Source organism: Eschrichtius robustus, chromosome 10 (assembly GCF_028021215.1).
Source record: "Eschrichtius robustus isolate mEscRob2 chromosome 10, mEscRob2.pri, whole genome shotgun sequence".
Classification (NCBI taxonomy): Eukaryota; Metazoa; Chordata; class Mammalia; order Artiodactyla; family Eschrichtiidae; genus Eschrichtius; species Eschrichtius robustus.
The window spans coordinates 101,482,461-101,554,549 of record NC_090833.1 but is presented as its reverse complement, the minus strand read 5'-3'; the positions used below and the strand labels follow the sequence as shown (position 1 = coordinate 101,554,549).

At 44.2% G+C, this 72,089-nt stretch overlaps 1 protein-coding gene and 1 pseudogene across 1 annotated transcript; one reads left to right on the top strand and one right to left on the bottom strand.

Moving 5' to 3' along the window:
* Positions 1-23,719: 23,719 nt before the first annotated feature.
* Positions 23,720-35,896, top strand: LOC137771008 (NUT family member 2G-like). The gene is made up of 12 exons (XM_068554031.1): positions 23,720-23,735; positions 25,699-26,413; positions 27,367-27,495; positions 28,543-28,715; positions 29,170-29,465; positions 29,851-29,967; positions 30,489-31,027; positions 31,981-32,109; positions 33,156-33,328; positions 33,783-34,078; positions 34,464-34,580; positions 35,102-35,896. Exons 1-12 carry the CDS (start codon positions 23,720-23,722, stop codon positions 35,894-35,896), a joined length of 3,495 nt encoding a protein of 1,164 aa, XP_068410132.1.
* An 11,734-nt stretch (positions 35,897-47,630) lies between these two features.
* Positions 47,631-71,322, bottom strand: LOC137771007 (V-type proton ATPase subunit B, brain isoform-like; annotated as a pseudogene).
* Between the last annotated feature and the right edge of the window lie 767 nt (positions 71,323-72,089).

Genomic DNA, 72,089 nt, shown 5'->3' with positions numbered 1-72,089 from the left:
ATTGGCCAGCACCGTGATCTTAGACTTCCAAGCCTCTAGAACTGTGAGTTGTTAAAGTCACCAAGCCTATAGTATTATGTTATGGCAGCTTGAGCTATAAGAGTACTAAATGGAAGAGACATGGAGGAACCCTAAACACATATTGCTAAATGAAAGAGGCCAAACTGAAATGGATACATACTGTATGATTTCAGCTATATGACATCCTGGAAAAGGTAGGGCACTTAAACTATTCTGTATGATACTGTAACGGTCAATGCTTGTCATACATTCGTCAAAACCCATAGGATATGCAACAGAGTAAACTGTAATGTAAACTATGGATATTAGTTAATAGGAATGTATGAACTTTGGCTCATCAATTGTAAAAAATGCCCCACACTAATGCAAGACGTTAATAATAGGGGAAACTTTGGTTTGGGGAATAGATGTGAGGGGGTGTATGGGAACTCGATACTCTGCTCAAATTCTCTTTAAACTTAAAACTACTCTAAATATAGTCTACCAATTTATTTAAACAAAATAAATCTAAGTTGCCTCATCATATTGTGAGGTTATTACCATCTTACAGTTTTTCTATTTGACCTACTTCTTTAATGTTCATTTCTATCTTCTTTTATCTTTGTAAAAAATATATCAAATGTTTTGTACTATTTCACCTCCCAGCCTATTATCTTTTTAGTTATATGTCTTTCACAAACTTTCATTGGAAACTACATTAGATATCCTTGACTTATTACACTCTATGCCCATTACTATTTTCACCACCTCCCTAGTAATGCTTGAGCCTTGGCTATGACCCATTGTCACCTCTGGACAAATAGTTTCTGCTCTATTTTCTGTCTTCTGTCCTTCTGGGCCACTTCTATCTACCATCATTACCCAAAGAACTGACTTTACAGATTCTATATGCCAGTGTGTAAGACTTGCTGTGTTTTAAGAAGTATCCCAACTTCATGATGATGTTTTGGGGTCATTACCAAAGCACTCGGGATCATACATACTATCTTAAGGTAGTTTTATAGGACAACGCACATTGGTATTTTCCTCCTATTAACAGACTAGGAAACTGTGGGTTGATCTGCAGCTATTTTGATTAAGAAAGCAGGATATGAACTCTGCTTCTTTGCTGGGGTACTTGGCACTGCTCCTTCTCTTGCTGGGACATATTTTGCGCCTTTACAGCCTGGCATCTAGGCGTCCTGATCAGACTAATGTTTGGCTTTATTGGATACGTTGACCAGTCTGATTGATATTCTGGTACATACAGGGTACTTGGTCATGGTTGCTCACCTCTGAACCTCAGCTTCATCACCTGCAAAGTGCAACTAATAGCACATCCGCTTTGTGGGGTTTTTATGGATTTGGCAAGCGTCATAGTGCCTGGCACGTGCTAGAGACTCAGGTGATGCAGTACTTACCCAAATTTGCATTTTCAGTGGATCCTTCCCACTTGGAGAAGGTGACTCACGACCTTGGGGGAGGAAGAGCAGGACAAACAGCAAGGGCAGCAAGGGCCAAGGCAAGGAGGTGAGAACTGACATGCAGGGGGGCCTCATGCTGGTATCACCAGAGGGCCCAGAGTGAGCCAGGATGTGGGGAGAGACTGGCCGGTCAGTAAGACCAGGCCAAGAAGGGCCGTGTGAGGGGGCTTAGCTTTTACCTTGTGGTAGAGGCCATCCAAAGGAGAAAGTGGAAGATGGGTAGGTATAGACTTCTCCCTTAGGAATTGTCCTCGGGGTCTGTTTATCTCTTGGCAGGGTCCGTTCAATGAGTTGGCCCTTCCAGCACATTCTAGAGAGGACTGGTCATGTCTGACCCTCTGGAGATACAGCCCTGACCTCCTGGCCACCTCACTGAGGAGAGGGCTCATGGGGGAATCAGCCTCACTCTGCATCTGTCCACCAGTCCTGCACCCTGGACTCCAGGACCACTCACTTGCAAGAGACACATCCAGCTGCCAGAGGAAGTGACATTTCCTGACTCATCTGGCTAAGAATGAGCAGAGTATTGCTGACCATTCCAGGGGAGTAGCTGCCACAGAAGATCAGGATGGGTACAAGCCATAGAAGATCAGAAGGAACAAAGGTCAGTCCACGTGGGAGTTCACATGGGCGCCTCACAGTCACCAACATGCCCTCGAGTTTCCCTTCCAGCCCAACACACACTCCACCTGCCCACAGTCGCCTGTGCCACCATCACACAGCCCCACAGAGCTCCAAACACACAAACTCCCTACCTATAAGCAGATGCCTGTGTGCCCAGAACCCTCCTGCTCCAGTATACATGCACTACAAACCCCAATAAAATCACAGCCACAGTCTTGAATACAAAAACACACCCCCAATGGCCCCCGATAATCAAACACCTAAATCCTCATATCCCACAAAAATCCACCCAACCCCATATAACCCCCCAATGCAAACACACAAACCCTTCAACAATAGCCAAATACATTCAAACCAAACTCACATACTTCTTAATATAAGACACAACCCCCAAAATCCAAATATAACACATACAGTCCCCCCACAGCTGTGAACATCCACGTATGTACAATGCCTCAGAAGCTGAGACAAACACAAAATACCATCAGAGAGACACAATGTTTCCAACCTTCTCCTAAATACTCCCCCCAGAACACATGATGAACTCACACCCCCAATACAAACATACACCCATCTCCCTCTTGAGATACTATAAACAGCCTCTGTCACATCCCCTGATTATACGCACACAGCTAGCAACCCCAATTTACACTGACAACCCCAGTCTCTGCAAATTCCTCCACACCAAAAATACACTCCCTAAATTCTTACCCTACAGGATGAGCATATGTATAACCCCTATACTCCGAATACACACAGATCCAACACACAAAACATTAAAATGCATACCCCTACCTCTTCTCAAATGCCTGCACACTGAGCCTCAAAACACCCAGAACCAGCCCCACCACCCAGCCGCACCATGCTACACCAACCGTACACTCATAAAGGCACTCAGGCCCCTCATCTCTCCCCAGATCACACATACACAGTCTCTACACAGCTTTACTATTACCCCAAACCGTCCTATACCCCAAACATACATCCATGAGTTCCCCACACAGCCCTAACCCATGACAGAGGCAGCTCTACCAGGGGCATCATGGCACCCCGAGCGGGCAAATGCCCCTGAGGTAAATGCCTCCTATGTTGCTGCAATTCTTGCTGCTGTTGCAAATCATCCCTTGACCCCACCGAGGCTGACTGGGACACCCTAAATGGGAAGTGGCAGCATATGAGTCAGGGAAGAGGAAAACTCCCTTCCAGGTATTCCCTGTCACCATCCACTGCACCAAAACATCGGATGACCAGCATGAACAAGAAACAGAGACATGTAACGATACCATGATAGAAATGCAAATTTTTCTAGAAAAAATTTCTCCAAGGGAAGGGGGAGAACTGTGTTCCCCCTAATTATAAAGCCATGCTGTTACAATTCAAAGAAACGTCAGATACAGTACAACAGGCATTGGACTGCATCCATGTTGTAGCTAGATATGAGAAAGATAATTTTTCTGAAGCTCCAAATCTCACTTGCCAGTAAAGGCACATGGGCCCCGCTGCCCCATCGGCCAGGAACCCAACAGAGGACCCTTAAGGGATATAGGGACTTCTGGGACCTTTACTGGTCTCCACCAAGGGGTAGTGCTTCACACAGCTCCATCCTTCATGGGATGACTAACAGACCTCCCTGTATTGGCAGCTCTGGAGATCGGGGTCCCTAATGACGTAACCCTGGGACAGCCCAAGCACAAGGTAGAAATTTTTGCTCAGGCGTTACAGACTCTTCAGCAGACTGGAGTGATGGGCAGCTGTCACCTCTCCGAATCCTGTACCCTGACCTCTGCCAAGGCCTCTGTCTTAGGGACCTGGCAGATCCCTGGAGCGTGGCCCTCCTCTGGGACAATTGCCCATATACTTCTCTAATTATCCTTGGGACACACATAAACAACTTTTCTTATGGCTCTCATTGACAACTGGAGCTCAAATTACAGTGCTTCCTGGGAAACCCTTCAATTATAAGCAAGGGCCACACGTTAGATTACAACGCATAATAGTCAGGGGAGTAGAAAGCATTCAGCTTCCATTGAATGTCACTACTGAAACAATCTTTATTAAAAATCTTGTAGTGGTGGTAGCCCCTTTGGCCCTACCCTTTCCCGTTACAGCTATGGATGCCTTGATGTACCGCAACGCCATTTGGAACAAACCCAAATCCCTGGTCTTCCTGGTGGAAGCTGAATATTGGGAGCCCATAAGACTGCCACCTAAGACAGCAAATGTCCCCCAATAACATGTATGACAGGGGGCTGTGGGATTGCAGCCCAAAATTCAAAATTTATGACAAGAAGAAGTCATTAAACACACCATTTCTCCTTTTCAATTCCCCCATTTGGCTGCTATTAAAGCCTGCTATTAATGAGTGGCGCCTTATAAGCAACTACTGAAATATCAATGCTGATCCCCACTATTAAGGCTCCCATTTCCAACACTGTCCAGTTAATTAAGGATATCCAAAGGGCTCCAGGGAATTACTTTGCTGTGATAATCTAGCTATTATGTTCTATTCAGTACCAGTTATTGAGGAGTCCCAGCTGCAGTCTACTTTTACTGCAGAAGGCACCCAGTGTGTTTTAACCTGTCTGCCTACTGGCTATCTTAACAGCCCAGCTATTGCCCACAGTCTTTGCTGGCAAGACCTGGTGTCCCCTTGCACCGTCTGGCACTATACTGATGTTCTAATCCAGAGCCCCTCAGGAGATTGGTGCACGAGGCCCTAACATGGTTGGTGACCCATCTATAACATACAGGTGGGCTACTGCCCCACAGAAAATTCAAGGGCTCTCCACAACTATTACATTTCTGGGCATTAACTGATCCTCTAAAAGCCAGGAAATTCCTCTTGCAGCTAAACCTCAGCTGTTAACTATTCAGCCCCCCAACACACTATAGCAAGCCCAACTCGTCTTACTTAGGTCTCTTCACACTTCGGAGGCAACAAATACCACACTTGTCCATCATTCGTAGACCCATTTATGCAGCCACGTACAAACCCTCCATATTTTACTGGCGAAGAGCTAAACAATAAGCTTTATAGCAGGCACAAAGGTCAATTAGTCAAGCCCTCCCACTGGTTCCCCCTGGCTGCTCCTTCTGGGCTGAGAATGGACTATGTGTCCCGGAGCCTTTGGACTAACACAGCTCCTCCTAGCTGCCTGTGGGCTTCTGGACCAGACGGCTGCTCTCTACACCACTACACCCCCTCAGAACCGATTTGGGAACTGGCTTGTTGGTTTTGGTCTTGGTTTGGTGTGCACTGATGCCAGAGTTTGCTTGCGTCTTTTGCGTTTTGGTGTACACAATGGGAAATACTCCATCTACCCTGAAGGAGAGCCCTTTGGGGCCTATATTAGATAATTGGGTGAAACATAGCCCTGAGCCTATGACTAAGAAACACATTATATACTATTGTAATAGGGTGCGGACCCAAAATATAGGATCAGAAGGGCGGTAGCCCCTGAATGGCTCACTCAACTTTTATAGGATCTCGCAGTTACAAGTGTTTTGCAAAACAGCAAGCTGCACCGGCAGTTGTTCCAACTGCCCACCCTCCCCCCATGCCGCCATCATATTCACCACCTCCTGTTTCCCCTACCCACGGGGATCAAATAGAAGTTTCTGTGTTAACCCCCAGAGCACAGGAGCCTGATTTAGTATCACCATCTAAGACTCCACAGGCCACCCAATTTGGACCGGGAGCCACTTCCACAGCAGGGCAATTTCCCTTGTGCTGACAACCTATAAGAGGCCAGGCGACGCCCTTGGACTTGAGGCGCCCGATTCCAATTTCCCCACAGGAGCCCCAGGGAACTTTGACAGTGGGGAACGAGTTGATTGACTCTCCAATAGATACCACTCCCCAAACCCTCCCTGTTTATCTTAAGAGGCTTGTAAATATTAAACAAAGGGGAAACAAAGTCATCCTAGGAAAAACTTGCCTGTATCTTTGAGATGCAAACGTCCTTTCTGGTCTTCTCCGGAACCCTCATCTCTGCCATCTTTTTAAAAGAGGGTAAAGTAATTTAGAAATTGACTTACCAAGGATAAATAAAAAACCTAAGTGTCTTTTCTGTAAAAATTCAGCCATCTAGACAAGTGAGTTTGATTTTTTCCATCTGTCAGAAACCTAATTTGAATCCAACCTCTTTTTGTAAACTGATGGGTTTCACATGGCTGTACCTGACTCCCTGCTGAAATTTGGAAATGACAACTATGACGTCTCTGTATGTTTGTGTCCTTGTATATGTCTTTGTCTTTGGATAACATTGCTGAGGTGGATTTGTGGATGAGCTCTATTTAACTGGCTTAAAGAAAAGGGAGCACTTACAAACCAAACTATTCTAAATACAAGAGAAATTGAGCTAAATGAGCTTCAGGTTCATGTGAACTGGGAAATATTCAGTATTAATTAAGACCTGGTACTAACGTTCGTTTGTTGATCTAATTAATATAGACATGCTGTTAGAGTCATCAACATTAAGTATAATACTTTTATTGTGCCTAGGTTTAATATAAGCTAAATAAAATCTTGTTATATCTATTGCAAATTTGTCAGCAAGGAAATAACCTGATGTGAAGAAACTTTTAAGGAAAGAAAATGCAAATGAAATAAGAGCTTTAGATGAACTTTTTAAAATATTTATCTTTTAGGAAGGTCTATCTAAAATTAGTCTCTCCAGATATCTGACCACTTGAAAGTCAGAATTGTGCTAAAATAAGTGACAGAAGGTTTATGGAAAGTGGACCCTGAAAAAAAGAGTTCTGTACGTGGTCAGGATTGACTAAGTTTAAAATAAGTTTAATTGAGTAAATAAATTTTAAAAGTAAGCTGGTGCAAAACTTGAATTTCGCTTTTCTCTCTGTTAAGAAGACAAGGTTTCTTAAGATTTTGGACTGCCTTTGATACCAGATTTTAAGTTTTTCTACCTTTTAAGAGATCTGTTCTGTTCTTGCCTTTGAAATATTTTATTGTTACTTTGGCTAACTGAATAACTATTGTTTCACAGTGACATGTGATCCTATCTGATTGTTTTAAACCCTTTTCTTATTTTTCGGACAAAACTTCCCAAATCAAATTATAATGAAGTTCCTTTGACCTCTAGCTAACTTTGGGGTGCTTCAAAGGGCCCCTGAAACATCCCAAAAAGAGATATTAACTAATTAGGTTGACTTGGTATGTTGAATTACACGGGAAGTGTTGTCAAATAAGCAATAAATCTTCTTAGGTTACATTGTATGCCAAATGATACAGGTATTCTACAGATTATATGGAGTTCCTAAAATTTGGTATGTCCTGGTAAAATGTTACCAGTCAGAATTCTCTTTATTATCGGAAAGTGTTGCATGTCACCGCAGTAACCACGTTACTTTGTCAACTGCATCGTAATCAGATTTAAACGTGCCTTCTCTTTGTTTCTTTTCAAGTAGCCAAATGTATGTCTCAGCCCACTCATCTTTGTAAAAATAGACATAGAAGTCTTTCAAATGCTGTTTTAGCAGGAAGTTACTGATGTGTATGTGCGTTTACAGTGATTCTGTATATACTCCCCAGCTTCAAAAACACTTAGAACTGCTGCTGTGGTTTCTGGAAGAGTCAGTTGTTGGTTCCTCAATTACACCTGTGCAGCTCAGGTCTGAGTTTTTAAAGAATAGTTAACTTTTAAAGAAGTTTCTTTATCAAAAGAGCAGTTTGAGTTATAGCCATGGTTTTTGCTGGGTTAACATTGGCTTCAGTTAAATCGTTTCAATTATAAAGTAAGTATAACTATGGTGAAGAAGCTTGTCTCATTTTTAAATGCTGAATCACATTTTATTTCTTGAATTAATGCGATAGAAACGTCAAAATTCCGGACCACTGGAATATGCCAACTTTTTTGTTTTGGGGTTGTGTGTATAGTTTTTGTTGTGCTGATTTGTTTGCTTGTTTTTTTAAAGAAACTGAAACTGCTATGTCTGCTAGTGGAAGAAAATGCTTTGTTTTGCTCTGAAGATTCTGAAATTATTCAGGCATATCGTGGTTCATAGATTACCAAGAATAATGCTAGTTAAATGCCAATGAGCTATTTTTACTCTTTTTATACGAAATGTACAAATTTCGGGGGGGGGGGTGGTGATGGTGGCAGCGGTGCCTCTTAACTACCTTATGTAAAACACTTGAACATTTTCATCAATATTGCCATCATCTGTTTAATACTCCCAGTATATTTTCTCAACGTGTTTACCTAAAGTTGTATGGAATGACATAATAAGCAATAAAATCTGAATTACACCCCAAAAAAAAAAAAAGTGCCTTCTTAAGTCTTTCGTCATTGTACACAGCTATGGTTTCACTCTGATGCCTTTGCAAAAATGCTTCCTCTTCAAGAAGATTTATAGAAGGGACCTTTGGATAAATACAAGTTTCTGGTTTTCAGACCATAAAGGTGAACTGGGTAAGATCTTGAAGAATTCTAATGGGAAACCTGATGGCTTCATAAAGCTGTTAACAAAAACGATTAGTTGCACATGACTGGGTAAACTGGTGACTATGGTTATAATTTTTATGGTTTCTATCTGAAAAATGACTGTTTTAAATCTGTGTATTCCAGGTGTAAGCAAAACTCTCCCCTTAAACTAATTATGACTTACAGTAATTTGTTAAATTATACCCTTGTAAGCAGAATTGAAACATTCATCTTTTTCTCTCTACCTGGTTGATCCTGCCAGTAGCGTATGCTTGTCTCAAAGATTAAGCCGTGCATGTCTAAGTATGCACTGCTGGTACACTGAAACAGCGGATGGCTCACTAACTCAGTTATGGTACCTCTGGTCGCTCGCTATTGCAATTGGATTACAAGTAGTTACACTGATCATTGTTCTTTGTTTCCAGATTGTTTGCTCTTTGTGTCTCCCTGCTGCACTGTGTCTTTGTTAACGTTACTAGCTGCATTACTTATATCCTGTCTATTTTATAAGATTGGTGTCTCTTACAGTACCCAGTATGTAACCAGGCCTCCAACAATACTTCTATGGCTAAACATCTTGAGGAAATGGATCACATTTATAACATAAAATAATTGTAATAGTGTGATTCTAGGTATGGGAGGAAGCAACAAGGGAAAATGTCTCCTGGGTCATAATTAGATAGAGGATCCAGAGGATCTTTAATTATCAATAGGGCCTAGTCCAAAAACTAGCACCTGGAGTGGCATATCAAGAATTCTCCCCTGACCTGGGATAAGCCTCCCAGCACCGTGGGACAAAATTTGATCCTGAAATGTCTCCCAGATATTGGTCAAAATCCTGACCAAGAGGAGAGGATCTGAGAAATGGAATATTGCCTGACACATCAGTCATTAGCGATTGCAGTCCTCCAACGTGAGCCGGTGAGCCCTGACGAAACTCAGGATATGAGAATATAGGATACAGGCCCCGGGTAGCTGAGGTACATATCAAATGAATGATTTCAGTGAGCCCAGACTCTTGCATCTTTCCATACGTAGAAAACTGCCAAATTCCTTAACTTGAGATGCTGCTTCCCAGGCTTGAAGCTCTCAAAATTCCCGTCAAATAGATCATAACTCTCAACTTTTAGGCTGAGAATATTTTTTTAAGGCTACAGGTGTAAAGGAGACACTTTCCAGAGAGGAACAAACAAAAAAAAACAGCGTTTGGAACACTGGCACTGATGGTGGACACTCCCGGAAAGTTCCATCTGACGAAGCAATTAGAAGGGCCGTCACCCCTTTTTCCACAAGACTGTGGAATGGACATTGACAGTAGGGAATTGTAACAGGGAGGAGCAAAATCTGACTACACGTTGGATCTGTTTCTTTGACCTTAACCTTTGCCTTCCGCTGCTTTTGTTCACTAAAAGGATACTGTCTCTACATAATGGCCTGCCTTGGGGAACCCTGTTCCTCTGCCTGAATGTTAAACCAAAGTGCCTTTGTTCAGGGAAACATACGGACTCTGTCCACCTGTGGATGGCTGCAATTAAGAAGAAATTAACACATCCCCTCCCTGAGGCTGGCCATTCCAGGGGATATTCGCAAAACTTATGGCCCTTTTACTTTACCTCCTCATCTCCTCCCCATCTCTGTGCTATAAAACAAACTGGCATCCAAACCCCGATAAGATGGTTATTTTGAGACTTTAGTCCGCCATCTTCTCGGTCTGCTGGCTTTCCGAATAAAGTCATATTCCTTGCCTCAACACCTCATCTCCGATTTATTGGCCTGTCGTGCGGCAAGCACAGCAAGCTTGGACTTGGTAACATCTTTACTCAGGACACGGGTGTCACAAAATGGGACATTGTTTTCTGTTTGTTTGTTTTGTTTTTGTGTTTTGTGTTTGTTTTTGTTTTGGGCTGCACCACGTGTCTTGTGGGATCTTAGTTCCTCGACCAGAGATCGAACCCGCGCTCCCTGCAGTGGAAGCTCGGAGTCCTAAGCAATGGACTACCAGGGAATTCCCATGGGACACTGTTACCTTGCAGTCATGGTCCTCACCTTTGTGAGACAGAGGTAGTAGTGTAGCAGGATTGAGAACGTTGTAAAGTTTAAGATAAAGATTAGGTGGTGAAAGCAGGATTTCACAGGAAGTGAATCTAGTGACACTTGCAGTGAAACGTTGTCAGTTCAGAGTTAAGAAGACTGTGGACAATGTGTGGAGTTTGCAAATAAACTTCATTTTCTAGAGTCAAATCTGCCAAGGCTTCCACTAAATTTGCAGTTGTGGCTATAACCTTAAGACAACTGAGATAGGCATAAGCAACTGACTCAAGTTGCATGCTATAATAGGCAAAAGGCCTATGTTTACTACCATGCTCACATAGTTCCGCGGGGCCTGATTATGCCATTCATGCACAAATCAAGTAAAAGGTTTTGAATAACCTAAAGTTAATCTATTAGGTAGAGATCTCTTTGCTAACTTAAAAGGGCTAATATATTTTGCCTCCAGTGGAGATCTCACCTTAAAGTTTCCGGATCAACCTGAACCTGATCATTTGGGTAACCCTAAGGCAGGCAGCTCTTGCAGTGCTTGTTTTAGCCTTATAAAAGCCTGCTTATGTTTATCTTCCCAAGCAAAGGATTCAGGGACTAAATCTTTTAATAAGTTCATAGAGTGGAAGAGGTAACAGAGAAAAATTTGGAACGCAGAGCTTGCAATAACCAGCTAAACCTAGAAATCCACAATGTTAGCACTTAGTTGTGAGTCTAGGAAGTTCCTGTATCAGCCTAATTCTCTCTGCAGATAGCTGAATTCCTTCAGTGCTTAGATTATGTCCTAGGTAATGAACAGTGTCTAGAGATAATTGTAATTTTTCCTTTGTGTTCTTTCTCAGCTAACTGTTGCAGCAAATAAATGGAATCTTTTATGCATGCCTTATGGAATCTTTACAGTAGCTGAGTACAGCAGGAGGTTATCTCCATATGGTAAAAAGGTTGATTTCTCAGGGAACTAGAGGGTACTTAAATCTTGGTGAGGTATTTGGGAGAAAAAAGAAGGGGTCCCAGTGAACCCTTGAGGCATAAAAGTGCAGGTATATTGTTGATTGTTCCAAGTAAAGGCATATAGATATTGGCTGTTGGGTCTCCGGGATGCTGAAGAAAGGTGAACAAAGGTCTCTAACAGTACACCATTCCAAGTCAGTTGAATCTTGTGACAGAAGGGTGGCTAGGTTTGGAACAACAGGAAAACAGGGAATAACTATTTTTATTAACAGCTCCCAAGTCCTGGACAAATCGCCATCCTGCCAGGTTTCCAACCAGGCAAGATTGGCATGCTGCAGGGACGAGTACAGGAATGACTACCTCCCGGGAAATTAAGTTTTCTACAATAGGTGTGAGACCTTGTATGACCGCAGGCTTTAATAGTTGTTGAGGAAACCTAGGGAGAGGTTTAGCTACATCTATCTGAATCTTTATAGGTTTGCATTTTTTTATTCTTCTGATGTTAACACTGTCAGAAGTAGCCCCCAAATTTGCAGGCATCTCCACCAAATTAGAGAACTTTTGCTGAACTTCCTCTTTTATGTCCAGGACAGATTGTAAGGAACATAAATAATCAGGTTCAGGTTGATCAGGAAATTTTAAGGTGAGATCTCCACTGGAGGCAAAATGTACTGGCCCTTTTAAGTTAGAAAAGAGATCTCTACCGAATAGATTAACTGGGGCTATACTGCATAGCAAAAAGGAATCTTGGTTGAGATAAAAATTCTCTCTGAACTTTATTAGGCACTCCCACTATGGAAACATCCTCTTGACTCAGAGGGACCTGTTGTTCTTTGAGGGTGGGATTTAGAGTAGAAAGCACAGCTCTGGTTAGGGCTAGGGCTAGGGTGTTAAAGGGTTAGGTAATTATGTTTACAGTTAGGGTTAGGGTTTAATGTAGATTTCAAAGTAAAATATGAGAGTGGGGTTTAAAGTAGAAAGCATAGCTCCAGTATCAACTGAAATTTGGCAGTTTTTCATCAATTTTCATTCTATTTTCCTCTGGGCTGTTTAAGGTAATTGCTGGTAATAGTTTACCAGAGAACCTCTGGAGTTCTGCCAACTAGGGGAGAGGGTCATGGGGGGCCCTCCCTTTGAGACAGATATGAGAGCATTTGTGAAGAGTCTGCATAGGACCTTTGAGGACACCTTTTTTTCTAGTGTCCTCACTGATTACAAATGAAACATCAACTTCGGGTCATCGAATTGATCATGGACCCCTAGGAGGTTGTAATGGGGGGAGGCCTAGGTGTTATTTTGTGTCTCTTGCCTTAGAGCTGTTGTAACTGTAAGGCTATGAGCTTGGTGGATTTCTGTTTGTAATCTTGCTCCAAGGTCCTTTCAAAATGCTCAGCTACAGTCAGGAGTTCAGTCAGGCCTACAGCCTCCCAGCCTATTTTCTGCCCTTTTATCAATCCACTAATCTCAGAAGATAATCCATTTACAAAGAGGGCAGTTAAAGTAGGCTGAGTGGCCTTTTTATTGCTTGCAACCCCAAATGCTGTAAAAAGAGAGCCTACAAACTGGCTCTGAAGTCTTCCACAGATTCACCCCTCTTTTGTTTGTATGAGTGAATTACAGGCCAATCATTATTAGGCCAATTAATAATAGACCAAGTGTGAGCAGGGAAGATTTTAGGAATAGCTTATAAAAGGTTAGTTGTTATTCTGCAAGCCTTTTTAGGTTGAGGATCTTGAATATCATCCTAGGGATTATGTCATTTTGCTTCCCGCGTCCATTCTGGGGCTTCCCCCAGTCCTACCAACATGTGTACAAGCGGATAAAGATCTAGCAGTTTGGGGACATAGGCCGTGACAGTGACTCTAAATTCTTCAAAAAATGTTGGGAGTTCCTCCCTAGGTTTAGAGAATTCTTTGACTATAGCTCTCAGTTCAGTCTTTGACCAAGGGGTAAAGGACACCTGAGGGGGCTCACCTGCAACCTCAGCTAGTTTTACTTTAAACGGCAATTGTTAAATATTCTCTTGGGAATAGAAAAGTATTTCAGACAGAAAATGAGTAAAACAAGAGTACTCAGGTGAAAAAGGAAAGGGGGGGACGGTAGGAGTTAAATCTGCAGTCACATCCGTCCTATGGTCTTTTGTTTCAGGTACCTTTTGTCTCTTTAATTTTTCATTAGCTTTTTGTTCTAAGTCTCTAAACGAAGCTATGTTGGAATCTTGAAACCTTCTGTAAACTTTTACATACCAATTAAAGCAGGCATCTCATTCTCCCTGTCCAATTTGGGAACCCTTGCTCTCCAGTGTTTTCCTCAAATGAACAATCTTGTCTAACTGGAACATTCCCCACAATGACCATTGTAATTCTAGATCAATATTAGTATAATTTTGCCATCTTTCTAAATATCTACAGCCTCCAGGACCATAGTTCTCAAATATAAAATAAGCAGGTGTGCCAGAAGCTGGCATTCTCAACTCTTTGGTGATAAAGGATCTCATTTCCTTAGCTAGCCTTTGTCAACCCAAAAGAACACACAAAAGAACTGCGCCTTAATATATCAGCAGTAACAAAGAGATGTTACTATGTCCTGGCCAAAAGAAGGCCTGGTATGCACCACCACCAATTCCCAGGGATCCTTGGACTGAGGAAAAAGATCCAACCAGCAAATCCCAAGGAATGGGGACTGCAAACTGATGCCTAACAAAATGGAGAACTATAGCCGCCGCCAACAGTTCCAAGCATGGAAACTGAGGGCTGATTCCAAACAGATGGGGAAGTGCAGACTACACTGTCAGCAGTGCCCAATGTGGAATCCAGGGAACAAAATTAGGGGCTAGGGTTTACCACTCAAAAATATACTGGCAATAACCAAGAGATGTTACTGTGTCCTGGGAATTTCCATCTGAAAGGCTAGGGGTTTGGCCTCAGGGAGAATCCTCTACCAGCCAAACTGACCTGCCCTGTAAAGGAAAGCCAATTAGATTGCGAGCACAAACTCAATCAAAGAGAATGGAGCTCAAACCAAGAGGAGCTTACCAACAACCTTCAGGAATGGCAAGAAAGACAGTGAACTCAAAGGAGTTGTGGGCACCACACCTGTTTCTCCTTGTCCCAAATGTTATCAGAAATTTGCTTCAGATCCCATCACTGCCACCAATATATTTATCTTTTTCTTTTTAAAAAGATAAGCATTTAATCACAAAATCATCCTGTTAGCAAGAGGAATCATAAGAGTGGATTTTAGAAAAGTGCACATACATATTTTTATACAGAACATTTCTGGAGGGATACATATTCAACTGTTAGTGGCCACCTCTGAATGCCACCAATGTATTAAAAAACAAAATTTAACTGAGTAAATTTGAAGATTTACTTTGAAGTTTGAATAAATTGGCTTTATTAAACGATTCATGAATCAGGCAGCATCTCATCTGATAGAAAGGGAGATACTCCAATGGGTTACACAACATGGAAGGCTTTTTGTTTTTTGGCCACGCCACATGGCATGTGGAAATCTTAGTTCCCCGACCAGGGATCGAACCCATGCCCCGTGCATTGGAAGAGCAGAGTCTTAGGCCCTGGACCACCAGGGAAGTCCCAGAAGGCTTTTAAAGTAAAGAGGGTGGGACAAGGAAAGAAAGTCATCATCAAGGGAAAAAATGAAAGTTCACTGGAGGAAAGTGAAACTTCAGGTGACAATGGCTTCTCATTGGCTAAACTGCGGAATTTTCTATTAGCTATTTCTATTTTCTATTTCTTGTTGCTGGCCAGGAAGGAAGTCTTCCCTCCTCCAGCTGGGGTAGTAAAGTGGTTGCACTTCCTGTTTGGGGTCAGTAAATGACCTCTTCCTGTTGGGGTAATTGATGATGAGTGACACGGCATGAGAGCTCCCTCTACGGGCCTTCCAGACTCCAATTCTAGTTGAGGTTTCCTTTTGTTAACATTCACAGCATGTTTTATTGGCAGGAGGATTCACAATGAGGGAGAAAAGGCCACAAGACTCACCATAAAGAAGGCTCAGAAATTCCTGGGTGGGTCCAAGGGAGGCACAAGGTGGCTGTGGGGTCAGCTGGTGGCCACAATGATCACATGGTTCCATCTGATGGGTTTGCAGCTCGATGTGGAATAGTGAATAAAAGGGTCAGTTCATCCTATCAGAGAAACATGAAACTGAGATAAGCTTCCCACTGCTAGAAGCATCATGAGCCTTCAGAAAAGAACAGAGAACATGTCTAAAGGGTTTGGGAACATCAGAGCCATATCTCCTCAGAGTGGGACTCCCCAGGCTCTCCAGGTCTCAGTCCCCAACTCTCCCTCAGGGACAAAGCCTCCTCACCTCTGTCCTTGTCAGCTCACTGATCCCTAGAGGTCCTGCCTATCCCTGAGGACTTAGGTTTCCATGGAGACAGGTTGGTTGAGACCTAGTGATACAGTTGACCAGCCTGATACGCAACAGTTCCCACCACCCTGGGGCAGTTGGGCTCAGGGACACGTGGCTCTGGACCCCATGTGGAGGGTGTCCTTGCACGTCAGCTGTGCCCCAGAAGAGCCAGTAACGCCTGTAGCTGTCCAACTGATTCTCAGGGTATTTTCCTGGGAGAGCCCTTGGTCATCTGACCGCCTATCCAGGAAGCCCCGTGACTTTCTGACTGCTGCCTGTCACGCCAACAACACACCTGTGAAGGTTCTGCTCTGCATGGCCATCTGTCCACCAGGCCCCCCCTTCTAGGGACCCAGATGCTAGGACCACACAAATGCTGAAGGAGTGTCCACCTGCCTAAGGTACAGACACCCCTGTATCCATCTGCGTGATTTCTACTGGGAATCAACAACATTTATGGGGATTCTTTGGCCCTAAAGAACAGACCAACCTGATAGGAGCAATGCAATGATTCACAATTACCAGGGTCAATGCACATATACAGGGGCCCATAGCCCCAGATGCCCCACTCACAATTCACATGGGTGTCCCATACGTACGCACCGATGCCCAAATATTCTTGCTTCATACATACATACATCCAAACACGCACATCAGTGGTGTGCTGGTAAGTGCTAAAAAACTCTCCGAGAAAGGTGGGAAAGACTTCACCTATGCTGTCTATGTGGTATAAATATTCCCAGCATGACCAATTTCAAGCTACCCACCTGACATCACTGAACACAGAGCTGGGAAGAGATATGCACCATTGACTATCCCAGGATAGTATGAACCAGTTCCAGCACATCCCATACCTTTTCCTATGAATTTGTGCACACAATCCACTTACACCCCAAGTAGAACCCTCAACTCCCATCACAGATATATAACCAAAAGGATACCACATACACATATGTGTTTGTACATATACATATATATATATATATATATATATATATATATATATATCCTGAACACACACGTACATTTCTACCCTCACCCTGAATAAATACACAAACAGACTACCTCTTACTACCTAAATTTTTACAGACAAAACCTTACTCACCCTGAATATTCACATTCCACTCTTACAACTATATATACACACACAACATGGGCCTGAAAACAAACACGTGCAACCAATATGCCATCCAGATGTACACACTGAGTACCTAAACACACAGGCTCACCAAGTACACAACTGTCTCATGTGCAACCCAAAAAAGACCCATATGCAATCCCACAGCCCTAAAATACATATACTCCAGGATTCCTGCACACACACATAACCTACACCGTCTACTGGTTTCCAAACACACAAACTAAACTCTCACATCCCCCAGAATACATACCCCAGAAGCCCCAGGAACTCAAAAACACACACAGCCACAAATAACCTATTCTTATCAAATACAGCTGACCCTTGAACAACTTGGGGGTTAGGGCGCCAACCCTCCATGCAGTGGTTCTGCATCCATGGATCGTGTAGTAGTCCTGTAGTATTTACTGGAAAAAAAAATCCACTATACGTGGACCCGTGTGGTTCAAACGTGTGTTGTTCAAGGGTCAACTGTACATATAAGTCCACCTCACTAATACTGAGAACACACATACAAGCAACACCACTAAATTCTTCAGGCATTACATTTTGAAATAGACACATAGAGGACTCTAAGCCTCCTGATATACTCACAAATCACAAATACACACACCCACAAACTACTCATGAGTATACACCCCAAATGCTCAGACACACTCAAAACAGAAAAACACCGACAACCTCTGCAGTCTTACTAATATACATACACAATTCTCACACACCTATGGACACACACATGCAAATATTCCCAAGCCCTGAACATACAGATCCCCTCCCAAACACTATACATTGTGCTACCTCTCCAGAATACAAGCTCCCCACCACTACCCCAACATATAAACTGTATATGTGTGTGTGGGGTGTTTATATATATATATATTTCTACCCTCACCCTGAATATATAGACAGAACACCTCTTACTCCTACCAAACACATGTATAAACACCCTAGCATTCTCCAAAGAAATACACTTTGAATACTCCTAACAACTCCATACCTTATGAACAAACTTTGATAATGCATGAACCTGATGATGGACACACACACAGATTAGAATACACAAGTAAGATACATGGAAGTGTCTCCAGCAAACCATTTATGAAACAACTTCCATATATCAAATGATCCCTAGCTATTAGGAGCCAGCTCACACATATGCAAGTACTAACAAATACCCATATCACATATTTCTAATACATAGAAATGCAATTGTCCAACTTCCCTGTAGAAACATAGAACCCCACCTCTTTATCAGATACACATATACTCACTTCCCAAAATACATAAGCTTCAGAGGCTCCTACTGAAAATTACAAATGCACAGCCTCAGCAAATATTCCTCCAAGTGGCCATGCCCCTTGAATACACACACAAACTCATTTAACACATAACTCTCCACAAGTCCCAAATGCAACCACAATTACCCAGAACACTACAAATATGCAATAATATCACCCTATATGCCCTTTGTTCCAAATACACATACAGTACCACACTACTGGCATATACATAACCCCACATTCCCAACCTCTCACACAGAATTAACTCTGCCATCTTGCAGAATACAGAATCATACAAACACAACATACCTACATATACAACATCCACCAGTCCCAGAAAATAGTCACAGACTTGCCCTCTACACATCCAAATATACATAGACAGCTCCTGAAAATGCACACACACAAACACCCCATAACCATACAACATGCCCTGAATACACAAATGATCATCCTACATTCCCCAAATATACAAAATAAACAGACTGGACACCCAAAGTAATATACACCACTACTTTTCCTGACATTGCCCTTATGCATATGCAGATAATCCTTCCAGATCCACCATTAGACACACATAAACCCCCAAATTCATGGGTGAAAAAAACACATGTAAACATATTCCCCAAACACCTAATTACAAACACCTAACCACCAACTCCTTGAGTATGCCTGCGTCACATCTCAACACCCTCCAAGTACAACACTCACTCTTACACACTCTCACAAAAACACAGGCATGACCTCCCTTCAGACACAAACATCCACAGACAAAACCAACCCACACATTTGACTACATATCAGATTCCCACCAACCAATTAAATATGTACAGACCCCATCTACGCTTGCAAATCAATCATGATTTGACATCAGACTACAAATACATGTTTATTATCACATTCAGCAAAGTTGCTCCCATCACTGACAAAAGAATGCAGTTTGAACATAAGTGTTGATTGATGTTTTTATGATAAGAAGGAAGACACTAGTGAAACCATGAGTGTGTTCCTTCGATCTTCACTCATTTTCCAATCAGCTGAGCTACACCTTTGGAACCAGATGAGGGTTTTCAACTCGCAAGAACGTCCCTCTAGCTTTTGTACTCTTCAGAACGCGCAGCCTAGAACGGCACCTGGGCACCTGTTTAATAGCTCACACACACTATTTCCCCCCGACTGTAGGCCCCGCAATCACTGAACCCTTCATGCAGCCGGCTCCCCAGTGGTGCCAATAACCCTGGGGTAAACCCCTCAAGGGAATCGAGCTCTATGGGGGCGTGAATCCACATTGTGGGGAGTCTCCTTACACGGACAAGGGCACAAACAACCCACAGGGTGAACAACAGTGCAGAGCGGTGACACCTGAGGGGTGAAAAGTCCCCGTACCCCTTACCTCAGGGTTCCTGGAATTGACTCCAGAGGCGGCCATGACAGGCCCCACCCCCGCCAGACGGCCGTTGGGGCCCCAACCTCCGCGCTCGCGCATGCGCTCCTGTCTTCCGGAGCCGAGCCAACTGCGCCAACAGATGCCAGGAGCTGTTGGAGGACGGCGGTCCGCGTGCCCGAGAGCCCCGCCCCGGTGGGCGTGCGCAGGCGTGCAGGCGCGGGGCGCGCGGGCATCTGCTCCGGCCTCTCTCTGCCGGAGAGGAGAGAGGTGGAGTGTCGGGCACGCTGCGGAGCGTCTCTGGCGACGCTCCTCGCCGGGAACTTTCGTGATGGTCTCTTCTTAAAACCAGCTCTTGTGAGATGTGCACTCGTGATTTTTCTATTGCACACGTGAAACCCATGCACTTAGCTACAAAGAGTTCTGGAGAGCTCCGCTCTAAGCACAGTAGCCTCAAATTGGGGCAAGTGCTTTCGTGCCCTTTGGACTGCAGTTCCTTGGTTCTTGTTTATGCCTTTCAAAAAACAGTAGGTCCTTTTTCCTAGCAAGCCTGAAGTTTCCATTAAAGAACAATTCTAGCAAAGAATTCAGACCTGGGAAACACTCTTAAGATACTGTCTCCTGACTCCGTGCCTAGAGTTTTTCCAAACGCATTTACTCTACTAGAATATTTTTTCTCAGTGTATTTAATACATGGAGGTTTTTCAATAAATGTTGATTCACAGGTGTTTCCTTTGTACGGTTTTTTTTTTTTTTTAAAATAACTTTGAGAGAGAGTGGACAATCTGGGCCAATTTCAACACAGCAGGTAGTATGGGAACAATTTTACTTTCCTTCCTTCCTTTTTTGTAATATCTTGCAGACTTTCAGTTGGCATTAAAAACAACAACAACAACAAAAATAGTAGCGGGATCAACTTACTGACCTGACTTTGTAATACTTCCCAAAGAAACTTCAATCATCAGATCCTCTTTCTGGTCAATTGCAAGATTAGAGCATTTCTCACTCAACAGGATGCCTCTGAAGACCCCTCACGTCTAACAGCACTAAGCGCCTCCAAGTGCACAGACTTGAAAACTCCACAAGACACAAACATGGTATCGCTTCGTTTCTTTAATGTTTCGTGATTGAGTGGAAGATGAACTGTCTTCTGAGGCTTGTGATGCATGTCCAGAGTTGTTTTTTCTCAGTAGTCAATGCCTGCCCGCAGCCTCTGTGCAGGAATAGTCAGAGACCATGATCCAAAGGACTTTTAGATACTCCCTTCTGTGACTGCTCTTCCCAAATTACATTTGGGCTAATTTGATTCTCTCTGTCCCTGGGGTGTAGGATTTTGAAGTATTACAAAAGTGATTGCAGAATTGGGACTGGCTAATTTTTGCACAGTGCAATTTTTGTATCAGTGGCCTTGAGAAGAGTCCTTCAAATACTGTATCAGAATTATGAGTGAGAATCTTGTAAATAATTGGTTGAATGACTGAACAAAGGGAGGAAGCAACAAGGAAGCCTGCCTTTCTCGAGTGCCTGGGTACAATATTTTGCCTCACCATCCCTCTAGTATGAAGTTATTGGTTGAAAATCATATGAGTTTTCCTTCATTGTAAAAGCTCCAGTACTGAGCGATATTCCCAAACTGTTTATTTTTTTCAGTCCCCGACAGGAGTTTCTTTAGATATAAAGTTCATTTAGAAACTTTATGTCTAAAGTTTCTTTAGACATAAAGTTTCACCATGATGTTGCTTGAAATATTCTCACCTTATCTTCTTATCTTCTTCTGAGTCAGTTTTTCCTGACAAGGGGCAAGGAACTTCTTAAGCACCAACAGGAGTCTTTTTCACACTGTGGAACAGTCCTTCTAAACCTCTGTTTCCTTCCCCAACACCCCACAATCAGTTGGAGTTCTACTGCAGCTACAGCAGTGAGAGAATCTCGTCTCCCAAGAGATTTGGTTGCCATCCTCTGAGGTTTTCAGCCTTCATCTCCCTTGACAAGTTTCCTAACAGTCCTCTCCTCTCACAACACAAAACACGAATACTCTTTCATATCATTTTGATAGTGGTAAACTGACTGACATGGATTCTCAATATGAAAATAATAATCAAACAAGTTTTGTAAAAGGAATGCTACCATGATTCCCATGCAGATGGGGCCATATGCAACGATGAGCCTAGATGGTAAAGAGCAAGTGTATGTAATGCAGACAGGAAATTAACAAACTTGTAAGCAGGGCTTGCAGGCTAGGATTTAGATGGAAGTGGGCTTGTCTGAATGGGGATTGGACACTGGTGGATAAACTCTTGGCATTGTGTCAAGGTGCACATCCATCTCATGGGTAGTGGACTTTTAACACCTAGAAAAACCAGGGCTCTAGGATGTTTAGTCCCTTTAACATAAGGAAAGAGAAGAAGATTTTCTGCCTTCTTGTTCCTTACTTCTGTCCTTACCCCTACTAAGCCAAGATGTTCAGTGCTATATGATGGCTCTTCCAAATCCATTTCATCCAAAGAGCCTGCAGATTTTGTGTATGTTTACAGTTGTGTTTTCTGTTGGAGCCAAGGTGCACACTTGAGTCTCATCACTCCAAGTTCTCTTTCTCATAAGGATGAGTAACTGATAATAGCTTAGTATGTTCTGATTTTTTGGTAGTGTTGCCAGATAAAATACAGATTTCGAGTTAAATGTAAATTTCAGATAAACAGGGAAAGAATTTGCAGTAAAACTATGTCCAAAATGTTGCATGGGACAAAGTTGTACTAAAAATGAATTCATTGTTTATGTGAAATTCAAAAGTCAAATTCAGTTAGGCATTTGTTACTTTTCTTTACTAGATCGAGCCACCCTATTCTTTCAGGTGCTTTGAAATTTAAGAGACTAGAAATTCTTGTTCTAGGAATCTAGTGCAGAAACAGAGGAGCCACGATACCCGTACAAAGACAATCACTGGAAATATCCTCAGATATATTGGAACATATATGAATTTTCAACTAGAAAAAAAATGAAGGCATTTTAAAAAATGAAAGCAGATTGCCTTCGTTTTTAGTTGCATGACGTATCTCTGGGAAGATTTTAGTGAAAGAGATAACACTGGTTTCCTCCGGGAAAGAGGATTGGGTTGACAGGGGAAAGAGGTGGGAGGAGGACTCGCCACTGCATATTCCAATTTGCACAATTTAATTTTGAACCATGAGAAGGTGTTGCTCGCTCAAAATATTATACTAAAATCATTTAAAAGGTAAAAAACTAAATGTTTTACAACCATGGAATACTATGAGAAAGACATTTAGTGAATTCTGGTCTTGGACATGGGGGCTGCATGACGGTTTTTTGATGGACGGGGGCTTTCCAGCACAAAGGATCATTAGTAAGGCTGGTCCTGCTGGATGTTGGTTGGAGCACAAGGACCACTCCCTTAGGAGTGATGTACATACAGCAGTCAAAGACACTGGATCTGCTGAGACAATCCTAATTTCAAATACTCAGTTCCATGTGGCCATAAATACCCAAGTGTTTATCAGACTAACAGTTCTGAATTTTGTTCAGAAAGTCTAGTCTCTGTTGAAGTAAGTCAAGAGCCAGGTAGGAAGCAGAGTGTGTTGAGGGACACAAAACTAGGTTGATGGAAAAAGAAGTGAAAGGAAGGGACCGTCAAGTCCGACCTCGGTGCCGTGAATCAAAAAAACAGTCTATAAACTGCGTAAAGAGGCACACGCCAATTGTGTTGCCACTGTGTGAGGTGGAAGGAACTTCCGGTTCTTGCCTACCTGCCAGAGCCCTCGTGGAATGTCTCCCCACCCCCACCCTACCCAGACCCACGTGCCCTCTGCCCCTCCCCCACTGCAGAATGTTTCAGCCACATTCTACTGTTATGACTCAAACCTGCCCCTCCTTCAGTTGGATCCTGAGCGTCTGTTGAAGCAGGTCACTCTCTGGGTCCTGGTCTTGACTTTTCTCATTGAGGCTACCAGGCAGCAGTAGTCCGTGCCCAAGCCTGCAGGATGGCTTCAGAAGGAGGTAAGCCTATAGGCTGGGGGTGTGTTCTCAGAGACCCTGCCATCCCTCACATCCTTCGGGTTCACACGTGACACTTCACGGTGGGCACACAGTTGGACTGAAGTAGAGGGAGAAGAGAGCGCTGGACACACGAGGACATTTCACCTGGGGAGACTGGGGAGCCTGAAGAAACCTGAGACTGCACTGGGGAGGAGGGGTCATTGGAGGCGGATCAAGAGGAATTGCCCTGGCTATGGAGAAAGGATGGCAGCAGGCAGGTTGATTCTTTCTAGAAGGGAGACAAGCCACTTTGAAACGTGTGTGTAAGGATGTGTGTGGTGTCCTGGTGGTGACACAGGGAGGGTCATGAGGAAAGCCTAGACCTGTATTGTGTTCCTGTGGCACCTGAAGCTTGCCTCACCATATCTTTCTAAGGGATTTGAACAGGAGCATACTGTATCTAAGGGGGCCGTGGGGAGAGATGGTCTTGGTGAGAAAACTATTCAGTGGGGCTGTGTGTGGCCACACCTGCAGTGAAGTGTCCTCTCCGAGAGCTAGGCAGGAGGTTACTCTAACTGCCGCAGCCCACACCTCGTCCACTCCTCCCAGCCCAGAGCTCACTTCTCAGTTCAGGCAACTGTTGCTTGGGATTCAACAGGGGATGGGCAACCGTGTAACTTCAGCCAAGAGAGGGCTCAGGTTCCTGAGTTGTTCTGAATTGTTCTTCCTTTTGTGGAATCGCAGTTCTTCAGACTTACTTCATCTCATCCAGTATCTCATGGTGGACCCTCAGGCTGCCTTGAGAGGAAGAGTTTGTTCATATTTCCTGTCACTCCTTCATGGACAGGGGACAGATGTGGAGTGGGGTTGTTTCGGGTGGAATGTGTGTGAAGGCTGCTTCCTCTTTTAAAGGGGGAAGGAGCGTAGCCCAGGGGCAGGAAGAAGATCTTCTGTGTTATTATTACACGTCCTATGACACCTGTTCTGATTAATTAGGTGCACCGTTTTGTGTACCTTGTTCTCCTGAACAGGGATGTGTTCCAGACAATTTGATCGCCATGGCAACTGGCTTCTGCCTGCTTCTCAGATTGTCTTTCCGTTATTGGGAGCTGGAAGGGGAAGGACCACAGGCGGTCTGTACTCCCATGACCAATGTAACATGACAATTCCCTGGCCCTTGTTTAATCCTCTGCAGCCATCACTGGCTGTGAAATGACAGAATCTAAGGGACACGTGCCTACTTCTCACACACCCCCCCCCCCACCCCCGCCTCCTAGGAACAGAACTCCTGAGTGATGACAGTGACTCTGGGCACTGGGGAGGGGGTGGCAGGACGTGGCCCATGTTACGTGTCTGCTGTGGGTTGTTCTGAGATGCAGGTGCATTCTGGGCCAATGGTATGGGTTTGTATTGGGATTCCATTAGAGAGATATTTTCCAGCATTTTGTTTTGTTTTGTGAGGCTAGGAAAGAAAGAGGGGATTTATACTGAGCATCAGGAAAAGGAGGACTGAGGAGGAGGTGGGGCCCTAATATTTTACACAATACCTGTCCACAAAGGGCCTTTGGGTGCCTAGAACTTACCTTGGAGAAGGTCCCTACCTGTTAGTACGCCGGCTGAGGGGCATTTCTCACAGAGCGGATGTCCACACAGTTCCAGGTCTTGGGAGACAGCCTGTGAGGCTTAGGTGCCAGGGGGTGCCTTAGGGAGGGTCTCCAAGTCAGTGCTTGCTGAGGCGATTTCTTCTTGGCAGACAGGGGTCAGGGACCTTGGGACCTTGGTGGATGGGCGCGGGGTCACCAGTGGAATAATTCTCAACTGGAGGTTAGGGCATGAAAATCACTTGAAGACATTTGCACGCTGCACAGTTTCCCTTGTCCAAGTGTCCCTCACCTGTGGAGATTTACACTCTGATGCCACAGAAAGCCTCAGTTCCACTTGCGCATTCTCCTCCTCCATTCACTCCTTTCCTTTGCCTCAACAGCATCTCCAGTGCTGGGAACGGATGTGACCATGAACCCCGGTGCCTCCTTGTCTACTTTCACGGCAGTGCCCTTCCCTCCACCCATTCCTGGCGCCCAGCACCGGCCACCCTGGCAGCAGCACCTGCCACGTCCCATCACCCCAGCATTCCCTCCTGGCAGCAGCCTGCTGCTGCCAGCTTTCCCCAGGATGCCTTTGGTGGCTAATGGTGGCCGTGGCCCCAGTGCCCCTGGGGCTTGCAACCTCACTGTCCAAGTCAGGTCACAAGGGAGGACAGTGGAGGCCCCCCAGACTCAGACCTTTGTCGTTACTCAGGCCCCCCTCAACGGGAGCGCTCCAGGGGCCCTTAGCAGGAGTGCTGCATGTCCTGCACCTGTATTCTTAGCAACCCCTGTGATGGGGACCGTTGTGACTGCTCCAGCTGTTGGAATTAGTCAGGCTGGCAAGGGAGGCTGGACCCCAGGCTTTCCTCCTCAAGCTCCACCACCAGCTGCCCAGCTGGCCCCTATCATTCGCCCAGTGAACTCTGGGCCATGGCCACATGGCACTTCCACGGAGGGCCGCCTGGCCACCAACCAGTCCAACGCCTCGCAGGATGGCTCCTCTAACCCCCAGAGAGAGTACAGTAACTTCCGACGTTGGCAGCGCTTCAAGCCCCTGGCCCGGAGACACTTTCGCCCGAGTCCTGATGCAGAAGATTTTTCCTGCTTTCTCATGTGAGTGAACGCTCAGGGGGTCCTGAGCTTATGGGAGCTTTTAGATAAAGAGGAACTGGGGATGGACTCGCACGTTAGGTTTCTAGGGATACTGGAAGGAAGGTGTGAGGGCGATGTCCATGCTATGAGAAGGCACACTGTCGGTCACATGGGTGGGCCTGCCCGTCCGTGACATCAGGACTGAAATGTGCCCTATCTCAACGGGCCCCACCACCCTGTGAGTCTGGCCAGCTTGCTCTTCCATGATTCTCATGGTAATATGGACTGAAGACTTGCAGTCAGAGAGGGTCGTGGTGTAAGGTGAGGAGCCAAGGAGTGGATGCCGCACTCTCCTGTGGTGCCGTGTCCTTCATACAGGACTTGAGTGTACATGACCAGGGGAGGTCACTTCAGAGGAGGGGGAGGAGTGCGGGGCCCAGGAGAGCGCTTTATGCATGCCTCCGCTTCGTTGTGGAGAATTCCACTAGGAACAGGGTGATGGTAGAGCTCTCCTAAGGGTGTGGGCTCTCTCCCACTAGAGTTGTGAGCCTGGCAGGCATTTCCATCCTAAACCTCCGGTCCCTGGTAAAAAGGGGACAATTACACTTCACTCAGAGGACTGTGCAGAAGACTCCTTGGGCTAATCTATGAAGTGTTAGCAGATTGCTTGGCACATGCCATGCCTCATTGATGATGGTGATTTTTATTATGAAAATGCAGCCTTGAGGAGGAAAAGAGCTCCCCAAGGCACAATGTCCCAGCTCTAGCCTGGGAGTGGATGGTCATCCTTGAGTGAGTGTGAGGCGGTGACAGCAGTGGCCGGGAAGGCTTGTCTTTGCCCTCCCAGACGCCCGCCTCTCACCCTCCTGTTGCTCAGTCATTCTGGGTTGAGTGATGTGTGGTCCACATGGGCGGGTGGGGTCAGGCAGGTGGGGGCTGGGCTGGGCCCGGAGACTGACCCCGAGGGCTTACAGCCCAGTGCTTCGATCCGTGGCCTGCCTGAATCCCACCATGCCGCTGGAGGAGGGACTGTGGAGGGCCGTGCAGGAATGGCGGCGCTTGAGCAACCTTGACCGGATGATCTACTACGAGATGGCGGAAAAGTGAGTCAGCGTCCTGGGCCCAGGGGCTGCGTGGAGGGTGAGGCGAGTGGGTGAGGGCAGGGTCTGGCCGTGGGGGTGCTCATCAGAGAGGACAGAGGAGAAGGGCTGTCACCCAGCACAGGGGCCCCGCAGCCCAGGGGCCCTACTGTCCTCCAGAAACCCCTCCCTCACCTTGAGAGTTTGAGACTTCTGTCCTTCCTCTACCAGGAGCTCTGCCTTCCCCTGATTTTGACCTACCCTTGCCTTGACATGAAGGTCTCAGGACGGGGCAGGGTGAAGCTGTGAGTCCAGTAGGGGTCCAACTCCGGCCATATGGGCTGGGCCGGGGAAAGAGCTCCACCCGCCAGCCTGCTGCTTCCTTAGTGGTGGGTGGCTGGCGGCCACTTAACATAGATTTGGGACCACCTCTCCTCATGAAAAGTGCCCTGAGTGGGTACTCTGGCATCCCTGAAGAGGCTGGGGAAGCCAGCTGTCGTCGGCCCAAGGGTCTCCGGCCCTTCCAGTGTTTGCTCCATGGTAATCCCCTTGGTTTAAGAAACAAAAGCAAACAAACGGGCGCCTCTCAGAGGAAGGGAAGGCCTCTCCTCTAAGCTCAGCATCCACATCGTCCAGCCTCTCCTGGGCCCTGTCTCCAGGTCTATGTTCCAGGACTCTCAGTCCTAGCCCGGTGTCCTGGATTCAGGCAAGGACCCCTGTGGGGAACACATGCCTGTTCCAGCCTCTGGCTGTCAGCCCTTCATGTGGTTCTGGATGGGGACGGGGGCATGAGGAGGGTGCCCCCTGGGTCAGCCATGTGTCCCGTTGACCTGGTTCAATTCAGCGACCTGGGTCTATGCTGTTGAATGCCCTCCAATGCTGGTGAGGCAGGAAGGGTCCCAGATCTTGTTATCACTTCCAGGAGCAGCTCTCTGCTGTGGACAGCACCTCACAGGGCCTTGACGGCCCCAAGGCACATCCTCTCCCAGTGCCTCATTCTTGGCTGCCTTTGTTGGGCTCCAGAACCCAGGCCTTTTTCTCAGGGTGGCCTGTGCCTCCGTCACCTCCCAGGTTCATGGAATTTGCGGCCGAGGAGGAGATGCACATTCAGAATTTGCAGTGGATGCAGTGCGCGCAGGACCTGCCTCCTCCAGCCCCACCGAAGCTGGATCCTCGGGGGCCCCCAGCCCCGAAAGTGCGCCTTCAGCCAGGCACCCAGGTTCCCACTGGAGCTGAAGGCACAGGTAACAGGGGCCTAGGGTTGGCCACCGTCCCCATGTGGATCCTTTTCTTTCAAGACAGGGGCATTGGTCTTTCAACCAAAACAGCCACCGAGGCGGGGGGTGGGGGGGTGGGGTCTCAGCTGCCCTTTGTCACTACGGGGTATTGACTTGGTCAGTTTTGTAACTCCTCTCACACCTCCCTGTCAAAGGACCCCACACTAAGTCTGCCTAAGAAGTGGGCTTGATGGGGAGACCCCTAGAAAATTGGAGGTTCCCCACTTCCTTACTTGTGACTCTCTTAGATGACCCCCTAACCTCCCCCTCTCCAACTGTGCATGAGGCTTCAGATGGTCCTGACCCCTCCCACACCCACATCAACGTCCCCCAAACAATGCCCTCACCAACGTGCGCTCGGTGGTCTGGAGGTGGACCGGGAGTCCCTCACCTTCCTTCCCTTCCTCCTGCTCTGCCTCAGCCTGTGCTCCCAGGATGTCCGGCCCCAGGGCCCAGCCCTCGCACCCGAAGCCACACAGATCCCAGCGGACCCCGGAGCCCATGGCGCCCGAGGAGATTCCCCCTGAGACTGTGAGGGAGTATGTGGACAGGATGGAGGCGCTGGTGGGGCCCGTCCACTCAGCCAGAGGCAAGTCACATGCAGAATGTGGAAAGGACGGAAATGAGCTGAAGCAGGAAGAGGACGACACCTACTTGGACCCGTGTCTCTTGAGCTACACTGACGAGCTGCGTTCCCGGGAAGACTCTGTCACCAAGGTAGGCTGGGCCTGGAGCCTGGGGTCTACAAGATGCCAGGGCATGGAACTCTCAGCACCCAAGATCTGGGTTCTGCTCAGGCCAATGGGACTTAAGCTCAGCTCCTTGTTCCTGAGCCCGGTGTTAGGGGAGGTTTACGCAGATGTATGTGTGTATATGTTTGTGTCTGTGTGTATGCCTTTGTGTGTCTGTGTATGTGCATCTGTATATGTGCTCTTTTGTGTGTGACTGTGTATGTGCATGTGTGTGTGTGTGTGTGCTGACCATCCCCGCCTTGTGGAGGAGAGTGGGGGTGGGTCTCTGCTTTTCACTTTCCCTCCTGGTCTTCTTGTGTCACAGGCCACTCCTGGCCAAGGATGCTCACAGCCTCTTCTTTCTGTCCGAGGTGGAGGCAGTCATTCACCCTCGATTCCTGGCAGAATTGTTTTCCCCAGACCCACAGCTGGATCTCTTGGCCCTTGCTGAGGAGCTGAAGCAGGAGGAAGGACTCACCCCTGAAGAAGTGAGCCAGGGGAGGGAGAGGGACACTCAGGGAGCCAGGGGACTCCAGGGGAGGGGGGACCCCAGGTGATCCAGGGGACAGGGGAAACCAGGTGGCCCAGGGGAGCCAGAGGAGGGAGGGATCGCAGGTAGAACAGGGGAGACAAGGGACACCCAGGAAGACCAGGGCACGGAGGGACCCCAGTGAGCAGGGGAGAGGTAGGGCCCCAGAACAGGAGGCTCACATGGCTCTGTCCGTCCCTTCCCTGCCTCGGAGGCCTGGCATGGGGAAGGGCCCTCTCTGGGGTGGGTGCAGCGCAGGGTGCTAGGAAGGAGAGGATGGGGAGCCGGGAGCGGAGGGAAGGACACACAGCTGGGAATAAGGTGCAGGAGGATGGCAGGAATGCCACCGTGTCTGTATTTGGAGTCTAGTCCTGGGGTCACCCGTCCCCTCCTCCCCCCCAGGGCCATTGTCCCACTGCCCAGTGCTCCTCCTCTCACACGTGCGAGTGTAGCTGTCACTGTCCTCCTCCCTCCTACCAGCTGGTGCAGAAACGACTCCTGGCCTTGAAAGAGGACGAGGGTGGGCCGGCAGCCCCGAGCCACAGTGCACACGGAATGGGCTCAAGTCCTTCTGAGTCCCACGCTGGCCAAGGTGCCCAGAGGCACGACCAAGACCGCCATCTAGGGGTCAGTGATGAAGCCTGCCCACCAGAGATTGATTTTGAGGCTCTTCATAGGCCCATCCGAACAGACACTGGCCCCTTTGTGCTCAGAGTCTTTGTTCCCTCTCGAGGACGTCAGGCTGGCAAGGGAGGCTGGACCCCAGGCTTTCCTCCTCAAGCTCCACCACCAGCTGCCCAGCTGGCCCCTATCATTCGCCCAGTGAACTCTGGGCCATGGCCACATGGCACTTCCACGGAGGGCCGCCTGGCCACCAACCAGTCCAACGCCTCGCAGGATGGCTCCTCTAACCCCCAGAGAGAGTACAGTAACTTCCGACGTTGGCAGCGCTTCAAGCCCCTGGCCCGGAGACACTTTCGCCCGAGTCCTGATGCAGAAGCTTTTTCCTGCTTTCTCATGTGAGTGAACGCTCAGGGGGTCCTGAGCTTATGGGAGCTTTTAGATAAAGAGGAACTGGGGATGGACTCGCACGTTAGGTTTCTAGGGATACTGGAAGGAAGGTGTGAGGGCGATGTCCATGCTATGAGAAGGCACACTGTCGGTCACATGGGTGGGCCTGCCCGTCCGTGACATCAGGACTGAAATGTGCCCTATCTCAACGGGCCCCACCACCCTGTGAGTCTGGCCAGCTTGCTCTTCCATGATTCTCATGGTAATATGGACTGAAGACTTGCAGTCAGAGAGGGTCGTGGTGTAAGGTGAGGAGCCAAGGAGTGGATGCCGCACTCTCCTGTGGTGCCGTGTCCTTCATACAGGACTTGAGTGTACATGACCAGGGGAGGTCACTTCAGAGGAGGGGGAGGAGCGCGGGGCCCAGGAGAGCGCTTTATGCATGCCTCCGCTTCGTTGTGGAGAATTCCACTAGGAACAGGGTGATGGTAGAGCTCTCCTAAGGGTGTAGGCTCTCTCCCACTAGAGTTGTGAGCCTGGCAGGCATTTCCATCCTAAACCTCCGGTCCCTGGTAAAAAGGGGACAATTACACTTCACTCAGAGGACTGTGCAGAAGACTCCTTGGGCTAATCTATGAAGTGTTAGCAGATTGCTTGGCACATGCCATGCCTCATTGATGATGGTGATTTTTATTATGAAAATGCAGCCTTGAGGAGGAAAAGAGCTCCCCAAGGCACAATGTCCCAGCTCTAGCCTGGGAGTGGATGGTCATCCTTGAGTGAGTGTGAGGCGGTGACAGCAGTGGCCGGGAAGGCTTGTCTTTGCCCTCCCAGACGCCCGCCTCTCACCCTCCTGTTGCTCAGTCATTCTGGGTTGAGTGATGTGTGGTCCACATGGGCGGGTGGGGTCAGGCAGGTGGGGGCTGGGCTGGGCCCGGAGACTGACCCCGAGGGCTTACAGCCCAGTGCTTCGATCCGTGGCCTGCCTGAATCCCACCATGCCGCTGGAGGAGGGACTGTGGAGGGCCGTGCAGGAATGGCGGCGCTTGAGCAACCTTGACCGGATGATCTACTACGAGATGGCGGAAAAGTGAGTCAGCGTCCTGGGCCCAGGGGCTGCGTGGAGGGTGAGGCGAGTGGGTGAGGGCAGGGTCTGGCCGTGGGGGTGCTCATCAGAGAGGACAGAGGAGAAGGGCTGTCACCCAGCACAGGGGCCCCGCAGCCCAGGGGCCCTACTGTCCTCCAGAAACCCCTCCCTCACCTTGAGAGTTTGAGACTTCTGTCCTTCCTCTACCAGGAGCTCTGCCTTCCCCTGATTTTGACCTACCCTTGCCTTGACATGAAGGTCTCAGGACGGGGCAGGGTGAAGCTGTGAGTCCAGTAGGGGTCCAACTCCGGCCATATGGGCTGGGCCGGGGAAAGAGCTCCACCCGCCAGCCTGCTGCTTCCTTAGTGGTGGGTGGCTGGCGGCCACTTAACATAGATTTGGGACCACCTCTCCTCATGAAAAGTGCCCTGAGTGGGTACTCTGGCATCCCTGAAGAGGCTGGGGAAGCCAGCTGTCGTCGGCCCAAGGGTCTCCGGCCCTTCCAGTGTTTGCTCCATGGTAATCCCCTTGGTTTAAGAAACAAAAGCAAACAAACGGGCGCCTCTCAGAGGAAGGGAAGGCCTCTCCTCTAAGCTCAGCATCCACATCGTCCAGCCTCTCCTGGGCCCTGTCTCCAGGTCTATGTTCCAGGACTCTCAGTCCTAGCCCAGTGTCCTGGATTCGGGCAAGGACCCCTGTGGGAACACATGCCTGTTCCAGCCTCTGGCTGTCAGCCCTTCATGTGGTTCTGGATGGGGACGGGGGCATGAGGAGGGTGCCCCCTGGGTCAGCCATGTGTCCCGTTGACCTGGTTCAATTCAGCGACCTGGGTCTATGCTGTTGAATGCCCTCCAATGCTGGTGAGGCAGGAAGGGTCCCAGATCTTGTTATCACTTCCAGGAGCAGCTCTCTGCTGTGGACAGCACCTCACAGGGCCTTGACGGCCCCAAGGCACATCCTCTCCCAGTGCCTCATTCTTGGCTGCCTTTGTTGGGCTCCAGAACCCAGGCCTTTTTCTCAGGGTGGCCTGTGCCTCCGTCACCCCCCAGGTTCATGGAATTTGCGGCCGAGGAGGAGATGCACATTCAGAATTTGCAGTGGATGCAGTGCGCGCAGGACCTGCCTCCTCCAGCCCCACCGAAGCTGGATCCTCGGGGGCCCCCAGCCCCGAAAGTGCGCCTTCAGCCAGGCACCCAGGTTCCCACTGGAGCTGAAGGCACAGGTAACAGGGGCCTAGGGTTGGCCACCGTCCCCATGTGGATCCTTTTCTTTCAAGACAGGGGCATTGGTCTTTCAACCAAAACAGCCACCGAGGCGGGGGGTGGGGGGGTGGGGTCTCAGCTGCCCTTTGTCACTACGGGGTATTGACTTGGTCAGTTTTGTAACTCCTCTCACACCTCCCTGTCAAAGGACCCCACACTAAGTCTGCCTAAGAAGTGGGCTTGATGGGGAGACCCCTAGAAAATTGGAGGTTCCCCACTTCCTTACTTGTGACTCTCTTAGATGACCCCCTAACCTCCCCCTCTCCAACTGTGCATGAGGCTTCAGATGGTCCTGACCCCTCCCACACCCACATCAACGTCCCCCAAACAATGCCCTCACCAACGTGCGCTCGGTGGTCAGGAGGTGGACCGGGAGTCCCTCACCTTCCTTCCCTTCCTCCTGCTCTGCCTCAGCCTGTGCTCCCAGGATGTCCGGCCCCAGGGCCCAGCCCTCGCACCCGAAGCCACACAGATCCCAGCGGACCCCGGAGCCCATGGCGCCCGAGGATATTCCCCCTGAGACTGTGAGGGAGTATGTGGACAGGATGGAGGCGCTGGTGGGGCCCGTCCACTCAGCCAGAGGCAAGTCACATGCAGAATGTGGAAAGGACGGAAATGAGCTGAAGCAGGAAGAGGACGACACCTACTTGGACCCGTGTCTCTTGAGCTACACTGACGAGCTGCGTTCCCGGGAAGACTCTGTCACCAAGGTAGGCTGGGCCTGGAGCCTGGGGTCTACAAGATGCCAGGGCATGGAACTCTCAGCACCCAAGATCTGGGTTCTGCTCAGGCCAATGGGACTTAAGCTCAGCTCCTTGTTCCTGAGCCCGGTGTTAGGGGAGGTTTACGCAGATGTATGTGTGTATATGTTTGTGTCTGTGTGTATGCCTTTGTGTGTCTGTGTATGTGCATCTGTATATGTGCTCTTTTGTGTGTGACTGTGTATGTGCATGTGTGTGTGTGTGTGTGCTGACCATCCCCGCCTTGTGGAGGAGAGTGGGGGTGGGTCTCTGCTTTTCACTTTCCCTCCTGGTCTTCTTGTGTCACAGGCCACTCCTGGCCAAGGATGCTCACAGTCTCTTCTTTCTGTCCGAGGTGGAGGCAGTCATTCACCCTCGATTCCTGGCAGAATTGTTTTCCCCAGACCCACAGCTGGATCTCTTGGCCCTTGCTGAGGAGCTGAAGCAGGAGGAAGGACTCACCCCTGAAGAAGTGAGCCAGGGGAGGGAGAGGGACACTCAGGGAGCCAGGGGACTCCAGGGGAGGGGGGACCCCAGGTGATCCAGGGGACAGGGGAAACCAGGTGGCCCAGGGGAGCCAGAGGAGGGAGGGATCGCAGGTAGAACAGGGGAGACAAGGGACACCCAGGAAGACCAGGGCACGGAGGGACCCCAGTGAGCAGGGGAGAGGTAGGGCCCCAGAACAGGAGGCTCACATGGCTCTGTCCGTCCCTTCCCTGCCTCGGAGGCCTGGCATGGGGAAGGGCCCTCTCTGGGGTGGGTGCAGCGCAGGGTGCTAGGAAGGAGAGGATGGGGAGCCGGGAGCGGAGGGAAGGACACACAGCTGGGAATAAGGTGCAGGAGGATGGCAGGAATGCCACCGTGTCTGTATTTGGAGTCTAGTCCTGGGGTCACCCGTCCCCTCCTCCCCCCCAGGGCCATTGTCCCACTGCCCAGTGCTCCTCCTCTCACACGTGCGAGTGTAGCTGTCACTGTCCTCCTCCCTCCTACCAGCTGGTGCAGAAACGACTCCTGGACTTGAAAGAGGACGAAGGTGGGCCGGCAGCCCCGAGCCACAGTGCACCCGGAATGGGCTCAAGTCCATCTGAGTCCCACGCCGGCCAAGATGCCCAGAGGCACGACCAAGACCGCCATCGAGGGGTCAGTGATGAAGTCTGCCCACCAGAGATTGATGTTGAGGCTCTTCATAGGCCCATCCGAACAGACACTGGCCCGTTCAGGCCCAAAGTCTTTGTTCCCTCTCGAGGACGTCAGGAGGTCTCTCCATTCCGGGCCGGACGGCCCTCCCCTCCCCAGGGTCAAAGGCACACTAGCCCTCTACTGGGACCCAGGGATGCGTCTGTTCTCAGAGAGGTGTCTCCTGTTCGGGAGGCCCGAGGGCCCAGGGACGCGTCCAGTGAGGACGAGGAGGCGCTCCACAGCCTGGCCTCCGTCTTGGCTTCTCTGCAGAGCCTGCCGCCTTGCCGGCTGTCCCAGAGTCCTGCCCCTGCCTCAGGCCTGGCCTCCCCTGGAGGTTGGGGGGCCCAGAGTGCTCCCCAGGCCCCCTCCCCTCAGAGAAGAGGCCCCAGCCCAGCTCCACCAGCCGCTCCCAAGTCGAGGAAGCGGGCTCTGTGTGGGCGCCCAGCCGCTGCTGAGAAGCTGCCCATCCCCGGGGCTGGCCACGGGGTCTCTGCGAGGCCAGCCTTGGCTCTGGGGCTGGCTCGCCCCTCACAGCCGAGAAAGAGAAAGGGTGACCCGTTTGTCACAGGGAAGAGGAGGAAGAAGAAGAGGAAGCACTGCAGCCAGTAGGGAACAGCCGGGCCGGCCCTCCAGGGCGAGCCCCCCAGGGCGGCCCCCAGGGGAGCCTAGGGGCTCCTCCTCACCCCAGTGCTGATCCTGGGATTGTGGGGGGTTAGGGAGGTGGGGGAGGTGGGTGTGGGCAGGACCTTCGGAGTGATGTATGTAAATTGTGAATAAAGATAGTTTTGGTGGGGAATGCTCTCAGGCCACTGTCATCTTCTTCGTGTGGAGCTGCTCCACAGAGAGCGATCCTGAGAGGAAGGAAGGGTGAGGGAGGTCACAGGAGCTATGGATCTCCAGGTGGCCAAACCTTTCCTCCACATAGACAAGGACTCCTCAGGCTGCCCCTGGGAACGCACAGCTCTCACTTTCCCCAGGGACCCCCTCATCATCCGCTTCTCTGAAGCCTGCTTGGCTAGGGGCCTTCTGGGGCATCTGTAGCATCTTCTGCATCCCGGAACCGTCTGGGGAGGGAGAGCTGCCTTTGTGCCTCTCAGCCCTCTGGACACTAACCAGTTTCTAGGACGGAGCCCGGAGACGGCCCTTGTCTTTATGGAGCTGCTCTCTGCTTCCCTGAGGTGGCCAGGCGATGGCGCTGGGGTGACCCTCCGCTCATCCAGGGTTTCCTGTGGGGGTGGCCTGACCAGAGAGGAAAAGTCTTGGCCATGGGGACAGGACTGTCTGCCTCGTCATAGCGGGAGCGTTCTCTAGTCCCACTGGGATTATTGCAATGTGGAGAGTGGTTGAGGCAGCTACCTCTTGATCCTAATGAGGATGCAACAAGGGGAATGGGCGTGGGGAAATTCATGGGGCACCCGTTAAAGGTGTGTATAAGGGTAGTGACTGTTTGGCCCCTTTGTGGAACTTGTGGGATTTCTGTGCAGCTGCATCTCGTTCAACTGAGGGAGGAGGACCCATCTGGCTGTGGCTGTGGGGACTGGCCTTAGGGGCCTAGGGGTGTGCAAAGACACCCCAGAACTACTGTCCCTTCCCTTTCCACCCATGGCTGGACATGTGTGTGTATTGGTATCAACACTGATTTGTATTCCCATAGAAAACAGTTCCTCCTGACAAACTATGACCGTGTTTCACAAGAACAGCTTGCTCACAGGGGCAGCAGGGGTGGGGACAGGTGTCTGTGGCCCCAGATCTGGGTGGGAGCTGGCATCCATGCTGAGGAGTGTGGAGGCCTCAGTCACCGTCCTGCGGTTGCCGGCAGAGACTTTGAATCATCAGAGCAGGGGAAATGGCCCGCTCATAAGGGTGAGACGAGCAAACAATGAGGGACAGGGAGCAGACCCCTGCTGTCTCCCTGAACTGCCCCCCCTCGCAGCCTGCTTAGCCCCCGTCATGGCCTGTGCTGGCCCACCTCTGAAGCCCCTTCCTCCTAATGCACTCAGATGCTCTGATCCTTTGTGGACCCGCCCTGGGCCTCACCACCCCCTTCCCTGCTGGCCAAAGCCTCTTCTCCCGGTTCTGAGTTCTGATTCCTTCCCCAGGACCCAGGCGGGGGTTGGGACAGCAGAGACTCCCTAATTCTCCCTCCTCCTCCCTGAGATCTTGACAATCACCTTTGTATGTTTCTATGATTTTAACTACTGTAGATACTTCATGTGAGTGGCTATGATATGTCCTTTGATGAGTGGCTTATTTCACTTAGCATAACGTCTTAGAGGTTTATCCATGTTGTAGCATGAGACATGGTTTCCTTTTATTTCAAGGAAGGAAATATTTCCTTGTGTTTATAGACCCCATTATCCCTTCATCTGTTGATGGACATTTGGGTTTCTTCACGTCTTGGGTATTTTGGATAATGCTACGACGAATGCGGGTGTGCAAATATCTCTTTGAGATCCTGCTTTGAATTCTTTCGGATACATACCCAGAAGTGGGACTGCTGGATCACATGGTAGTTATATTTTTAATTTTTTGAGGAAACTTCATATTGTTTTCCGTAAGGGTTGTCCCATTTTACACCTCTCACCAACAATGAGAAAGATAGCCACCATCAAGAACTTGGTATATATCCATCTTATAAAAATGTTTATGCTTTTAGCAGAGCTGTAGATAATCAAAATTATGTATAATAACAATATTTTTGGTTATATATGGTGTCATGTAAATCATATTGCCTTTGGCTTCTTCTTTCAACATTCTTACTTTAAGAAAAATGGATATATTAGATGTTCTTTAATTTTTTAATTATTTATAATTTTGCATTGTATGCATACATACAATGAACTTTTATAAATTATAATGTGACAGGGTAATCAGTTCCAGAGGAAAAGTTTTTCCTTTCAGAACTTTGAGTATTTATTCCATCGAATATGGTTTTTGTTACTGTTTTTTTCAAATTATGCCATCAATACACTCTTTCATGGTGGGTGATCAGTTTCCTTGCTAATTGTTTTTTGTAAGACTGTCTGTTGTCTTTTGTGTTCTCCAGTTTCTTGACGTGTGATTAGTTTCAGGTTAAAAAAATGTATCCTCCATGTGATCTATTTTGCTTCATTAACTGATAATACACATTCTTCATCTCATCTGGAACATAATATTATCTTTTTCATATGTTACTTCTACTCATTCTCTCCTGTCTCTACTTCTAGAACCCTGGATATATGTATGTTAGACCATCTTATATATTCTCTGTGTCTTCATCAGCTTGGACGGCTATAACAAAATGCCATAGACCTGGTGGCTTGAAAAACAGATGGTAATTTCTTAACAGTTCTGAAGGTTGGAAGTCCAAGATCAAGGTGCCATATTCAGTTCCTGGTGAGAGCTCTCTTCCTACTTTTCAGATGGTTGTCTTCTTACCGCGTCCTCACGTGGCAGAGAGAAAGAGGGATCTCTCTTGTGTCTTTTCTTTTAAGGGCACTAAACCCATTATGAAAGCTCCATTCCCATGCCCTAATTACCTACCAAAGGCCCTATCCCCAAATACATTGAAGGGTAGGGCTTCAACATAAGAATTGGTGGGGGGGATATACGTCCATAGCATTCTGCCCCTGGTACCCAAAATTCGTGTCCTTATTGTATGCAAAATACATTCATTCTATCCCAACAGCCTCAAAAGCCTTAACTCATTCCAACATCAACTGTAAAATTTAAAGTCCAAAGTCTGATCTAAACACCATCTAAATCACATATGGGTGAGACTGGAGGTACTATTCATCCTGAGGCAAAATTCCTCTGTAGCTGTAAATCTGTGACCCAAACAAGTTAAGTGTTTCCAAATACCATGTTGGGACTGGCATATGATAGACATCCCTACTCCAAAAGGAAGAAATAGGAAAGAAGGAAGGGGTGACAGTTTCCAAGCTAGTCCAAAGCCTAGCAAGGCCAATCCCATTAGATCTTAAGGTACGAGAATAACCCTCTTTAGTTTGATGCTTTGCCCTCCAGGCCTGCTGGGGTGGCAACATCATCCCCACAGCTCGGTGGGGCAGCCCCACTCCTTCAGCTTGGTGGGGTGCCACCCACACTGCAGCTCTCTGTAGGGCCTCCACCTACACCATGACTCTCTGTGAGGGCGACAATCTCACACTTTGAAACTGAGGCCCCCTGGGCCTGTGGTGGGATTGACAGACCCGATGACCTCGCAATCACCTTTGGGGTCCTTCTTCCCTTTTCGTCAAGAGGAGTACACATTCACAGCCAAATTGCTCTAGTCTCCCATTCTGTAGAATCCAAGAATTCTGACAGCCTTCCTCATTCTGCCTGGCTTTCTCTGTCCCCTTTAGTTCAAACTGGCAGTGTCCCTTCTCTACTCCTGGCCTCTGCTGAGATGACTAATTAAATTAATATCACACCTATGATCTCTTCTTCAAACGGGTTGCTCAGCTGCACCCTTAGAGTTTCTTCAGAACAAGCTTTCTCACTTTCAAATATGGATAGGCTGAGAAGTTTCCAAATCTCTAAGTTCTGATTTCTTTTTGCTTAACAATTTGGTCTTCAATTTATCTTTCTCCTGATGTGTTTTACTAGGAGCGGTGATGAGGAACCAAGCTACTTCTTCCAAACTTTGTTCAGAGATCTCCTCAGATGAATATTCAATTTCATCACTTACAAGGTCTACCTTCCCCAAAACGCTAGAACACAGTTCGGTCAAGTTCTTTGCCACTTTATAATAAGAATTGCCTCTCCTCCAATTTCTAATAATGTGTTCCTCATTTCTGTTTGAGACCTCACCAGAATAGCATCTAACGTCCATATTTCTATCTGTTCATGATTATTTCTGTATTCTCTACAAAGATGGACACTTTCTCTCCAGTGTGCCTCTTTGCTTTCTGAGCCATCACCAGAATCACTTTTAATAGGTATAGGCTGAAAGGACTTTATGGCGATTTCAGCTCTTTTTGAGCATGCACTTCAAATCTCTTTCAGCCTTTACCTACTATCCAATTCCAAGGCCACTTCCACATATTTAGGTATTTGCTACTTCTTGGTACTAAAATATGTCTTAGCTCAAAGGGCTATAACAAACTACCACAGACTGGGTGGCTTAAACAAAAGACGTATATTTCTCACAGTTCTGGAGGCTGCAAAGTCCAAAATCAAGCCACCAGCAGACTCTAGGTCCATACATTTCACATTCATAATTTCTGACCGTTTCTTTTCTGTGCTACATTTTAGCTAATTTTTCACATCTATCATCCATGTCATCCACTTCCTCTTTATCAGTATCTGATCTAACTTTTCCCCACTCCCTTTGATATACAGATGTGTGATGTTTGTATGTTGAATTTCATCATCCACTATAAAATATTCAATTTCAATGGTCAAGATTTACTAACATCAATCATTTTTACTGTTGAAGACAGAACATTCTTAACTGGAACTGGCACTGTTAATACAAGTGTATGATAGTGAATACAAGCCCAACTAGTACAGTTTGGTGCTACTCCTTGATTAGGGTTAAGGTGCCAGCGCTTCTGCCACCTTTGCTTTTGCACCATCAGTACCTATGTCAACACAATTGTTCCAGAGTAAATCATGAGATTAAAAAAGTTTCACCAACAGTTTGAATATTACAGCATCATGTTGTTTGTGATCAAGCGTGAAGATCGTCAATATTATCTAGTGCTAGTACTAGACAAATTCAAGGAAAACGGCAAACCCAGTCACTTTTTGTTTCCTTTTCCATGTGAAAAGCTGTAAGCAACATGTTTTTGCCCTTTAAAGGGCTCATATGTCTCTGTTTAAAATATTCCATTCCTCTCTCTCTTTTTTCAAATTCATTAATTTATTTGTTTTTAGCTGCGTTGGGTCTTCGTTGCTGTGCGCAGGCTTTCTCTAGTCGCGGTGAGCAGGCTTCTCATTGCGGTGGCTTCTCTTGTTGCGGAGCACGGGCTCTAGGCGCGCGGGCGTCAGTAGTCGTGGCACACGGGCTCAGTAGTCGTAGTTCGTGGGCTCTAGAGCGCAGGCTCAGTAATTGTGGAGCACGGGCTTAGTTGCTCGGCGGCATGTGGGATCTTCCCAGACCAGGGATCAAACCCATGTCCCCTGCATTGGCAGGCGGATTCCCAACCACTGCGCCACCAGGGAAGTCCCAATTCCTCTCTCTTTAAACATAAAGTGATTGGACTTAAAGCAGTGCTTAAAGTTTACCGGTACTATAATCCTTGTTCAAAATTGCTCTGTGGCATAAGCCACAATGCAGTGAATTGTTGACACCTCCAAATCCCAGGGAGGCCCCTGAGTGCTCTCTCAGGAGGAAATTGAGGTCAGGTGTATCTGATGGCCTGTGTGCTCTCTGTGCTCCTGGTGATATGTGGGGGCTTTCAGGTGAGTGCAGTGGGTAGACTCATGGACTCTTAGTCTTGGCTGGGGGAGACAGCACTGTCGGGTTTATGTTTCCACATTTGCCTCCTTTTGTGTTGCCTTTCTCCCAGTTGCATTTAGCCTGATGAGAGGGAAGGAGGAGATGTCAGTAGCTGGGCAGGTGGTTCTCCAGGAGCAAATGTCAGGGACGGTTGCGTGGGCAAGATCCCTAGGCCCCGTCCTGGCAATCTTGCTGTGCACTGAGCAGTCCAGATGAATCGGGTCCTTGACCAGAAGTCCATGAAACTTTTGGCAATCTGGGCAAAATTTGGGATCTGAGGATGGGCTCAGAAATTTCAGCAAGGATTTGGCGGTATCTTACCCTCGGGCTGTTTAAGAGCCCCTGGTTTTGAATGGCATGAAGCACCAGAGAGCCTTTGATCACATTCTATACAGCTGTCCTGTGTGTGGCCCTCCAGCAGCAAACCTTCTCTGCTGTGACCTCAGGGCAGGCCCCATCCCCCCCGCCCCGAGGCTCCTGCCCTGTGAAACATGAGGGTGTAACGCAGGCTGCTTGTCAGTGCTTGGCTCCTGGCTTGCCTGACGCAAAGTATGGAGTATCTGTTCACCTTGTGCTGGTGCCCTTCCCAGAATCAATGGGCTCACAGCCCAGACATTTATGCTGAGTCTGGGGGCAGCTGTGCCCTGAGAAGCCATGTCTTGTCACTTGGCCCAGGGAGCACCTCCTCAACGGACCACACTTATCATATGGGCCTCCTGCTCTTGTGCCCTCTTGTTTTGTTCTGAGGCAGGTGGTTGTGAGGGCCAGTACTGTGGGGTCTTGTGATCTCAGAGCAGACACTGGAGGCTGACTGACCCCACAGAGGTGGACAAGGATGTGGGCTCAGGCGATGGGTCCTTTCTTGGGTTTCTGCCTCTCCTCCCTGACTCCTGACCCTTGCTCTCAAAAGCTCACCTTTCTGTTGTAGTTGCCTCACCAGGGGGCAGTGGCGGGCTTTGCCCCGCTGAACTATACCCTCGGGGTAGGTGGCCACAGCCTGGCTTGTCACACACTGGGGAAATCCTACACTGGGGAAGTCAGGATTGTGCCTTGCTGGGCTTGGAACCCAGGTAGAAAGGTAGATGGTGTGGGTCTGAGGGACTGATGTCCCAGCCCCAGGGCAGGTGACTTCTCCTGGGAGAGGGTGCCCATGGCCCCCTTTGGCCCCTCAACCCTGCAGAGGTGCCGATACACGCCCCCTGCAGGCCACAGCCTCTGTGCATAGGATCTGCCCCAGTATCACATGAGAAGCCGGGCCCAGGAGCCTCGCTCTCTCTGAGAGCAGCTGGTCATCCCACACTGAGGGGCGTCTTCTCGGACACAGGGCACATAGCTGACCTGTAACTGACATATGGACTCTTCCCTGGGCTTTACCCCTGAATTTACCTCCATTCTTGTCTCCTGTCTCACGGCCCCTGCCTTTTCCCCCAGACACCGGAGATCTCCAGGCTTGGGTGGAGTATGGCATGTTGTCAAGCTCAGTGGTGTCCACCTCACCAGCCCACTGGAATCAAGCCCCAGGGAGCCTTTGAGAGAGCAAGACCAAGGACTTTAAGAAGACTACGGTTAATGTTAAGGAGCATAGATTGTAAGATGAGGAATTTCACTAGTGTTTTTCAATCCATAAGAAGAATGAAATAGAAATTGCAGAATTGAAACTTGCACAGACATCAAGAAATAATAGTTTACAGGCCTCAAGAAATAATAGTTTAACAAATGCCCCAGTCACAGAATCAAGGAAATGAGCACCATCCACAGGGTGTGCAAAGGAGGTGCCTAATCCCAGGAGCAGCATGGCCACGGCTCGTCTGAGAGCGAGGCATGTGCTGGGCAAGCTTTTGTATGTAATGTTCACCAAAGGGAACCTTGGCCAGTGATACCAGGGAAAGGCTATCGTGGTGAAGGCCCACTCATCTCCACCACCCTCAACTTGAATCAAGGTATTGGCTGAAGAAACAGACTTGACAGAGACTTTGGCCACCTGGCCTGGGTTCTCCCTACAAAATGTCATGTTCCTCCAAGAACAGGGCAAGGAGTCACAGTTGTCCGAATCACAGACGGCATATCTTAACGGTACAGCTATTACAAATTTGCACCTTTGTTTGAAGGGAATTGTTAAGTGGTGGGTAGGGAGTGATGTGTTCCAGGGAGGATTTGGGCCCTCTGGCTTGCAGGTGACCCTCTTATCAGACAGGGCAATTCTGCCAATAACTCATCACTGCCTTCATTCCTCAGGTGGTAGGGATACAAAGGGATTAAAAGGGGTGCAGGCAGAGGACAGCCCTCACTGACAGCACAGAGCCATCACCTACTGTCTCCTCAACTCCTCTGCCCATATAGCCACCGAGGGTGCCAGCTTCTTGCTTTCACAGCAGCTGTTGATAGCACACCATCATCCAAGGAGTTCTTGAGCACCAACTTTGCACTACTCAGCAGCATAATGGAGAAATCAAGGATGGTCCATGGAAATAGCTAAGGGTCTTGTTTTAGGGCAAATGAGCTTATTCTGCAATATGTGCTTCTTAGTTAATTGGGGTTCGAATGTCCTTTCTTGTATGAAATGATGTTGATAATGTTTGAGAAATAAAAGGTTGGCCACCCCATGAGAAACTATGCTTTTATCTGAGTGGGGTTGGGGAGCAAGAGGGAGTAATGAAAATTTTGGTTGTTGAAGTAGTGACAGGGCAGGGCTAACTTGTTCAAGACTGCCTCCCTGCAGGAGGAAGGCCGGCCTTCCTCAAGACTTCATGGACACTACCCATAGCCAGGGCTTACGGTTGTCATAGCTGGTGACTCAGCCATGGGCCTACTGAGCAATACAGCTGCAACCGCAGCTTGGCTCAGCCCTGACCAGCAGGAGAGAGGCTGAGCCTCCCTCAGCCTGACTGCTCGTTCCATGGAGAGGGACTGGACCTGGGTCCTGTGTGTCCCAGTGCTGGTCCTAGTTCCTGCCCACACGGGACCTGGGCTTCCCTGATTCTGCAATATAAACACCAGAGCCCAAAGTTTGGGTCCCTCTCCTGGACCCTGGATCCCTACTGGATCCCTGTGTGCTGGCCCAGAACAAAGTGTGTAGTGGGGACCCACAAACTCCCCACTATTCCTGTGACTGTGAACTTCCCCTGATAAACATGGCTCCAGCAGCCAGGGTTACATATTTTTAGGGAACTCTCTTATGGTTACAAGTGCAAAAGACTGAGAACTACTATGTAAAACTAATATTTGAAAACTTCACTCCAGTGATATTTGAAGAACCTCTATAAAATAACTAAACAAACACAATCGCATTTTATTCCACTGTGTCCACAGTCTAAGCTTTAAATTGTATAAAAATGAGAACAAGAAGTAGAATGCCTCCAAACATTTGGAAATTAAGATGCACACTTCTAAATAATCCATGGTTAAAGAGGAATTTCAAGGAAAAATTTTAAGATAAATAGAACTGAGTGAAAATGAAAATACAACACATAAAATGTGGAAGGATCCAGATAAAACACTATTAAGAGGGAAACGAATGGCACTAAATGCTTATAATAGAAAAGAGGGAAGGTCTCAGGTCAATAATCTAAGCTTTCACACACGGAAACGGGAAAAAAATTGCACAATAAAATCAACACATGAAGAAGGAAGCAAATAACAATACACTCTGATCAAATGGAGTCTATTCTCGGAACACAAGCTTGGTTTACTATTCAAAAATCATCAGCGTAATTTGCCATATTAATAGATTGAAGAAGAAAATCTACATGGCCACATCAATTAATGAAGAAAAAGCATTTGGTGAACTTCAACACACATTCATGTCAGAAACTCTCAGAAATCAAGGAATAGAAGGGCTCTACTTCAACCCAGTAAAGAATATCTACAAAAAACCGACAGTGAACATCATACTTAATGGTGAGAGAATGAATGTTTTCCTCCTAAATTCAAAAGAAGGCCAGAATGTCCTCTTTCATCTCTCCTTTTCAACTTAGTACTGTAGGTACTAGCCAGTGCAGCATGGCAAGAAAAAGAAAGAAAGACACACAGGTTAGAAAGGAAGAAATATTACTGTCCATACTCATGGATAGCATGACTGTCTGCATAGAAAATCCCAAGAAATCTCTAAGAAGCAATTAATAAGTGGCAATTATTTTAACAAAGTCTCAGGATACAAGATCAACACAAAAACATTAGTCATATTTCCAAATATTAACAATGAACAACTGGAAACCAAAACTAAAAACACAATGCCGGGGCTTCCCTGGTGGCGCAGTGGTTGAGAATCTGCCTGCCAATGCAGGGGTCACGGGTTTGAGCCCTGGTCTGGGAAGATCCCACATGCCGTGGAGCGACTAGGCCCGTGAGCCACAACTACTGAGCCTGTGCGTCTGGAGCCTGTGCTCTGCAACAAGAGAGGCCGCGACAGTGAGAGGCCCGCGCACCGCAATGAAGAGTGGCCCCCAGTCGCCACAACTAGAGAAAGCCCTCGCACAGAAACGAAGACCCAACACAGACAAAAAGAAAAAAAGAAAAATTAAAAAAAAAAACAAAACACAATGCCATACACAATGCTTCCAAAACATGAAATATTTGATTATAAATATTTTAATAGAGGATCTGTATGATACAACCAAACAAGACCTAAATCAATGGAGAGACATATCGCATTCATGGATTGGAAGACTCAACATAATAAAAGGTCAACTTCCAACAGAATTTTTTTGTCAACATGGACAAGCTTATTCTAAAATGTATGAACAAAAGGTAAAGGCAAAGGAACCAGAATAAGTAAAACAATTTTGAGAAAGCAGAATATAGTTAGAGGATATTAAGACCTACTGTAAAGCTATAAGTAAGACAGTGTGGTATTGGTGGAAGGATAGATACATAGTTCAATGAATAGGATAGAGAATACAGAAATAGACACATGCCAATACAACAAACTGTTTTTTTTTTTTACATAAGTTAAAAAGCGATATAAAAAGCAAAATCTCTAGTCCTTATAATAACCCTAAAAGGAACACAAATCTGTTAAATGACTAAGCAAGACCATACAGTTAGTGGCAGCACCAGAATCAGAACACAGGTCTACCTACTCTTGCTATGACTGAGCCTCTTCCTCTACATCTCCTAAATGTCACTCTGAGTTGAAGAGGGGAAAGAAATGGGAGACCACCGTGATGCCACATCCCTGTGCTTTAACCAGTATGTTTTCTTTATATACTGGACCATCTATTTCAGATTTTATTTGAAGCAAGTTTTGGCTTGCTTCAGTATGTATTTCATTTTCCATTTATTACCCTCTTTCATTCATGGCAGACAGGCTCTAGAGGTCCTGAGAATGTCTGAAACAAAGAATGCTATAAAACACCTTAGTAACTCTCGAAAATGCTAAGTGGACCCTGAATCAAAACTTCAAGTTTCAGAGAACTTACAGCCACTAACGATCTGCAAAACAAACAAATAAACAAACAAACAACCCCACACCATAGCAACTCTCAACCTTGGATCAAACTACGATATGTTGGAAGAGGTATTACTGAAAAGAGCTTGAAAGGGCAGCCTAAAAGGCAGAGAGTACAGAACATGGGCCATATCCCTGTAAAGGGGACATGGTTCATAATATAGTGAATCAAGGGGTGGTTCACAATACTGGTTATGATGTTCAAAACTGGCAATCAAAGAGAGGTGCATTATTATATATTTGCTTGTTGCTATTGCTTTTCTGATTAGAAGATACAGAGTCACTTTAGGTAACTTCCATTTAATTTAATATTTATCTTCATTTTATATCCAGGTCACATTTTCTACATCAAAATATAATCATGCTGACTCCCCCCACCCCCTACACCCTCAGAGAAAAAAAGTGAAGAACTTTACACAACTTGAAAGAAAAGATGGAATGCACAGAGAAGTTGCTACTGCACCCAAGTAACAAAGAACACAGAGAGACCAAACAGTAGACATGTCAGAAGTGCATAGAAGACAGCTCAGGGCTCGAAGCAGGAAGGAGGAGGAATTAAAAGACTAAAGCTTTTAAATGCTATCACTTGTGCCACAAGATTACCCTGAAAAGGCAGATAGGTCAGAAAGCAGGACCAAATAGGGGATTTTCCAAAGGCTGCTATCTAACAGAGTTTAAAATATCCATAGATTATATATATAAAAAAGACTCCATACACAGAAGAGCTTTCTCTTCCCCACCTTGCCTTTAGCATCCGGTCAACACTTTAGAAACTTAAAACCACTGTTAGCATGTCCGAATGTAGAACCGATATAGGTTTTTTCTTTCTTAAAAAATTGTATCCCAACTCTTTCCAACCAAGAATTCTATTAATTATTTTAATTATGATTCCTCTGCATGGAAACCCAGTAAGGGATCATCAAGACAGGGCATCTCACTACTATCAGATCAATGCCAGTTGGGCAAAAGCTGCATGATTCTGTGTTACTCAGAGGGAGGGAGAACAGTAAGACACAGGAGTTGAAACTTATCCGCACCAAAGAGGAAAAGGAAACTCCTTTTCTAACCTATTCATTAAATAGGAAACAGCAGGTGGACAGGAAAAGCCATCTGCTTAGAGCAGACCCAGAGGCACACCAAAGTCTAAAAACAAGCGCTCAGGAAAGCGTCTCGGCTCGGAGAGGAAGCGTCTTTCAGACCCTATCTTGTCCCTAGTTTGGAGATCAAAGCATTGTAACTTCAGATAGTGATACTCTGGAGGGGGTGGACAGGGAAGGTCTGAGAGACCCAAATAATGAGGACACTAGGCAGCTAACTACACCACTACGTACAAATACACACATCAGTAAGAAAACTTCACCTCCAACCCTCAGCTACTTTAAACAAAGCACTGCAGTTCCAGGTTTTCGGAACAGGGGATATTTTAAAGTCTGTTAGCAGTTTAAAACATTGCAACACTGGCACAATATGTTACCTATTCTTTGTTTTTAATTACAGGGTAACACAGTAAACTCCAACACAAAGGTGGGGATGGGGGAGTGCAAAAGGAATAAAGAAAACAGAACCAGTATTTCACAAGAGCATCGAGCCAGCGATGAAGTAGCAGCTAATGCTTTGCAGAGTCTCGAGGGTAGAATTCGCTCAAGGTGCTCTGAGGGATTCTCTTCAGCATTTCTTTGGGGAAGATTCGGAGCAGTTGCCAGCCAATGTCCAAAGTCTCATAGACAGTGCGGTTTTTGTAAGGACCTTACAAAAAATTGAGATTAGATGAATAAAGGCCAAGTACTTCCAACTTATCAGCGTTATTCAAAATTTATTGTTATGGGTCTAGCACTGTGAGCATGAAGTATAAAAAAGAGACACAAAGCAGTCAGGTCTCCCAGGACTGGATGTGACCAAATGTGGAAATGAGGGTCTAGACAGTAAGTACCCCTGGGAATCAGAGAAAAGGGAGAAAGCCCGCAGGCGAGACGTTGGGCGCGTGCGTGCGTGTGTGTTTAACAACGGGTGGGATCTAAAAACACTCCACGGAATAATGGAAACTAGACCCAGAGTTTTGTCCAGAGAGTAGTGAGAAAAGCAGTTTCCCAGCAACACAGGCTGACCTGAAGGAGGCTAGTACAGATACTTAGAAGGCCTTAAATGCCAATTAAGCACCTGAATAGGTCCACGTGAAAGTTTTCAAACTTGCTATTGCTATTATTATTTTTAATAGCAGCATCATTCTTATCCTGGAAATAAATCTCATTTTTTAACTAAGGAGTTAGAGTGGCTAGAGTTCTGCATTCTTTTCTCTACCAGAATAATTTTTATCTTTTTAAGATATTAAGGTTCTGCATAAATTTTTTTTTTTTTTTTTTAGAAAACCCAACAATCATATGTTCTGGGGATTTTAATGGTACTTAAAAAATGTATCACACAAATAGAAAAGTGCACAAATCCTAAGTGTGCAGCTGATGCATTATTCCAAAATAAACACATCGTTTGTAAGTATCACTGAGGTCAAAAATAGAGTTTACCAGCATTAGCAGGGGTGGTTGGGAAGAGACCAAACAAAACAGCTTGAAAGCCCTACACATGCTATGTAATAAAAACCATTATAGACTTTTTAACAGAAGGACAATCAATAAAATTAATACTAAATTTACCCCGGCAATGGCACATAGAGAGTCAGGGAGACTGGTGAAGATGCTGGCACTAACGGCCAAGGATGATGGGACAAAGGTCTGGACTAGGTCTTGGGACACAAAGAGTGGTCAGAGATCAGCAGCTTCAACATCGCCCAGGAACTTGTCAAAATACAGGCTCTCTGGCCCCACCCACACCTACCGAATCACAATCTGCACTTCAACAAGATCCCTGGTAGATTCAAAAGCATATTCAACTTTGAGAAACACTGGCCTAAGTTTTTTTAATACGAATGAAAAGAGAACAGGATAAGATGTTTCAAAGGAGAACAATGCAAATTAGCAAATATTTGATGACTGGAGAATAAATGAAGAGGGTTAAGAATGCCCAATTCCTGAGCTTGGGCTAACTAGGGTAATGGTCATGCCAGAGGTAGACAGAAATTGAAAAGGGAATTGCTAGGCAGGTGGTCAGTTGGGAAAATACTTTGGTTCTCACCACGCTGAGCCAGAGAGGATGGTGGCATAAACACAGGCTTCCTAGCTGGAGATGTGGGATTAGAGCTTCAGAAAGAGGGTAAAGGCTCATACATAGCAAGTTAGTCATCAGCATAGGGGAAAAAAAGCACAGAAAGAACAGGTAATTAAGCCTTTGGGAACATTAACAATTAAGAAGCAGGAAGATAAGAAATCAGGGGGATGAAAACAGATGGACTGGGAAAGTCCAAAACCCCCAAAGCCAGAGGAGAGCATTGCAGAGAGGTTAAGAGCGAGGAGAAGTGGCAATGGAGGTAGGAGAGCAGAAGGCCGGTTGTAAGGAAGATAAAAAATAAGACAGGAGCTAAATAAATGGATAAAGAAATTGAAGGTAGAGGGGAAGGAACCAGAGGGCTAAGAACGAAGACGTGGCAGGCGGCTGGAAGAACCTCTTCTCTAATCAGAAGGAAAATTGTATGGAGACCAATGTAAATTCTCTCAGACTAGGAAAGAAGTCCTCAAAACTACATATGATGCTGTTTCTATTCATAGGAAAATAGTAATCTTACCCTGAGCAATGAAGTTCCTCCCAAACTTCTGCAGAAATTCCAAGTAAAGCACATCATCTGAGGTAAGGGCTTCTTCTCCAACTACGGCTTTCATGGCCTGCACATCCTTACCAATAGCATAGCATGCATACTAAAGAGAAAAAAAGGTTTACATGAACCTTTATAAATGGTAACGGTACTCTGGGCTATATAAGTGTATTGCTGTAGCTATCTTCACAGTATTTCACATTATTTCCAAACATAATTCACATATGCAAGTATTGGAAAGACTTTATTATACAGCAGTCTCACTAAGGAAGGAGTCTTCAGGCATGCAATACATAGACATTACTAACACTCTACAAAAAATACACTCTCTCAATATATCAATGAGCTTCCATTTTGTAGAGCATTTAAAAATCACAACTTACACAATAGGAGAAATCCATCTCTAAATTCTATTCAAAAAAAAAAAATCTGTGTTATCAGTAGGTTTATTTATCATTTCTACTTTAAGGTCAAATGTATTTTTCTTTAATTATGCTTGGTATACAATCTCAGGACTATAGAAACCAAGGATTTCATAGAATATACACAGCTGTATCCCTTAGCGTTCTGGTGATTGCCTAATATGTTAAACAAAAAATTAGTTAGAATAGTCTTTCAGAAATACTCTATAATAAAGGTTACTAATAAAAACTTAATCATCTTATGCCTTTTTTATTTAAAAACTACCTCATACAGCATTAGAGGTGGGTTTCAAGCATGTGATCTTTAATCTTTGTCATGAGCAGTTATCCTTATGAAAAAGACTGTTTGGCTCTAATGAATGTTTCTGTATTCCAGTATTCTATATTATATATTCTATATTAAAATTCTACTTTGATGGGGGGAGAAGAAAAGTGATATGGAAGAAAGACAAGAGGTATAAGACAGCAGCATGAACTGAGAAAGTATTCATTTCTTTAAACACAATCCTGGAGAAAACATACGTACCAGCTGGTTAGATACATCGGCGTGATCCTTTCTGGTCATACCTTCTCCAGTAGCAGACTTCATTCACTGAGACAACGAGGGCAGCACATCAATAGGCGGGTAAATCTTGGGTAAAAGGGGAAGGGGGAAAATATTATATTTAAGTACAAAATTCAAGCTTTACTGGTAGTAAAGGAGGATTTTGAAACTCATTTTTATTGCTTAAATTGCATAAAACTGCTACATTTGTTTCCTAGATGATTCCTAATATCTCTTCCTGGTAAGAAAAGGAAGTAAGAAACATTTTACAGGTTAAGATTTCTTTTTGAGAATCAAATCCAAAAAGTAAAATCTACAAAACAGTACAAGATTCTATTAAAAAACTGAATTTTCAACATCTGCCTACAATATCAAATCCAAATGGTCTTCTGAACTCTGACTCATAAAATCACACATAAAAAGATTAACAATAATTTCACCTAAAAGCTGATATCAGAAGCTGGCATCTACTAAAGAACCAATAAAAAATCTGTTTTTGATTATTCAGTCATAAAAAAGCATGAAATCTTGCTGTTTGCAACATCATGGATGGACCTTTAGGGCACTATGCTAAGTGAAATAAGCCAGACAGAAAAAGATAAATACCATATAATCTCACATATATGGGACCTTAAAAAACAAACAAAAAAATGTCAAGCTCACAGATAGAGAACAGACTGGTGGCTGCCTGAGGCAGGGGATGAGTGAGCCAAACGGGTGAGGGAGGTTAAAAGGTACAAACTTCCAGTTATAAAATGAGTAAGTCATGGGGATGGAACTTTCACAGCATGGTGACTATGTACGTTAATAATACTGTATTGCATATTTAAAGGTAGCTAGAAGAGTGGCTCTTCAAAATTCTCATCACAAGAAAAAAAGTGTTGTAACTATGTGAGGTGGTGGATGTTAAGTGGACTTATTGTGGTGATCACTCTGCAACATATACAAACATCAAATCATGACATTGTACACCTGCGACCAATGTAATGTTACGTCAATTATACCTCAATTAAAAAAATTTTAACAATAAAAGACAAAGAAAAAACTCTGAAAAATCTGTTCTTGTATTAATAACAAAAGTGGTAGATTATACCGTTATGGAACAGAAGACCCAAAAAAGTTCTTTGAACAACTCACTCCATTTTAAGGCATAATAAAGAAAGTGGAAATTTAATTCTTAATTCTGGCACTCTTTTCCACACCAGGATTTTAGTATTACAGAAATGACAATTTTATAGCCATATTAAAAACAATTCAATTTGATATTTTCTAAATAAATAATTCCTAAGAGCAAAGTCAGAGTCACTAAAGAATAACTGAAGAATAGATCTGTAGGCTTAGAGCATCATTCAACTCTCAAATACCTGTCTGTTGTGTAGCTGTCTGTCCACATAGATCTGCCCCTCTGTAATATATCCAGTCAAGTCAGGGATGGGGTGAGTGATATCTACCAGAGAAAGACACCTGATGTTAGTTAAAGTGTCCATCTCATATAAACAAAACCACAGGAAGTCAATCTGCACTACTTAAAACAGTGCTATAGAAAATAGTTTCCTGTGATGATGGAAAAGTGCTTTATCTGTGCTGTCCAATATGGCAGCCACTGGTCAAATGTGGCTACTGAACATGTGAAATGCGGCTAATGTGACTGAAAAACTTTATTTCAAACTTTATCTGATTTTAATAAACTTTAGAATTTAAACAGCCAAATGTGGCTAGAGGTTACCGTATTGGCCAGTCTCACTTATTTGGTTGCAGCACAGTTAGACATGTGTTGGCACAAGTTAAATTAGCTATCTTCATAAAAAGTACTATTTCTCCTAGTTATGCTCTCTCTCCCCCAAATATAAAGTTCCATTTTAAACACAAAGTTCATTTGCAGAGATTTGCCAATTTGATGTACACTGAGAGAACATTCTCAGTCCATAAGCTATCCCAGAGGGATACACAACATTTCAACATGGAAAATACGGAGAGGCTCAACAAGTTAAGCAACACTACACAGGCAGCACCACGCAGGTCCTACAGAGCAAGACATCTCTAAGTCTGTTAAATTACAGAGAGTAATTTTGTAGCTACTTGCTTGGAACAAATCATTTTCACATCAGAGGTAGTATTCAGACTGCCTGGGTTTTTTTGGTTTTTTTTTTTTTAATTTATTAATTTATTTACTTTTGGCTGTGTTGGGTCTTCGTTGCTGCGCAAGGGCTTTCACTTGTTGCGGTGAGCGGGGGTGGGGGGGCTACTCTTCATTGCGGTGCGCGGGCTTCTCGTGGTGGCTTCTCTTGTTGTGGAGCACAGGCTCTAGGCATGCGGGCTTCAGTAGTTGTGGCGCACGGGCTCAGTAGTTGTGGCGCACAGGCTTAGTTGCTCTACGGCATGTGGGATCTTCCCGAACCAGGGCTGGAACCCATGTCCCCTGCATTGGCAGGCGGATTCTTAACCACTGCGCCACCAGGGAAGCCCCTGCCTGGGATCTAAAGCCGCCACTTCCTAACTGTGACACTGTACCTCCCTGTGCCTCCCACGAGAGCATCTAAAAAGTCGCTATGAAGATCAAATGAGTCAAAACTTACAAAACACTTAGAACAGTGCTCAGTTATAATGAGTTATTACTGTTTCTGAAAATAGTTTGAAAAAGTGTTTTTAAAAGACTGAGATAAAGACAAAAAGACACTAACATAAGGGGAATGCTGCAAGTCTCACCCGGGAGCTGCTGGGCATACCTCCAGGCAGGCACTGCACTGTGCACTTACACACACATGATAAAACCAAGTAATTTTTAGCAAGTCTTTGATGATCGTTCTATCTCTAGAGTCTCGTGGCATTTACCATTTGTGCTCCGTATCTGGCACTTTGGCTACCTTAAATTACTGATGCACAGACATTTAAAAAATATCCAACTAGAATGAGAGGCTTACATTAAGTAGAGCCCATACATTTTTTAAAAATTCGTTTCTTTCATCTAGACCAGTGTCCTGCAAATAGTAGACACTAAATACTAGCTAATAAATAAAAATTAAAAATTAAAATTACAAGAAAATTTTTCTACAAAAGAATAATAATTATGGGTCATTTTGAAATGAAAAATTTTATTAGAAACAAATCACTAGGTAAGGTAAACTTCTGGAGGATAAACTCTCAAAAGAATTTCAACTCCAAAAGATAGATGGTCTTCTCTCTTAAAATCAAAGTCCTTACAACGATTAGGGATGCTATAATCCAAAGACCCAACACTTACCATCGTTAGGCATAGTGAGAATAGGAATTTGAGTAATAGAGCCATTTCTACCTTCCACTCTACCAGCGCGTTCATATAGTGTGGCTAAATCTGTATACATGTAACCTGGGAAACCTCGTCGACCAGGAACCTCTTCCCTGGCTGCTGAAACCTGATAGTGAGTCAAGGAGAACAGTATCACATACCAGAAAATGAAAATTAAAGCTTGGTTAGAAAACATTTGTTTGAACATGCCAAATTACAAAGTTGGAAATATCATCTTATTCGTTTTAAATATCACCTCTAGAAACGATTTAGAAAAATCTAGCGACATAAATTCAGATTATTCTGCAACAAAAATGTTGACAATTGGGGACCAGAAGTTTTTTTGCTAAAATCATACTGCCATAACACAAATCTTCAAATAGCTGGCTAGAAGAAAATCTGCTTGCAATTTTATAAATCAAAGGTAGTACATTTTAAAACTAAGAGAACATTCTCAGTTCACAAGGTTTCCTTCATGTTATGGATCTTGCCAGATTTACATAAGCTAATCCTGAAAAGATCAAAAGGGAAGGAAATACATATATCAGAAATCATCTGATGCACTTTACATACATTATTTAATTTAATCCTCACAACAACCCTATGAGGAAGTTAATGTTATTAACCCCAACTTACAACCGCAATCAAGGGCCAGATGATTTCCCTGGATCACCGCACAAGACAAGAATAGTAATAAATAGTCTTTCTCTTAGAGACATGCACACTAGAATATATGCATACATTTTAATCTACAGCCAACAAGAACTGTGAGTCATTAAGCCCAACTTCTAACTGCTACTTTGGTTCCTCCAAGAGTATGCTCCAGCAGTGCTACTCAAAGCGTGGCCTGCCTGCAGACCAGCTTTTATCAATGTGAAAGGAGATAATGCAGAAAGCAAGATAAACATATAGAAAACTTTAGTGGCAATTTGATAGAATAATTGTCTGTCGAATCTAATAATACTAATAAAAGGGTTTGTAAATTGTTTTTTTTTTTTAAATTTTCACTTTTCTAATACTTATTTTTACTGCCTTTTAGAAAAGTATCTGTGATGGATGGGAGAAAAGAAGTCCTTCGATGAAAAAGCACTGTAGCCGAGTGAGATATGATGATGGATCTTAGGGAATCTTAAGCTAGATATTTATAAAGCCTGTCTCTTCAAAAGTCTTCTTCCCTTTTTTGCACACTTAAAAGAGCAAGTCACTCAAAATTTCAGTAACTTGCATTAGAACAAACACCCCACACTTCTGGATGGTAACTGCTAGAATCTTATATTGTTTTTAAATAATCACTGAGTTTTCTGAAGGAAAAAAAGTTCTGAAGAGGGTTCTGCCACAGTATAGTCTTTACTTATGTAAATAAATAAAAACTTACATCATTAAAAATGGAATTCTTGAAAAGGGCTAAAAACTGACAGTCTGGACAGAGACAGAACTACCTGGGAGAGTAACTGATTAAATAGCTTGCATCATTTACTCTTTCTAAGAATCCAGTCTTAACCAATGGAGACAGTGAGAGTATGATAAATAGGCTAATAATTTAAATCTCGTCCTCTAATCATTTCAACTAGGTTGACAAAAGTAATATTTTCTTTTCTGATTAATTAAGATATTCTACTAATATATGAGCAATGCATTTTAAAAAACATGATTTTAAAAAAAATGAAAACTTGCAGAGGGACAAGATAACCCTGACAAGATAATCCATTTTAATTAAGAAAAAAATTACCTCTCGAAGTGCTTCAGCATAAGAACTCATGCCTGTTAGGATAACCAATACATCTTTCTCACACTGATAGGCCAGCAAGTCGGCCGTGGTTAGAGCCAAGCGAGGAGTGATGATTCGCTCAATACTGAAATGAAACATTAAGTCCTATGTCACTTAAACAAAAAGGCCGAAAACAAAACAAAATGATTCCAGAAATAATAGTACAGTCTCCCTTTTAAAGTTTCACATAAATTGAGGAAGGTTAAGCAATTATTACTTTAAGTAAGGCAGAGTTCTTTTATGCATTTACATAATAAGAATTACTTAGTGCTACACAGCTAAATTGATTTATTTTATAAATGCCCCATAATTTCTCAGAACTATATAGTTCTCAAAACTGAGCAAGAAAGGAAGAGAGAGAGAAGGAGAAAGGGATGAAAGAAGTAGGGGCCAGATTTTGCAGGTAAGAGGAAAAGGTCATTTATTGAGTATGGACTGTGTGCTGGGTAACTTTTACACTATTATCTCATTTCATATGCACAACAACTCTGTGAGACAAGTATTATTTATCACATTTTATGAAAGAAGACACTGAGCTTCACAGCCTAAGTGACTTACCCAAAACCAAATAACTTGCAAGAAGCAGAGCTGGAATTTAAATATGGTTATCTCATACCTAGGCCTGTGCAGCTTTCACTCTAATGTTCTACCTCCTTAGTGTAAGGTGACATTTTTGACCAGAAGGCTGCATGAGTAGGGGGAAAACAGCTCTATTTGTTTACTTACGTTGGGTCGTTAGCCAAGTTCAAAAAGAGGCAGACGTTGTCCATTGAGCCATTTTCTTCAAAGTCAGGTTTGAAGAACCGGGCAGTTTCCATGTTTACCTAAATGGCAATGACTTCATCAGTGCTGGGAGAAGAAAAATTCTCAATATTTCTTTCTTTCTTTTTTTTTTTCCCCCCCAATATTTATTTCTGATGAAGGCCAAGCTACAGATCTGCACTGCTCCTTCTTTTAAAGGTTCAAGTACCCCCAAAACGTTCACAAAAGCCAACAGAGTAAACAGCTTGCTTTGGGCAAAAAGGGAATTATTCTTACATTCCACAGTCAAATGCTAAATACTAATCCATGGTTTGCCCAAAATGCCAAGTTGCAACTTCTCTGCCTAGAGATAAATCGAGTAATATATGTGTAGTTTTCTATATTGTTCTAAGAACACAAGCACTTTTACATTTCATACTAAAACAGAAAAAGATAATACTTACACCTATAGCAGCAAATACAATCGCAAAATTTTCCTCACTGTAGTCCACTACATCTTTGGATTTTTTTACCAAACCAGCCTGGCGACAGATTTGAGCTGCAATCTGATGAGGAGTACAAAAGAACCAAGTTAAAATCTAAAATAATATTTCTACAACAAAATAACTTTTACCCTAAACTTTGGGGAACTGTAATCATAAATGAAACTGGGTTGTCTTAAAGGGCTTTACCCAATGAAACTATTTTGTAAATTTTGCAGATTCCTAAGAATAAGCAAGAAGTCAGATATGTGTAGATAAAGAGTCAATGTAATTGGATTATATAAACAGTAACATTGGGCATTTACCTTGAAAATCCTATATTTGGTTTCTCACTAAGAGTGAAGCACTCGGAAATTCTTTCTCCTTAAATTTCATACCAAACAGATTCTAGGTCTCACCGCATTGTGCGGTAAGCCAGCAGCAGAGAAGATAGGAATTTTCTGCCCCCTAGCAATACTGTTCATGCCATCTATGGCCGAAATGCCGGTCTGAATCATCTCCTCTGGATAGATCCGACACTGAGGATTGATTGGCTGGCCTAATGCATTTCCAAAAGGGAAAATTTTAATATGTCTCTACATTAAGACTACAACCATATAAAGCATATAAAGCATTTCTTTCTACTCTTAAAAAATCAGTTATTTTTGAAATCTGAAACTGTTTAAATATTCTTTTCCATTAATCTTTTGTAGATTCACAAATTATATGGTAGTAAAGTGAAACGTAAGGTATAGCAAATAAGAGAGAAATCCTAATTTCAAAGCCATTATGGCTTTTACATCTCAGATATATCCTGGTGATATTTTACAATAAATAAAATATAAAATTTTAAGATAACCTCTAGGAAAAATAAATTTATTAAATAATAAACAAAACATAATTAATCAAACATGGAGTATGTTGGTTATCTACTTAAAGTATCATAAAAATCACCCTTTCTCTGACAAAGGTATAAGATAGGTAGATGCTATTTTCCCCAAAACACAGAAATCCATTTTCTGTCCCTACCCATGATATCAAGGAAGTCTTCAGCCAGTACAACAGGACCTCTGTCGATGGGTTTTCCTGAGCCATTGAATACCCGACCTGGTAAACAGTAACGAGACAGTACAGAGTGGACAATGACTCAAATGTTCACAATCTTTAAAAAGACTTCATGGAAATAACGTTAAAAAGGAAGCAGATCTCTGCTCAGCATGAATAATAATATCCGTTTACCAAGCATATCCTCAGACACTGGCATTCGGAGAATATCCCCAGTAAACTCACAGGATGTCTTCTTGGCATCTATACCTGAAGTCCCTTCAAATACCTATCAAGAAAGAAAAGTAAACAGAAGGGTAAAAGAAATTTAGATCATAAGCGCTTAAGATTTATTTGTCAGCCCTTATAAAGTAAAATACATCAACGTATATACTACTTGTAGCCTCATGACTGAAGAAGTGTTCATGGTGGACGACGAACCAAACCGTCAACCTCTTACCCAGAGTCATGCCTGCAGGCCAAATCCATCAAGCAAGCTAAGAATGGTTTTTACATTTTTAAAGGGTTGTTTTTTAAAAAAGAAAGGAAAAGAAAGCATAAGAACATGCATCAGAGACCTTAGGCACAACCCTCACAAAGTCTAAAAAATTTACTATCTGGCCCCTTACAGAAATTCTGCTGACCTCTGCTCTAGATTACTTTTTAGGGCAATATGTTATTTGAGAAAACTGGCACTTCCTATAATCAGTAACATTAAAAACTAGGAATTATCAGAGACAATTTAAAGGAGTAGACTCAGATCTCGTTTTGGTTTCAGCCCATAAGCTCTGAATTCTACTTTTCATCTCTCCCCTTCTATGTGACTGTTTCATTTTATCCATTAAAAAATTTTTTAAAAAAAGCCATTTTACCAGTGGAGCTATTGGGCTGGAATGGATATTGGTGGCTGGCATTTAGCAAGAAAACATGAAAAAATACTTTTCTTCCCTCACAGCCAGTAAACAGTCGGGTCCCTGGCTTAAGATTTTTCACCTTCATGATGGTGCAAAAAATACACATCTGGTAGAAACCGTACTTCAGAAAAATCACATGAGAAAAAAAAAAAATCACATGAGATATTTAACATTTTATTATAAAATAGGCTTTGTGTTATATGGTTTTGTGCAATCGTATGCTAATATAAGTGTTCTGAGCACCTGTAATGTAAGCTAAGCTAAGCTATGATGTTCGGTAGGTTCTGTGTACTAAATGCATTTTCAACTTGCGATATTTTCAGCTTATGATGGGTTTATCAAGATGTCACCCCACCTATAAGTTGATAAAGATCTGTATACTTATGTGATAATTACTAAAAAGAACTATTGGTGTTTCTTATGTTTGTTGTGATCAGAAAAACGTTCAACTGGCCAGGTTTTGAAAGTGATGCTTACCTGAACCACTGCTTTGGAACCACTAACTTCTAGAACTTGCCCACTCCTCTTCGTGCCATCAGGTAGTGTTAAGTGCACAATCTCAGCATATCTGGGAAACTAAATAGGAAAAAAATAAAGGCTCAATAACCAACATTTTAAAAGCTCCTCAAAATACTCTATATGCTCTATGTCTTTCACAGCATGTATGCACATGCAGACCCCACACCTCCCCAAAGCACACAGGTATACATCCAGAGTTTAGAATATCCTCAGGTAGTTTAAGTCCTTAGAACACTGATCGCTGGCACATATACTGGCAAACACAGCATAAGGTACAGAGAGAAGGATCTTAAATCTATGAAACCACGGCAATTAAATTCTTTCCTTCTGTGTGTATGTTTTTAAGCTTTGAGACTACAGAAAGTTAAAAAACTATGTTCCCACTACTCAGAAATGATGTTTGCTTCTGGGCTGTGTAATCACCTTGTGCCTTGGGAGGACAGGAATAAAATGCAACTGAACAATAAAATAATTACTATTATAATAAATAATGCTAATATTCCCTCCTCACTCTAATTCTCCTAACCAGAAATGTATTCCTCTAATCCATTTTTAATATTTTAAATTGCATGTTTCCAAAAATATACTGTAGTGTTTCACTTACCTAAATGGCAACATACTAAATGTATCATCCTGCAACTCGTTTTTTTCCCACTTGACCGTATGCTTTGGATCTGTCATAGTCATATTTACCTTATTTGATTAACAGAATCTTTTGAAAAATGCATCACTACGTTGTGTTATGTGAAGGAAAACACCTGCCAATGCATCTGTGAATCAACACTGACTGTAGGACACTTGATTCTGGAGATGCTAATATGAATAAATGGGCATCTAGAACCAATGTTAGAACAGATATAGCTAAAATAAAATCAAGTGACACTACATTTTATTCAGCTGTTCTTCTACCACTGGTGTTCAAGGCTGTTCCAAATTTAAACTACTACAAACATGCTGCAATGAACATTCTCACATGTGGGCCCAAGTTTCCCTAAGGTAGCTGGTTCCGTAGTGGTGGACTATAGGCTGTGTCCATTGTTATGTGAAATTACTCTGCAAAGGAACCTTTTACTTTACAAACTCCCTAGTAGTATAGAAAAGTATCTTTTCCCTACATCTTTGCCAATCTTACATTATTAAACTTTAATTTTTACCATTTTGATAAAATAAAAAATAGTATCTTTCAATTTGCATTTTCCTGATTCTACTAATATTGAGCATCTTTTCATGTTTACTGACAATTCAGACTTCATTTCCTATAATGGCCTTATTAATATCTTTTCCTCGCTTTTCAACTACATCTGCTTCTTCTTATTTACTTTTAGGTAAGTTTCATAGATCCTGGATATCAATCCTTTTGCGAATATCTGCTCCCAGTCTTCCTTGTCTTTTAATTTTGTTTATGGTATCCTATCATACAGAAGTTTTTGCAATAAAATGACTTGTTTTCCCTTATGATTTGTGTCTTTTGTGTAGGAAAACCTTCCAATCTGAAGTCATAAAAATGGCCTTCTATACTGTCTTCTAATAGGTTTTTCATGTTTTGGTCTTTAATCCATCTGGATTTATTTTTGGTATGTAATTTTTTCTCATTTTTATCTTTATTTTTCATACAGGAAGCCAAATACCCCAACAATATTTACTGAGTAGCACAAATGTAATTTGTGCTACAAGTAGCACGACTTGTAATGTAGCCTTTATCATTTACCAAGTCAAATTCTCAGGTGTGAGGAGAGTTGGTTTTAAGAATCTTAACTTTGCTCCACTGAAATATCTGCTTACTCCCTCACCAAATCTTTATTCTTACTCTATTTCTAACTGATTTTGTTACCTGGAGAGAATCAACATCTTTTCTATTCTGAGTCTTTTCATTCATGAATGTGGAATCTCCAGTTATTTGAAGTCTTCTTTTATGTCTTTCAACAAAGTTTCACAGTTTTTTGTAAAAAGTTCCTAATTATTCTAGTAGTTACTTCTGGCATACAAAACACTACTGATTTCTATAGACATCCTCTGTATCCGGCAACACTGTTTTACACCATTGTTTCTAATAGTTTGTCCACTGAATGACTTGTGTTTTCTGTTTAGTTAATCATACTACCAAGAAATGATGACAGCTGTGCCTCTTCCTTTTAATCCCTTTTCCCCACAGCATTGATTAGGGTCCAAGCACAAAGACAGAACAAAGATGGATAGTGGTGCTGACAACAGGGGTCCTCATCTTGTTCCTGATTTAAATGGCAATGTTGCTAGAGTCTCTCCTTAAGTACGCTGTTTGCTGTAGGTTATGGTGGATATCCTTAAAGGGGTTTTAAAAGCTTGTTCTATCCCTTATTTCTAAGACCACCTTCTTCTTTTGTTTTGTGTTTTAGAAACAAGTAATTTTATCAGGTACATACTCCGTATTTACTGAGAAGAGCGTAAGCTTTTTCTAGCTTAATCTATGAATGACCTGAATTATACTGACATTTGCTAATATCAAGTCATCTTTGTATTACTGGGATAAATTCTACTTTGTCATAATTCTGTTGAGTTTTTAAAGTGTATTTTTGCTAATATCCAATACATGAGAACATTCTTATTAAGAATTTTGGAATCTGTGCTTGTAAATGAGAATAGCTACATTGTTTCTTTTCTGATACTAGCCTTTGTCTGGTTTGGGAATCAAAGATGTGCTACCTTCAGAAAATGAGTTGGACAGCAGTCTTCATCATCATCTATTCTGATACAATTTGTATAAAATTATCTATTCCTTGATCCTATGTGTATGTTTTAAGTTAAAAACAGGAGCCAAAAACTAAAAACAAACAAAAATCACTCTAAATCTGGTGGTATAAAGCCATTCTTACAACTACATAAACTTTATTTACCAGTTTTTCCTCAGCTGGAGTTATACCCCAAACAAACATTCAATAAAACTTTTTCAGCTTTCTTAAAATTACTTCCCCCAAGATGTTTTCTAAGTCCTTCCCATTATTGACTCTCATAGCATCCTGCACTCACCCTTCATAGCACTTACCAATTAGACACTTATGTATTTGTATTGTGTATTTTTGGTGCTGAGTTCAGCGCTTAACATAGTTGAAGCATGAATATTTTTAACTGTTTTTGAAAATATATTTACTAATATAAAAGCTTCATATTTTTAAAATATGAGTCAAAAATTTTATCCAATAAAAAGTATATAAAAAAGAAGAAATAAAGGACAAAGAAGCAAATAATGCTTTCAATACTTCCCCCCAAAATAAAAGTGTATGCTTCACCCTTTCACAAAATATTAACGGGCACCTGCCTAAACCCTGTACAACTTGTATACTGAGGCTTTGAACCAAACTGCAGACTAGTATGAAACTGTGGCCAGGAGTAAGCCATATGCTTAATCTTGCAATTAATTTGCATAGGTACCTTGTCATGCACAAAAATATCTTAGTGATAAAGCTGAAGAGACAGTGCACTTTGCCCTTTCCTTTAAGAAATGGTTTTCAATTTATTTTCTGCTTCCAGGGGGGCCACATGCCAAACATACTTCTGCCATTACTTCTCTCCACAAACTAATAACTGTGTACCTTTCCCCCTCATCCACTCCCAACAACAACCAATGCAGAATTACTGTCCTACAGAGCATATTATACAAATTATCTCCTCTGAAGATATTTTAATCACTGAACTCAGGCAGGAGGCTTCACCCAGGGTGAAGTCTATTCAATTATAGACTATATTCTATGCCTCTTTTTCTAAGATAATTCTTATGTATAGGTGTGGCTAAAAAAAAACCCATGTAACTAAAGAGTCAACAAACTGAATAAGTAAAAACTATTCTCTGCTTTATGGTTTTAGTCACTGTTGAGATAATCTGTTGTTTATTCATTACTTGAATACCAGTGTCAGGCCCTCAAAGACAAAAGTAACATTGTTTACTCACTCAAAGACCTTAAAATTTAGTAGAGAAGACAAAAATGTAACAAGTAGTTACAACACACAGTAGTCTATGACAAGAGCCACAAGATACCGTATATCTAAATAATATCCTACAAGTCATAAAACACACAAATATTACTGTTGTTTTCCTAATAAACCTGTGAGGTATGATTAACAAACAAATAAAATTTTAAATTTTACAGACAAGGGACTCAAAGCCACAAACAGAATCCACAACAGATCCAGTACTAGAATCCCATCTTCTGACTTCTGACCTAAACTTCTTGTCTCCATATAGCACTGACATTCCGACCAAGGAATGGCTTAAAAAAATCATAACAAAAAACTTAAAGTGTACTAAACAGTACTTAATACTATGCTTTTAACTTCTTAAATGGTTAGACGATAATGATAGTGGTATTACCTTAACATGATCTAAGATCACTAGTGGACCATTAACTCCTGATACTGTCTTGTATGCTGGAAAGAAACACAAAAAAGTCAGTTCTTGTCAAACAGGACAACAGTCTAAATGACCTCTCTGGTACTACCAAAAAGAACCTCTCTCTACTTTATCGTATCTATTATCATATGGAACACTCAAAAAGTATGAAATTTTTCATTGAATTTATAAAATATGCCTGCATCTGTACAACTTCTCATAATCCCCTTCATCAAACCAAAAACATGTTTAATTCTTACTATAAGTCACATTGTTTCAAGGACCCAGAATACAAAAACAAAGGTAAAGAGGGAGAGTTCCCACAAGAGTTCACAATTTTATATGGAGAAGGGGGAGGTAAGGGCTCTACCAGAGGTGTGCTGAGGGTCTGTGGGAGCACAGGAAAGACCCTGCAATGGTTCTCACTTAGAAGAGAAAAGAAAAAGCTTTACAGAAAAGGTAGCACTTAGCAAAGTAGATAGAGAAGGAGAAGGGAATCCTTAACTTTAAGCAGAAGTGACAAAACTCAATAAAGAAATCTGACAAAATGTAGTCTGTTAAGATAAAATGCCATGATTAAATAGTATCATAAAAACTATGAAAAAAAAAGGAGTTTATGAAGGGGGATGGAATGAAAGGTCAGAGATCATATAAGTATCCTTTAAAAAAAAAAAAGTCAAACGTTACTGTCATTGTAGAAGCTTTTATTTTCTACTGCAAATTATGCCCTAGCAACAAACTACCCAAATCTCTCACTTTAGAAAGGAGGTAGCTGTCATTGAATTGTATCACACCTACATACATGCCGAGTATAATGAATGGTAATCAGGTATAAATCAGAACAGTCAGGAAAGCAATTCTAACAATGTCAGAATTAACTAAATTTCATGATCAGAAAAGCTGAAAAAACAAATGAAGTAAGTGTATACAAGACCTAAAATAATGTATAAGAAGCTGTCAACCAACTGGGAATTTTTCACTTGCTTGATTTCTTATGATGTCTTAGACAGAAATTTCTGGCATGAATGTAGACTCCCAAGAATGAGGAAACCATTTAATAACCAGTCTTCAGAATAAACCGGGCTTCAGAATTTAAAAACATAATTTCTTTAGCCAGGAAGCAAGTGCCCTGGTAGAAACACTGAGACAGGGCAGGCGAGCACTGTCACGAACCCTAGTCTTTCATACTGAGGACCTTTAAATCCTCACACTAAATATTTGCTTGAAGACATTTGTAATTGTAATGATCAACAGAGGCTCCTAATTACTTCTTTTTTTTTCAACCTTAGATAAAAAGCAAGTCACAAATTTTAAATGTTAAGTTACTTGAATGGATGGCAATGTAAACAAATTAATCATGCCTCCAAGATTATTAGAAATATCCCAGTTGTTGGGGCTTCCCTGGTGGCGCAGTGGTTGAGAATCTGCCTGCTAATGCAGGGGACACGGGTTCGAGCCCTGGTCTGGGAAGATCCCACATGCCGCGGAGCAACTAGGCCCGTGAGCCACAACTACTGAGCCTGCACGTCTGGAGCCTGTGCTCCGCAACAAGAGAGGCCACGATAGTGAGAGGCCCGCGCACCGCGATGAAGAGGGGCCCCGGCTCGCCGCAACTAGAGTAAGCCCTCGCACAGAAACGAAGACCCCACACAGCCCAAAAAATAAATAAATAATTAATTACAAATAAATATCCCAGTTGTCATATATTCTGCTACTTTTATGTTAATCCTCCCCATTGTTTTAAAATAATCTAATACTCTTAAAAATAAGTCCTACCCGGGCTTCCCTGGTGGCGCAGTGGTTGAGAGTCTGCCTGCCAATGCAGGGGACACAGGTTCAAGCCCAGGTCCGGGAAGATCCCACATGCCACAACTACTGAGCCTGTGCGTCTGGAGCCTGTGCTCCGCAACAAGAGAGGCCACGATAGTGAGAGGCCCGCGCACTGCGATGAAGAGTAGACCCCGCTCACTGCAACTAAAGAAAGCCACGAAGCAACGAAGACCCAACGCAGCCAAAAATAAATAAATAAAATAAATTTATAAAAATAAGTCCTACCCCTAAAACAATTTCTTCATTGTTCTCTTTTATTTTATTTTTATTTTTGGCCTCGCCACACGGTTTGCAGGATCTCAGCTTCCCGACTGGGGATTAAACCCACGCCATGGCAGTGAAAGGGCCAGGTGAGTCCTAACCACTGGACCTCCAGGGAATTCCCTCATTGTTCTCATTTTAAAAGACTCCAAATATTTTTTCAATTACTTTCTAAAATTGATATGTGGATATGCAAAGTGAACTACATTAGAAACATGTTTTCTTTAATTTTTGCCACTTTGATTACTATGTGTCTCGGCATGTTTCTCCTTGGGTTTATCCTGTATGGGACTCTCTGTGCTTCCTGGACTTGGGTGGCTATTTCCTTTCCCATGTTAGGGAAGTTTTCAACTATAATCTCTTCAAATATTTTCTCTGGTCCTTTCTCTCTCTCTTCTCCTTCTGGGACCCCTATAATGCAAATGTTGTTGCGTTTAATGTTGTCCCAGAGGTCTCTTAGGCTGTCTTCATTTCTTTTCATTCTTTTTTCTTTAGTCTGTTCCGCAGCAGTGAATTCCACCATTCTGTCTTCCAGGTCACTTATCCGTTCTTTTGCCTCAGTTATTCTGCTACTGATTCCTTCTAGTGTAGTCTTCATTTCAGTTATTGTATTGGTCATCTCTGTTTGTTTGTTCTTTAATTCTTCTAGGTCTTTGTTAATCATTTCTTGCATCTTCTCAATCTTTGCCTCCATTCTTATGTCGAGGTCCTGGATCATCTTCACTATCATTATTCTGAATTCTTTTTCTGGAAGGTTGCCTATCTCCACTTCATTTAGTTGTTTTTCTGGGGTTTTTTCTTGTTCCTTCATCTGGTATATAGCCCTCTGCCTTTTCATCTTGTCTATCTTTCTGTAAATGTGGTTTCTGTTCCACCGGCTGTAGGACTGTAGTTTTTCTTGCTTCTGCTGTCTGCCCTCTGGTGGTTGAGGCTATCTAAGAGGCTTGATGGGAGGCTCTGGTGGTGGGTAGAGCTGACTGTTGCTGTGGCGGACAGAGCTCCGTAAAACTTTAATCCACTTGACTGTTGATGGGTGGGGCTGGGTTCCCTCCCTGTTGGTTGTTTTGCCTGAGGCAACCCAACACTGGAGCCTACCTGGGCTCTTTGGTGGGGCTAATGGCACACTCTGGGAGGGCTCACGCCAAGGAGCACTTCCCAAAACCTCCGCTGCCACTGTCCTTGTCCCCACGGTGAAACAGAGCCAGCCCCCGCCCCTGCAGGAGACCCTCCATCACTAGCAGGTAGGTCTGGTTCAGTCTCCCCCAGGGTCACTGCTCCTTCCCCTGGGTCCCGATGCGCACACTATTCTGTGTGCGCCCTCCAAGAGTGGGGTCTCTGTTTCCCCCAGTCCTGTCGAAGTCCTGCAGTCAATTCCCACTAGGCTTCAAAGTCTGATTCTCTATGAATTCCTCCTCCCATTGCCGGACCCCCAGGTTGGGAAGCCTGACGTGGGGCTCAGAACCTTCACTCCAGTGGGTGGACTTCTGTGGTATAAGTGTTCACCAGTCTGTGAGTCACCCACCCAGCAGTTATGGGATTTGATTGTACTCTGATTGTGCCCCTCCTACCGTCTCACTGTGGCTTCTCCTCTGTCCTTGGACATAGGGTATCCTCCTTGGTGAAGTCCAGTGTCTTCCTGTCGATGATTCTCCAGTAGCCAGTTGTGATTCTGGTGTTCTCACAAGAGGGAGTGAGAGCACGTCCTTCTACTCCGCCATCTTGGTTAATCAATATATATAAACATACGTATACATACATACCACATCTTTATCCATTCATCTGTCGATGGGCATTTAGGTCGCTCCCATGTCTCGGCTATTGTAAATAGTACTGGTATGAACATTGAGGTGCATGCATCTTTTCGAATTAGAGTTTTCTCTGTATATATGCCCAAGAATGGGATTGCTGGATTATATGGTAACTCTATTTTTAGTATTTTAAGGAACCTCCATATTGTTTTACATAGTGGCTGTACCAATTTACATTCCCACCAGCTGTGTAGGAGGTTTCCCTTTTCTTCAAAACCTTTCCAGCATTTATATTGGCAGACTTTTTAATGATGGCTATTCTGACTGGTGTGAGGTGATTGTAGTTTTGATTTGCATTTCTCTAATAATTAATGATGTTGAGCATCTTTTCATGTGCCTGTTGGCCATCTGTATGTCTTCTTTGGAGAAATATCTAGTTAGATCTTCTGCCCAGTTTTTGATTGGGTTGCTTGTTTTTTTGTTATTGAGTTGTAGGAGCTGTTTGTGTATTTTGGAAATTAAGCCCTTGTCAGTCTCATCATTTGCAAATATTTTCTCCCAGTCCATAGCTTGTCTTTTTGTTCTGTTTATGTTTTCCTTTGCTGTGCAAAAACTTTTAAGTTTGTTTTGTTGTGTTTTAACTTGCACGAGTTCCATCCTCCACTCTCCAGATCCATGGTAGCTTTGAAAACTAACAGCCCCCAATCACAGTGAAAACCAGCAGCCTGCCAGCCACTGGAAGGATCAGAACAAGTTTGGAGATTTTTCAAAGCTCCATTACCAGAGAATTATCATGACTTGATCTGACCAGTGGTTCCCTGGAAACCCTGCTTTGAGGACTAACTTTATTTGACCTTAGAGCTCAGTGTGAAAAGCCTTCTTTGGGGGTGTTTGTCAAGAACAATTACAGGCAATTGTTTACATTTGCAGTGACCTGAGGCAGTGAATAATAGTGGGGGCAAACAATAGACCAGCCAAATAGTGTAAAAGGAAAAACTGGGTAATGAGATGTTCATAAGGGTTTGAAAAGTTGCTAGGAAGCTAAAAGTCCCCTAATGCCTAAGAATAAAAAAAGGAAAATAAAAACTTCTCCCAGTTTTCTCAGATTGATTCCGTGTTTAGGCACTCCTTTATTGCATAGCCAGGCCAATTACAACTCTGCCTTCACCTTCACTTCCTGTTTGTGCTGAGCCTAGAGATCAGCCAGAGATGAAAGCTCAGAATCTTCTCAGGTCTTTTCTGAGCATGTGCCACGCCCAGGTTATATGCATGTCTTTCCAAATTACCCACTATACACAGGCACTTTTGAAAGCCCTAATTTCCCTAAGGAAGTCTTTCCCTAGCTTTTCTTCCCAGGCTTTTGCGTATTTATTATTTTCCTCAACTGTAATCCTTTGCCCTGGGCTGAAGAAGTTTGTTCATTTGCCTTACAATGTTTCTGAGGAATGCCATCTGTGTAGTCAATTTTTTGGCCTGAGAGAATTCCAAATTAGATGAAACAGACAGGCACCTTCTACCAGTCTTTCAGGTAGTATCCAAGACAGGTCAAAGCAGACAAACACAATTCTTTGCAAGTAAGGTCTTCTCTGCTCCCTCTAGAACCAGGGACCAGGGTCCCATGCTGGGAATGAAAGCTTCTTTTCTCAAGACCGCTGCCAAGCTGATGAAGGGTGTAGGTCAAGTACAAGTAAAAATGTTGCAATGCTTTCCTACCATTTTAAAGTTGATTTTTTCTTGATTCAGCCTTCTCTTGGTTGCTATAAACCTGTTTTCAACAATTCTGACTAAGTTGATTCTTATCACTTTTACTCGATTTTTCAGTGTTTCTATTGAGGCTTAGGCCCCTGGAACTATCTACGCTGACATTTTTGCTCATGTCACCCCTTTACTGAGGTAGATCTGTTACCAATGAATTCTTTGTTTTTGTATAGCTCAAAATATGTTAATTTTTCTTCATCTTTGAAGGATAGTTTTGTTGGATATAGAATACTTCATTTGACAAGCTTTTTTTCCTCTCAGCACTTGAATATATCCTCATACTGAGACAAGATGGAAGGAGGCAGGGCACAATCATTAAAAGAATGACATAGCCATTGAGAAGAATGGGATACGACAAAACATGGTTAGAACTGATTAGGTCCAAGATGGCAGAAGGTTCAACTTCCAGTAGACCTTGAGCCTCATTATATGCTCATTGTAATACATTAGCATGCTAAGTGACACACCCACAGGTGCCATGACAGTTCCAAGGCTGACCATAAAAGGCCAAAAAGTGGGCAGTGGCCCATGTCATGGAAATCCCTGCCTCTTCCCCAAAACAGTTGGAATAATCCTCCCACTTGTTAGTCTATGAAATTACCCAGCCCATAAAACTAACAACCCCATACCTCGGGGCCACTCTCACTTTCTTAGATGGCCTGCGTTCTGTCTGTTGAAGGTGTATCACTTTAGATAAACTCACTTTCACTTTACAATGGCTTGCTCTTGAATTCTTTCCTGCGTGAAGCCAGGGACCCTTTCTTGGCAGCCCATCCCAGGAACTCACCTGAGACCTGAGACCTGACCATCCTCTTATGCCCCATTTTCCTGCAATACTACTGCATCTGGCCTCCATGGTTTCCGATGAGAAATCAGCTGTTAATATTATTGAGGATGAAAAAATTGAACTTCATCAAAATTAAAAACTTTTGTGCACCAAATGAGATTATCAAAAGGTGAAAAGATAACCTTATAGAATAGAAGAAAATATTTGCAAATCACATACCTGATAAGTGTTTGGTATCCAGAATATATAAATAACTTTCATAACTCAACAACAAAAAGCAACTCTCTTAAAAAATGGGCAAAAGACTTGAATAGACATTTCTCCAACATGAAAATTGTTCAACATCATTAGTCATTAGGAAAATGAAAATCAAAACCACAATGAGATACCACTTCACACCCACTAGGATGGCTAAAATTTTAAAAAAAAGAAAGAAAAAAATAACAAGTGTTGGTAAGGATGTGCAGAAATTGGAACCTTTGTACATTGCTGTAGGGAGTATAAAATGGTTCAGTCATTGTGTAAAAACAGTTTGACAGTTCCTTGAAAAGTTAAAAACAGAACTCCATACAACCCAGCAATTCCATTCCTAACTATAGACTCAAACTAATTGTAGACAGGGGTTCAAACAAAAACCTGAGCACAGATCTTTACAGCAGTATTATTTATAATAGCCAAAAGATGGAAACAACCCAAATGTCCATCAACAGATAAGTGGATAAACAAATTGTAATATATACATACAATGAAATGTTATTCAGCCATAAAAAGGAATGAAGTACTCATAAA

Coding starts and splice junctions, on each gene's coding strand:
- LOC137771008 (XM_068554031.1), top strand. Junction 27,496..28,542: donor TACTACGAGATGGCGGAAAA/GTGAGTCAGCGT, acceptor GTCACCTCCCAG/GTTCATGGAATTTGCGGCCG. Junction 33,329..33,782: donor CACTGGAGCTGAAGGCACAG/GTAACAGGGGCC, acceptor GCTCTGCCTCAG/CCTGTGCTCCCAGGATGTCC.